The 72,089-nt window shown below is 42.9% G+C and overlaps 1 protein-coding gene and 1 pseudogene across 1 annotated transcript in view; both read right to left on the bottom strand.

The window, feature by feature from the left end:
- Window positions 1-20,873: 20,873 nt before the first annotated feature.
- Window positions 20,874-47,590, bottom strand: LOC132351721 (protein yippee-like 5; annotated as a pseudogene).
- Window positions 47,591-67,542: 19,952 nt separating this feature from the next.
- Window positions 67,543-72,089, bottom strand: part of KLF10 (KLF transcription factor 10) — a 6,537-nt gene continuing 1,990 nt past the window's right edge. The window contains exons 2-4 of the mRNA XM_059901987.1: window positions 70,484-70,717; window positions 69,465-70,377; window positions 67,543-69,158 (exon numbers count right to left, since the gene is read on the bottom strand). Coding sequence (XP_059757970.1) covers window positions 68,899-69,158; window positions 69,465-70,377; window positions 70,484-70,717 — 1,407 coding nt within the window. The 3' untranslated portion in view covers window positions 67,543-68,898. The remainder of the gene's footprint in view (window positions 69,159-69,464; window positions 70,378-70,483; window positions 70,718-72,089) is intronic.

Raw genomic sequence — 72,089 nt, 5'->3', positions numbered from 1 at the left:
TGGGTTCCATCCCTGGTCGAGAACTAAGATCCTGCAAGCTGCACAACGTGGCCAAAAAACAAAACAAACAAACAAAAAACCCCAAAAGACCTGGATTTCACTGCCAGAGAGACCAGACAGCCCTGGCCCTGGCCCAGACTCTATTATCTAACTACTGACTCTGTGATGACTGTGGGCAAGCTACATAACTCTTCCAAACCTCACCTTCTTCATTTGTAAAATGGGGATGATACTACTTACTCTTTAAAAACACAAATGAGAACACAGTGTAAATGCATACTGTTCCGTCTTTTTTTTCTACTTTGGAAAATTTTCCATACTAGCATGTACAGGGTGACCCTGTAACCACTTATATGCCATTATCACAATTTAGCTAACTACTCTTCTATTTATGAATATTTAAGTTAAATTTATAAAGTGGTACTGCTAAATCAAATTTAAATTTTGACAGAATTACCAAATTACTCTCCATAAAGGGTGACTTGGTTTCCACTCCCATCAGCAATATATATATACAATTCTGTTTCCCTATGCCCTTACTAACACTGTTATCACACTTTCTGGTCTTTGCCCATCTGAAAGTTTTTAAACTGGTATCTAATTATAGTTTCAATTTACATTTATTTTATTATGAGTGAGTTGGGCACCTTTTCAATGTTTTAAAGGCATTTGTATTTTCTTCTCTGGGAACTATCTGTAGCCTTTGGCCATTTCAATTTGATTGTTAGTTTTTTTTCTTATTGATTTACAGGAGTTCTTTATTTATTAAGGAAATTAGCTCTTTGGGTATGGTTGCAAATGTTTTTCAGTTTGTCATTTCTCTTTCACTATGTCTATTTTTTTCCCCATGCAGATATTTTTTATATTTATGTTGTCAGATTGACCATTCTGGGTTTTGAATCATGCTCAGAAAGGCCCTCCCTACTCTAAGGCAATAAGAAAAATCTTTGACCTATCTGAATTTATTTGGAGGTGAGGAAAGAGGCAGGGAATTCTGCTCTACTTTTTCTCCAGATGGCAGTTACCCTAACACCATTTCTCAGGATTCCTTTAAGCAGAAAGAGCCATTCAAGAACCAGTCAAGGAACCCTGATTAGAGGAAGAATATGTATTGATCTAGATGCCTGATGTGCTCTGAATGTCATTTTATTTAATCCTTGAACAACGATGTGAGGTGTTAGTATCCTTGTTGCTCAAATGGGGGAGCCAGGGTTCAGACAGATTGAGAAAATTGCCCACAATTGCACAGCCAGGAAGTGGCAGAGCTGGGATTTGAACACAGATCTGTCTGACTGCAATGTCTAGGCTCACTCCTCTCACTAGAATTAGGATTCAGGATGGGAAGCAGGATTTACAGAAGCATTGAAGGATGGCTTTTCAGTCTCAGCCTTTTCATTCCTTCCCTCCGAAGTCCTCCTATACCATGCTGCCAAAGCTCCCTGTGGCCAGCAGACAGTTATCTGTCACAGAAAAGCTGCCCTCTAGTCAGGAATGTAGGCAAGGAACTGTTACATGAGCAAGGAATAAACGTGGTTGGATTCACTGAAACTTTGTGGTCCATTTGTAACAGCAGCTGGCATTAACCTAAGTATTACAATTGTTCACTAGGGATGGATCTCATTTCTGAGATCCCTTCCTTCTGTCCACCAGTCCTTGAGGCAGTGGGTCCTTCTCACTCACCCCATTCTCAAAAGCACCAGTCCCTCCATCCTCTGCTCCTTCCCTTCCTCCTCTCTTTTCCCACAGCCCTAGTCTTAACCAAGTTGAGAAGCTCACTTGGCAAGCATGCATCTGAATATATTCTGTCTCACACTCAGGTCAGAGGTTGTTAAAAATCTTTGCTTCTATTTTGGAGTGGGCGAGAGAAGCAGTCAGAGATGGGTGTGTGTGTGTGAAATTCACAGGAAACACACAGGAGCGCTCCAAGGTAAGCCCTTCCACCTGTGCAGTCCTTGCACAAACCTGTCTAATTCCCCACCAGTCCCTCCAAGCAGGACAGAAGCCCAGCAGAGAGTTTGTCTTGGCCTGGTCATGATATTCAGCTTTCATTACTGTTCTTTCTTTCTGTATCTTATCAGTGGGGAAAAGAGCACGGGCTTTGCGGGTATGTCGAAAGATATGAACCAGCCTCACAGCAGCTCCCTGTGGCCCGGAGCATTAAGTTATGCTCTAAGAGGTGAAGTTTAGCAAGAGAGAGGTTAGGTTGTCAAGTAGATGGTGGTGGCAGGAGTGACAGGGGTAGCAGGGGCAACAGAGAAAGATAATTTGGGTGGGTTATCAGCAAGGCAGAGACTCCAAAGGCCATTGGGAGGTAGTCTTGGTAGGAAATAAAAAATGTCTCCGTGGGAAAAGTAAAGAACCACAGTGAAACTCAGACTTTCCTTTCTGTTAATAGTGTCCTCTGTCCCTCCAGACGTTGAGGGGCATCTTAGTGGGTAACAGGAACTGCTTAGCACTAACAATTCACTGGTCTTCTTTTTTTTTTTAATTGAGATACAGTTGATTTACAATATTATATAAGTTTCAGGTGTACAACATAATGATTCACAATTTTAAAGGTTATACTCCATTTATAGTTATTACAAAATGTTGGCTATATTCCCCATGTTATACAATATATCCTTGTAGCTTATTTTATACCCAAAAGTTTGTACCTCTTAATCCCCTACCCCGGTATTGCCTCTCCCCCTTCCCTCTCCCCACCTGTAACCACTAGTCTGTTCTTTATATCTTTGAGTCTGTTTCCTTTTTGTTATATTCACTAGTTTAGTTTTTAGATTCCATATATAAGCGATAACATACACCGTTTGTCTTTCTGTGTCTGACTTATTTCACTTAGCATAATATCCTCCAGGTCCATCCATGTTGTTGCAAATGGCAAAATGTCATTCTTTATGGCTGAGGAGTATTCCACTGTGTGTGTGTGTGTATATATATATATATATATGTATATATAAGCTACATCATCTTTATCCATTCACCTGTTGATGGAATTCACCTGTAAGAGATTGTAAAGGAAGAGCAGGCAGCAGCTGAGAAGGCTGTGACCAAGGAGGAACTTCAGGGTGAATGGACTGCTCCAGCTCCTGCGTTCACTGCTACTCAGCCTGAGGTGGCGGACTGGTCCGAAGGTGTGCAGGTGCCCTCTGTGCCTATTCAGCAGTTCCCCACTGAAGACTGGAGTGCTCAGCCTGCCACTGAAGACTGGTCTGCAGCTCTCACTGCTCAGGCCACTGAGTGGGTAGGAACAACCACTGAGTGGTCTTAAACTGTTCTTCCACAAACTCTTAAAATGGAAATAGGTTGATGGAAAATAAACAGTTTCTAAAAAAAAAAAAAAAAAAAAGGAATTCACCTGTTGATGGACACTTCGGTTAATTCTGTGTCTTGGCTATCGTAAATAATGCTGCTATGAGCATTGGGGTGCATGTAACTTTTTGAATTAGAGCTTTCGTTTTTTTCCAGATATATACCCAAGAGTGGAATTGCTGGATCATATGATAGTTCTAGTTTTAGTTTTTTGAGAAGCCTCCATACTATTTTCCATAGTAGCTGCACCGATTTATATTCCCACCAATAGTGCACAAGGGTTCCCTTTTCTTCATATCCTCACAACATTTGTTATTTGTGGTCACTGTGGCCTTCTTTTTGAACAACAACTAGAAATTCTTTTTGCCTCGAATTCCTTAAATTTTTAAACTGATCACTCTCACTCCATAAGCACTGCCAGTATGCTGCCAGGAATGGAAAGCCATTTGTACCTTCCCAGTTCTGGCTACCTTGTTTTTTCTTTACAACTTAACTTGGGTGTCCTCTCTTCCAGGAGAACAACTCTGATTGCCCTGACTCTCCAAACCCAGGACTGGTCAAGACTCCCACCTCTGTCCTTTCAGCCCTCTGCATATTTCTAACAGGTCCCTCCACCTTTTCATATCTGGCCCTCTTGTCAGATGGTAATGTCTTGAAAGCAGGGATGGTTCCTTCCCAGCTTTCTATGTCCAGTTCACCCCAGCAAGTGTGTTCAACTAAATGCGACCTTCTTAGCCAAACTGGAATGTGTTCAATAGATGGTGTTAGAAAAGTAAGTATTAAATTCTATGAAATTGAATCTTAGGACTTTAACACCGTATGGACCTAACCCTTCCTAAGGGGAAACTGAGGCCTTGAGGATGAGATGCCTTGCTCAGGGCAGAGCGCGTGTCAGCAGCCAGGCTGAGATGTGAACACCTTTACTGGTGGAACGAATCTTGTAGTGACAGTAGAAACCATCCCTGGACCGAGGTTTGCTCGTATAAAATAGCCCAAAACGTGCTCATCAACCGGTGCGGCCTTTGGCCCCTAAAGTTTAAAAAATGCTTTGACTTCTGTATTTTCTTTTTCATTTTTATTATATATTTTTCCGTTTAAAATTTTACCTTTTGATTACAATTTTAATTATAAAAGTATACATGCTTATTATAGAGATTTGGGAATATGCTGAATAGTAAAATGAACGAAAATTACAAATTATATGAACTCTACCAGCCAGAGATAGCCTGTCTTATTATGGTATATCACCACTACACATGTGACTGAAATCAGCTGTGTGTTGAATTTTATGTTTTTCTTTTTTCCATTTTTCCATCTGAATTGTGAGCATTTCTCTAACTCCTTAAAAAAATTTTTTTTCTTTACAGCCTTTGTGCTATGAAGCTTTTCAATCAGCACACTGTACTGAGTTAATTTATAAATGAAAAGGAGCTATTAATGAAAATAAAAATGAAAAATGCTACACAATCTAATATTTATATTACGTACACTTTATATGGATTGACCACATTTTCATAACATCTAGGTGGCTTGCAATGTTTCATTGTAATCAATGAAAAATGTGTTTATTCCATCATCTCACTGTAATGAAACAATATCTTTGGATTAAATCTCTACCTGCATTTCAAATTATTGCTTTAGGAGTCACATATTGTTTATGTCCTCAACTTTGGGGAAAGATTTTTAAAAGGCTAATTATTTCAAAATTTAGGTCTGGCTCGAGAGATAACGCTGTTTTTCAGACTTACAGATGTCTAAAAACAAACTTACGGTTACTGAAGGGGAAACCTGGGGGGTGGGGAGATAAATTAGGAGCTTGGGATGAACATACACACACTCCTGTATAGAAGACAGATAACCAACAAGGACCTACTGTATAGCACAGGGAACTCTACTCAGTATTCTGTGATAACCTATATGAGAAAAGAATCTGAAAAAGAGTGAATAGATGTATATGTATAACTGAATCACTTTGCTGTATACCTGAAACTAACACAACACTGTAAATCAACTATACACCAATAAAATTTTAAAAAGAGAGAGATAATGTTATTTTTCAAGTTGTCTTAAAAGCATTGATTACATTTCAATCAGGAAAAGGAAAGGTTATTTTTTTAGTAAATAGCAAAAAAAAAAAAAATACAATATAATGAAATGGTGTTAAGTCTAGCTGCAGCATAGGAGACCTGACTCTAATATTTGAGGGAGGGATTGATGTCTCTTTCTACCTGGAGCTGTAAATTAGATGCTAATTGCCATTATGTAACGCTAAAGAAGTGTTACATAACTAGTTTTTTGAAGTATTTTTTCCATTTGTATGAAAGTTAAATAGTTTGAGTTCAAATAAAGAAACTAGAAAGAATATTCTGCTTTTTAGAACATGGATGCCAACTACTAGATTTAAGTTCATAGCCATAGAAAATGCCAAAGTAAAATAAGCTGTTTCCCTAGTAATCTGCTCCCAGGGAAGACTTCCATCTTAAGCTTCAAAATAGGAATTTAAAAAATTTATAGCATCATAAAATACACTTTAAACACTGTAAATGCTAAAATAAATTCAGGTTTGACAGATTAAAAATGAAAGTAAGTAATAAAATAGCCCCCTAAATGTTTCTATTTTCAGGTTCTAAATGTATTTGTGTTACGGAAGTTACACTAGATTATGGTGACTACACTTTTATTTCACAGACATAGTAATGCGTTTTTATTATTAATATGGCCCAACTATCAAATCTTTGCTTATCATGAAATGAACAATAAAAATAATTTTCAAAAAGAAACACTATACCTCAAAAAGGCATTCGCTGTAACACGTATTTTCCAATTTGTTCTTGCATTCTTTTTCTTTTTTTTTTTTGTTTTAATGCTGTCAACCAGTGCTTGACAGTAGGTTGGGTTTTTGTTTGTTTGTTTTTAATATTTATTTATTTATTTATTATTGGCTGCATCAGGTCTTAGTTGCGGCATGCGGGATCTTTGTTGCGGCGCCTGGGCTCAGTAGTTGAGGTGCACAGGCTTAGCTACCCTGCGGCATGTGGGATCTTAGTTCCCTGACCAGGGATCAAACCCACGTCCCCTGCATTGGAAGGTGGATTCTTAACCACTGGACCACCAGGGAAGTCCCTTTTTTTTTTTTCTATCACTAGCGGAAACTGCTTAAAAACAGGATTAACGATGGGCAAGCAAGATTGCTGTGGAAGTGATCTGGAGGCTACAGAACAATTGTGAGCTCACATGCGGACTAAACCGCTGAGACTCTCTTCAAAACAAAGACTCACATTTCAGGAGAGAGCTCCCCAATGAGGACAAGGGGTAGGACCAAAACAAGGAGGAGCCCTCCATGTGAATCTCTCACAGATTTTCAGGAAATAAAACGATCGCCAGCATTTATTGACTAATTACTACGTACTGGGGACTGAATGGGGACACTTTGCAAACATTATTTCATCTAACCAGCCCCCAATTCCTTCACCCCCTGCATAGCCCGATGAAGTAACTGCTGTTATGATCCCCATTTTACAGATAAGGAAATTGATGTCCAGAGAATCTCTCCAAACAAAGTCTCTCCCAAGTCACATGGCTAGGGAGTGGCTGGGAGTCAGTCTGGTTCTGTGTTTTGACAAAGCCCCAGCTTTTAACTTCCCACCCCTCTGCCCCATTAGGCAAGTTTTAACACTGCAAGAAAAGAGAGTAGGAATACAAGTAGCAAGGAGGATGGAGTCCCCAAATTGGATTTCTAAATTAAAATGCATGAAAGTTGCAATGCTTTAGCAAAAGAATAATCTAGGTTTTCTGAGGACTCTCCATAGATATGTGGTTTAAGGGGATGAGAACCATAAATACAGGAGTGGTGGGACTCCTGAGTCAGCAAACTCAGACCCTCTCTCCCTTCCATTTGGCTCCCCTTGGAGACGAGGGCTTCTCTGACTGCTCCCTAGTTGTGCAATCGCTTTGTTCCTGGTTCCAGCCTTGCCTCAGAATCCAGACAGGCCTACCTGCCCCTGCCCTGGAGCCACCTGCAGCTTGAAGCCATGGACTCACCTGCAGCATCCACTCTGGGGGGAGATGTGGGAAGAAGCCCATTTCCACCCCAAGTGTCCTCTGAGTTCTTTTGTGTAACTTCACCAGTAATGAAACTGATGCTTTAATTTGCCAGTTGTGGTTCCTCCTGTCTATGTGCCAAAGCCCAGAAATGGGAGAGGAAGGGGAGGGGGCAGTCGGGGAATAGGACCACCACCCCAATAAACCCTCCCCAGCACCCTATTAAATCCCTGGATTCTCAAGGCCTGAAGGAGCTGAGCTGAATATGGGCTCTTAGATCTCTCTGGGCTCTAAAATTCTATGAAATTGATTCAAAGAAAAAACTAGACTCGAAAAAGGAATAAGAACAGGTCACTCACAAAGGGAAAAACAAAAAAAGATGCTTTGGGCTATTTAAAACCTAACCCCAAATATTTATATTTAGAACCTAGAGTCTTAAAAACCAACATTCTTTGAAAATATCATTCTTAGAACAAAATTCAGCCCAACTGAGTTGATAAAGGTCTCCAGGGACTGTCACAGATAAATCTTCAATAGCCTGGCTTTATAAGTGTCTTTACCTTCCAACTCTGCTTTGTAACCCTAAACGTACCCACTCTTGAAGCTGAATCCGGCCTCTGTACCCTGACACTGAATTAAATCTTGGAGATAGAGTTTTGGGTGAAGTAGAAAAGAATAGCTTTATTGCTTTGCCAGGCAAAGGGGGCCACGGCAGGCTAATGTCCTCAAAACTGTGTGTCCCAACTTGGAAAGGGTACTGAGAAGTTTTATAGTAAAGGTTCAAAGAGGGCATGATCAGCTCGGGGACATTTCTCTGACGGGTTGGTGGTGAGGTAAGTGGGAGTCGGCATCATCAACCTTCTGGTTCCAACCAGTCTGGGGTCTCCGTGCTTGTGGGCAGCACACCCTCATTAACTGTTAACTTCTCCCTCCTGGTGCGGGTTTCAGTCTCTGCACAACAGCTCAGATATATTGTTGTGTGCATCCCTTGAAGGGGAACCAGGACCCTGTCCCAAGGCTGCACTATTGTTTCTCTCGACTGTTTGTCTCTCCCTTGTTTCTCCCTTCTCTCACACCCCACTTCCCCACTTCCCTAATGAACAGCTGCTTGAATCTGCTTGTTGGAACTCAGGGAAGGTCATGAAGGCTGAATGAAACCTATTTCCTGTAATCAAAGAAACGGGGGACACAGAAAGGCTTTTGTGCCCAGGAACCCCACGCGGTGCTGCTCTGTATCACTCGTGGATCCTCTTCATCATGGAACTGCAACATCATTAATGTAAGCAGATAGGTTCGGGGGTCCCCAGAGAAAGAGAACCAAGAATGGCTTTCTTGACATGAGAACCCATTTTGGCCTAAGCCATTTTGTGATCTAAGCCTGGCTGCAATGCTTGCCCTTGAACAGGTCTCAGAAATTAATGATCTCAAAGGAACAAAGGAATGCAGGCACAGAAAAAAAGGCAGTGAAACAATGGTGCAGTGATAAAGCAGGGCCCTAGTTCCCCCTCAAGGGGTACACATAACAATATATCTTTGATATGTATAACTGATTCACTTTGTTATAAAGCAGAAACTAACACACCATTGTAAAGCAATTATACTCCAATAAAGATGTTTAAAATATATATATATATATATATATATATATATATATATATATATCTCTTTGAGTTCTGCAGGAACTAAGGCCTCCACCCAGGTGGGGGATGGAATGATGATGTTGACCCTCCTGACTTCAGTCAACTAAAGCTTGGACTCTGTGGACCTTTGCCCCAATTCTATGCTTAATTCTCCTCTGCTCAAGCCCCTTCATGTCTGTGTACCCTTAGCTTAAAACTTCCCCAAGTTTGCTGTTTGAGGAGACTCTGCTTTGGGAAAGATCCCCAGTGTTCTCCTTACTTGCCGCAAGTAATAATAAATCCTTCCTTCTCCTGATCTTTGGTTTGGTTGTCTATTGGTTCAACACCCACCAAGAGGCAAACCCAGTTTCGGGTAACATTAAGGCCTCCACCCCCCTTTCTGATCATAATAACCTACCCTCTTCCCTAATCTATCATTCCACTTCATCCATCCATGCGTCCTGCCATTCCTGTTTTTCCAGCCCTTTACAGAACATGGCCTCTCACCTGCCTTGGGTCCACTTCCCCTTTGTCCCACGCTTGCAATTCCTCCCCCACACAGTCACTATGGTCGAAGGGAGTGGCCACAGGGGACTTGCGACTCAGGCCTGGTCAATATACCTGTTCAACAAATATTTATATGGTGCATACCCTGAGCTAGGCCCAGTTCTAAGTACTTTATAAATGTTAATTCATGTAAGCCTCCTAATAAGTACTATTATTATTCCCATTTCTTTTTCTCTTCTGCCTTTGCCCATTTGCTCCTAAACAATTACCTTTTTTTTTTTTTAACATCTTTATTGGAGTATAATTGCTTTACAATGGTGTGTTAGTTTCTGCTTTATAACAAAGTGAGAATACTAGGACACAGAGGTTAAGTGACTTGGCGAAGGCACATAGCTAAAGAGCTTTGCTTTCCTCTGACCTGTACATCGGTTCAGGGATGGACGTGTGACCAAATAAGAGCCAACACAATGCAATTGCCGGGGTTTCTCAGAAAGAGACTTGTTCTTCTCCCCTGTGCTTGAAGTGGGGTGTTTGTGAGAAGCAATGCAGCCACCTTGTGACCAGAGGGAGAAGATTCTTTGAGAATGGAGCCGTCATAGAACTGCGGGCAAGAAAGAGAGAAACTGAGTCCCAGGGACAAAATGGGAGCCCCTGATCAATAGTGCCGGAAGCCAGACCTCCTCCTGGCCTTTTCAGTTTGGTGAGCTAGCGAATTACCTTTCTGCTTACAAAAACTTTGGGTTTGGCTATTCTTCACTTGCTAGCCTCCTTCCTGCTCTCTCTGCATCCAGCTCTACCCTTCCAACCCAGCCTGACCCACAGCCATCCCAGAAACGTTTTAAAAGTACAACTCAGATCACATTACTCCCTGTTCAAAACCCTTTGACTCTCTTTGCCTTTGGCTTAAATTCCTTGACAGGAAGTGACAATTTACCCTTCCAGCATTTTCTCCAGGACTCTCTCAAACCCTGGGTCCAGGAACGTCTCACCATCCCTCAAAGTGCCCTGATCCCTCCTATTTCTGGCTCAGGCTGTTTCTTCTGCAGTTCTTCTTCCCAATCCACCTGTCAAATCCAACCCATCCTCCAAGGTCCAGCTGTCAATGCCACCTCCTCGTGTCTCCTAGCCACAAGTCCCAGCACGCACCCCACCCTCATTCCATACACCCACACTTCTCTGCTTTTGCAGCCCTTTGCTTATAAACGCTCTTTCGGTCCCTGACCCAGTCTGCCTAGATGTGCCCAGATGCCACCTCGAGGGAGGACCTGAGATCTGGCCCTGGTGCACCCCCTGCCCTACACTGCAGGTCTGGGGATGTCTGCTCCTTCGTGTTACAGCAATCTAACCCTCTGATGCTGTTCTTATTAAAGTGCGAAACTGCCTGAGGGGGAAGGGGACCCCGTGGAGGGGGCTGGTCATTTCTGAGGTTCGAGCTGGTGGTGACTGCGCTCTGGCCGGAAGCACTGGCGGCTCTCTGCGTGTCAGCCTGACCTGGGCAGCAGCTGCTTCATCCTTTCCCGCCAGTCCCCTCGCATAGCTGTCTGCCTTCCAGGGTTGTCCAGACTGGGGGATAAATGCTGTCTGTAAACCGATCCAGGGTTACAAATAACCCAAAGGTCTGACCCACTAAGAGCCCGCAGGGGATCTTCCAGGTGGGGTAACCTTTCTCTGGCAGCTCACCCCACTTCCACCTAAGCTGCCTGGGGCCTTTTCTCTCTCAGTAGAGCCTCTCCTGACCCAGGCTTGGGGCTGGCAAGTGCACTGGCTCCCACCCCTCCTGGGGCTTCCCAGTCTTGGGTGCAACTGCTGAGGTCACAGCAGACGTGCTCCTGCTAACAGACACTGTGCGGATAGCAGTCCGTGTGCGCCCGCTTGGCTAAGCGCCCCTCTCACTCCACCCCAGGCAGCCCGCCAGGGCTTCTCAGAGCTTGTCATCAAAGAGGGACACGATCACCTCTATTCCCCCAGGCTTCTTTCCTGCCAATGTCAGGACCAGGTGGAAAGTTTCCACTTAGGTTTTTCTTTGGGAGGCTGCCATGGCAGGAGAGCAGCACAGTGGACACAGGTGCTTTCTCTTCCTGCCCAGGGCAAGAAACTGATCTTCGGCTAAAGTGAAACTTCAAGCCTCTGCCATTTGGAACACGCTTCCCGGCAGCAGATGATACCTGCAGCTCTAAGAGGAGGGCAGCCAAGTGACCCAGGCCATGGGGACTCTATGTGGGAGGTGGGGGAGTGGAAGAATGCAGGAGTAGAAAGAGAAACCTACTTAAAAGCTGATCACTAAAGCCCAAGACTCCTTTGGGTGCCTTGATTCCAGACTCGTCCCCTCTGGTGGAATCCTAAAGAACTTTATGCTTTTTTTAACACCATCCCACCTCCCCCATCCATCCGCCGACCCTCCCATACACACAGCAGCAGCCGCAGCGGCCAGGAAGAAGAAGCTGAATGAGGGTGGGGTCAGAACGGATCTCAGCGCAGAACCTAGAACAAGTGGAGCTTGTATTCTGGGCTCTTGTTCCTTTAGGTTCTCCTTGACTGATGTCCCCTTGGGGTCCCATCTGGACTCTTTTCTCAATCACTCAACAAATAATTGATCAGCATCTATTTGGTATCAGGTTCTGGTGTCACAAATGTTGTGGGAACAAATCTCAGTCCTTAAAGTTACAAGAACCGTAACTTTATTTTTCTGAAGCATAAAACTATTGAATTACCTTAAACTCTATTTTGAGTCACCATTTACCTAGCTGAGTTTGCAATGACTCGTGGGAAAGCAGCTCACCTTTTTACATCTCAGGGCTTTGTGCGCTTTCTTGGGCTCTAGTGGAAGAAGAGTGGCTGCAAAGCTGAAGAAGAGGTCTCCAGTCTCCAAGTTTCCAGGCTCCAAGATGCACAAAGTAAACCAGGGATGCAGGCCCAGAGGAGACTCCAGCTTTCTGTTACTGATAAGACAGCTGGCTCCTAGATCCAGGAACGGACAGGCCCGCAACTGAGGATTCTAAAAGTCTCCTGGATTTGTCTTTTCTTCTCCCCGCCAGAGCTCCTTAGTTTGGGTGCTCCTCACGTTTTGCCTGCACTATAACAATAGATTATAGTTATAGTAATGAACAACTATTTTTCTGACTCCAGAGCTGCTCCTCTTCTTCTGGGAAATTCTCCTTACCCATCTCTGACCATGTATCTTTTTTTTTTTTCTGGGGGGGCCACGCCATGTGGGATCTTAGTTCCCCAACCAGGGATCAAACACATGCTCCCTGCAGTGGAAGCGGGAGTCTTAACCACTGGACCGCCAGGGAAGTCCCTGACCATGTATCTTTAAGGGAAACTGCCATTGCCTTGAGATATTGTTATCCTGGCTTCTGTTGATTGGACCAGGGATGAACACCTGACCCAAGCCTGGCCAACAAGAGCCCTTCCTTCCCTGGGTTACTTGATCTTGGGACAGAAGCAGTCATTCTCTGGTACTAGTGAGAGCGTGAGATCTGAGGCCCAGGACCTGAGAGCAGCCATGTGTCATGTAGAGTGAGTCAGCCTGAGAGACTGAAAGTTGGCCCCACAGCTGGGGATCCCTGGCAGTGATCTAGACCCAGGTTCTAGGTGTTCCTAAAGCCCAACAATACCTCTGCCCTTCCTGTGGTCAGTGAGCTAATCCATTCCACTTTAGCCAAGTGAACTGGGTTTTTGCTAATTGCAACAAAAAGGACCTGGTAAATGTATCTCCTAATTGGTCTTCCTGTCTCCAGGCTTGCCAACCTCCAATCCATCCTCCAAATAGCTTCCAGATGGATCTTTCTGAATTGCTGATCCAGACACACCATTTTCTTGCCCAGAACTTTGCATTGACTTCCAACCATTGAAGAAGAAGATCCAAATTCTTTAGAAGGGCATTCCTATAGGCTCTGGCATCTGAGCCAACATTCCCAAACTCATCTCCTGCCTTTTCGATTTCTTCAACTTACATAAGACTACTCCCTGGTGCCAGAACTGTGCCATCCACCTTCACAGCTCTAGGGTTTGCTCAGACTTTCCCTTCTGCACTGAAATGCCATTTCCTACTGAATGGACTCCCACTTGTCCTTCAGGATCCATCTCTGGTGTTGATGATGATGATGCCTTTCCCAATACTCAAAACCCAAATCAGCTGTTTCCTTATTTTCAATTTCAAAGTGTCTTATTTGTTCACCATTCAGCAAATATTTGTTGAGCAACTCCTATGTGCCAGGCACTGTGCCAAGAGCTGATGAACTTGAACAACACAGTTTTTGCTCTCATGGAATTTAGAATCGAGGTGGGGGTGGGTGGGAGGCAGGTGGGAAGTACAGAGCTATTTGATAGGATGCCTTTGGCCCCAAGTAACAGAATAATTCACTCAAAGTGGTTTAAGCAATAAGTGCTATAGCATAAGAAGTCAAGAGGTCGGCAGAATTAAGAGTTGATAAATTCGATAGCTCAGTTATGTCTAGGTTTGGGGATATAAGGTAGGATAAGGGAGCAACCCTTTAGGACTCTCCACACCATGCTATCTCATTTAGCCACTAGAGAGAGTGAGCTAGAGCTATATATCCTAATTTGGAAAGGTCTCTAAGACATACTGCTATATGAAAAAGTTGTCATAGAACAGCATTATAGTGTGATTCAATTTATCAATTATAAAATGATATGTCTATGTGAATTAGTTTATAAGTGCACTAAAAGCAACTCAAAGTCACCTGGAAACCCAACTAACTGTTGAGAAGGGTTACTTCAGGGGAGACGTGAGCAGTGAAAGGGGTCTTGTACTTGTTACTTTGCATGCTGAAGTATTATTGAAACTTTTATAATGAGAATGTAGCCAGGAGATACAAATTAAAGTAAAAATGAGATATCACTTTATATATCAAGATTGGTGAAACTGGAAAAAAGTGTAAAATCTATTGCTGGTGGGGATATGGGGAAACGGTGTTCTCATTCAGGGCTGGCAGAAATGGGAAGAGCTATATTGCCTTTTTGGAAAGTAGTCTGGTGGCATCTATTACAATAAAAACACATATACATTTTGATCCAGTAATCTCATTCTTTTCCTATAACTCTGTTGAGATATAATTCACATGCCATGGTTTTTAGTATATCCAGAGTTGTGCAAGCATCACCACAACCAATTTTAGAACATTTTCATCACTCCAAAAAGAACCCCCGCCTGCCCTGCATTCACTAGCAATCACTCCAATTCCCTACAACCACTCTTCCCACCCGGCCCTAGCCAACCACCAACAATCTATTTTCTGTCTCCTTGGATTTGCCTATTTCGGACATTTCATGTAAATGGAATCGTACAACATGTGGTCCTTCGTGATTGGCTTCTTTCACTTAGCATGATGTTTTCAAGGTTCAACCATGTTGCAGTAATTTCATTCTTGAGAATCCATTCCATGGCAATAAAAGCATTTGTGCCTCAGGACAGATGTACAAGAATGTTTATTGTAGAAATTTTCATAACCATTAAAAAAAGAAAAAAGAAGAGAAAGAAAAAAGAAAAACTGGAAATGCTGAGGACGCTCATGAACAGGAATGGAATACACACACCATGGAATATTATGCAATAGCAGAAGGATGCACGGGTGCCATGCCAGTTGCATCGGAGGGAATTGCTTATGCGAGAAAAGGGAAGATACAGAAGAATGCATATTATATTCTAACCCAATTTTCAATATATAAACTAATTTTAAAAATACTCTTGATTTAGGCCTTATGCCTGAATCTGAGAAGACCTGAGCTGGGTTCAAAGATGGCAGAATGAAACCCTTGAACACTGTTAGTCCTACTCACAAGCTCCATTGAGCCTAAAAAGTATATGAGAACAGCCCAGACAAAGGGAACATCTGAAAGAGGGCGGTTTTCTGTGGTCACCTTCTTTTCTTCCCGCAGAGGGCTCCAGCCAGGTGAGGAGGATGCCTTCCTGGGCTTTTGCTTTCTACCCCCATACAGGCCTGCCAGCGTCTGCTTTGCCACACACCCATCAGTCAGCGATCCTGCTCCTCCACAAGCCCTGTCTGCCAGGCTCACTGCCCAGTGCCTGGGAGCTGAAACTTGCTGGTCCACACTGAGGGAGCTCCCCTTTTTGGTGCCTGAATCTCAGGTTGTGTGACTTCCTGCATTTGCAGGATCTAGGCCTTTACCATTTATATCCACTTAGGCTTTCCGTGGGCAGGCCTGGCTATGGCTTCACCCAGTACGTGTGTAGACGGAGAAAGATAAGGACACACACCAGGTTGTAATCACGGGCTGTGGGAGCAAGTAGGTCGGGGGTAGAAACCTGGTGGTAAAGGGAAGACAAGAGAGGGAAGGGTGCGCTAATAATAAAAGGAAAAGAAAAACAAAGAGGAACCATATACGATTGCATTTATGCATCTGGAGAAAATTCTACATTTTTTAAGACATATATAAAGAAATTAAAAATTAAAAAGACAAAGAGAATATATGTGCTACTTGGCTAATTTTAAAAGGATTAACACAGAAAATGCCAGCTACCTGACTGCAAGAAGGGTTCAATTCTTCCTTCCCGTTTTCCGTATCTCACCCCCGGGAGGGGTTTTGTGTGGAGAACTGTGAGCTCACAGGCTGCCATTTGGCTCCCTGTGTGTTCCCTTAATGCAGCTTCCTAGAGCATATTAGCCGCGTTCCTATAAAATTCTACCATGAATAATTGAAATTAAGCGTTTCCAGTCAAAATAAGGCAACACAATGATACAGTGCCCTCATTTTTCCTGTTTCTTATATCCTCTCTAGTCCACAAAAAGTGATCATTTACATTAAATTGAATTTCCCTGTCTTATTGCTGGATTTGCCAGGTTCCACTAAATTGATTGTTAAGTAAAAGCAGCAAATGAATTGCAGGGAAATCTCGAGTATATGTGTCTGAGGAAGAATTGTTAGCTCTTATTCCAAAACTTCTTGATTAATTGAGGTGAGAAATTCCAGGCTTGTATGAGTGGCTCAAAAACCATCAGAGTGGATGATAGCATCACGAACCCCAATCTTTCTAACTTTCTTCTCTGGCATTCTCACATGTTGACTTTCTATCCCAGATGTCTTACCTCATTGTGGTAGGTGAAATGGTGCTCTCCCAAAAGGTATGCCCACTCAGAACCTATGAAGGTGACTTTATTTGGATAAAGAGTCTTTGCAGATACAATTAAGTTAAGGATCTCTAGATAAGGTCATCCCGGATTAGGAAAGGCCCTAAACCTAATGACAAGTGTCCTTAGAAGGGGAGGAGAAACACAGACAAGGGTGCTGTGATGACAGAGGCAGATATTAGAATGAAGTGCCTACAAACCAAAGAACTCCAAGCATTGCCAACAACCAGCAGAAGCTAAGAGAGAGGCATGCAATGGATTCTACCTTAGAGCCTCTAGAAGGAACCAGCCCTGTGGACTTGATTTAAGACTTCTGGCCTCTGAACGGTGAGAAAATTAATTTCTGTTGTTTTAAGTCACTGTGTTTGTGTTAAGTCGTTACAGCAGTCCTAGAAAGCGAATATACTCAGGGCCTAAATATGGCTGCTGCATTGCAAACAGCACATCCCACACCGTTATATTCAATGCAGAAAGAGAACAGGACAAGGCAGAATTTTATTTTTTATTAGTTGAACTTTACTCCCCTTACTTCTTATTAGCCAGGTCATGTGGTCACCACTGACTGCAAGAGAATTTGGAAAGTGAATATTTGGCAAAAAGGAGTAACAGGAGTTTGAAAATGTAGGGAAGTGTGGGGCAGGGGAGGGCATTTTTAGTTACCAACAATGGCTATTGTCATTTAATGACTGGGGACCAGAGATCCTAGAAGTCTCTAATACGTGGTCTGCTGAGACACACTGGAGATCAATTATGAGTTATTCCTGCAGGCTCAAACCTGACTGTCAACAAGGAACGGGAGGGAGGAGGGCAGGACGGGCGGTGGATGGGTGGGCAACTGACAGTGACTGCTACAATGTGGGAACAGTGCACTGTGGTTCAGTAGCAGAATGTTCTACAAGGTCATGGCATAGAAACTGACTGGGATTGGAGCAGGTACTCTTGGTTTTTGTGGTGTGTGGCCAGGTTCATTCATTCATTCATCTGTTCATTGATTCAGTGAGCACAACTTGAATTGATTTACATAAAAAAGGTTCAGTTATTACTATGCATGACCAAAAGTCCACAGGACAATTTTCAGGGTCTCCAGCGACGCCAGCGCTGACATCAGGACTTGGGCTCTCTACATCTCTGTCCTTCGGCTCTGCTTCCTCTGTGTAATTTCACTGGAACAGGCCCCTCCCACTCGGAGGTGAAATGGCCATCAGCCGTTTCAGGTTCACATTCCAGTATCCCTGGGGAAGGCGGGCTTCTCTTCACAACCCCACACTGAGTCTAATTGGGCCATCTGGGGCAAGTACTCATGCCTGCGTCATCTCTGTGACTAGGGTGTACATTATACAGCCTGTCAAGGTTTGGATTACATGGTGGCCCATGGAGCAGAGAGGAGGGGGTGTTGGTAGTGGGGAGGTGGATTCAGCCACTCAAATCACATGCACTCAGAGTGGGGAACAAGTGATTCCCCAAGGAAAACCAGGTGCTTTTTTAAAAAACTGAACGAACACAGAGCAAGCAAACATGACAGATGCCCACTACACTCCTAATTTGTAAACTGAATGCCATTGTGTACAAGCCTGAAATAGATGTATATGGTTCAGTGCAAATTCATCATTACTCTTACAGAGGGGAGGGCAATTTAGAGTGTAGGAAGGACCTTCTTTCTCATAGGGGTAAGGGGTCAATAACATCATCTAGGTATACAGGAATAATTAAGTCCCATGAAGGAGAAGCTGAGGGTGCTCTAGGAAATCATCCTGGATATTTACATTCAATTAGAATCTGTAATACTTAACAATCTATCAATTTAAGGTTTAGTGTTGTACATTAAGCAGACTGTCTGGTTTGATGTTTGGAGGGCATTCCAAACATCAGAAATATCAAAATGAGGTCCAAGGTCCCTTTCTATTTAATGGCTACCATTGGTCATACAAATTGCACAGCTCATTTGTGAAGAATAGTATGAGGTATGAGTGTTTGGGACGATTTTTGAGGTGATACTTTTGGTTTCCACTTAAATAAGGACATTAACCTACTGTTAAATATACATTAACCTTACCAGATGAAGAGGAAGAAGAAAAAAGAAGTCTTTTAAAGTTGGTAGTAGCCACATGGACCTGTGGGCATGTCACCAAGCAACAGCTTTAACTAGTGCCGTTGTTCATGATTTGAGAGGAAAAGACAATTGCTAAAATGATTTGATCCCATAGATGGAAATAGTCTTCTCCATATAGTTCTATATAGTATGTGAGCATCTCATACCAACACCCTAAACTTTGCCTTTTGTATATCTACAATTTTTCACCAGAGTAGAACAAACATCCCTGCATTCTGTCACGCCAGTTCCACGCACTGGCAAAGAAGAGCTCCAGTTCACAATGATATATGACTTGGATTCATTCTGGGCTTAGTTCCCCAGCAAACTTCTATCTTGCCCTTGAAGATGACCCTTCTATTGCTCAGCCATAAAAAAGAATGAAATAATGCCATTTGTAGCAACATGGATGGACCTAGAGATTATCATACTAAGTGAAGTCAGTCGGACAGAGAGAGACAAATATCATATGATATCACTTATATGTGGAATCTTAAAAAATGATACAAATGAACTTTTCACAAAACAAACAGACTCACAGACATAGAAAACAAACTTATGGTTACCAAAGGGGAAAGGGGATGGGGGAGGGATAAATTAGGAGTTTGGAATTAACAGATACACACTACTATATATGAAACAGATAAACAACAAGGACCTACTATATAGCACAGGGAACTATATTCAATATCTTGTAATAACCTATAATGGTAAAAATCGGAAGAAGGATATATATAGCTGAATCACTTTGCTGTCCACCTGAAACACTGTAAATCAACTACACTTCAATTAAAAAAATTAAAAAAAGACCCTTCTAAAAAGGACTGAGGAGTATGGAGAACTCCAACCTGCTCTCCCAGAAATGGCATGGTGGTGGGAGCCATGTATTAGGTGTGCATTCTTTGGAGGGCAAGGTTCACAACTTCAAGTTCTCTATCTCTGGTGCCTCCCCAGACATGCAACTCTGTGTCCAGCATGCGCTTTTAGTTACTGCTTCATTGGAGAGAGAAAAACCAAGTGCATCTCACACATACTTTCTCCCTCTAAGATTCCCTGAAATTTAGGGACGTGTCATCTGCCTGGAAATGCTTAAAGGCTTCCAGATGTCAAAGCAACACTTGAGTGGGCTGGGAACCCAGGTGTTTGGAGAGCTGTGATACTCGAAATTACTTCTCAGTGTTGTGCGTTCTCATACTGTCATATTCTTCTCTGCTTTTCACTGCATATTGATTATTGAAAAGATATATAGATCTGGCATGAAGAGGTCTTGGAAAATATCAAGAATCAAAGTTATATATAAATAAATATATTCTTCTGCTTGAATGTCAATAATAACAATTACAGTAACTAACACATTCTGTTCCAGACACTCTGCTGATTACTTGAGATGTAATATTTCATTTAATCCTCACAATAACTCAGTGAGGTACCTACCTATTATTCCCATTTTACAGATACAGAGAATGAGGCTAAAGAGGCCAAATAACTTGCCTAAGATCACACGGTAAGTGACAACACTGGGATTTGAACCCAGCCAGTTTGACTTTTCACTACTATCCAGTTCTAACCCTTACCATGTATGGGACCATACATAGTATATCAGTTTTGATTAGTAACACATTCTGTTAAAATAAGGTTGAAATGCCTTCCATGATGGTTATTTCTAATAATTACAGGAAATCTCTAATTTCCATATACTTCAGGTTCCAGGAACTGGGAAGACTGGGAACAGTGAGGGATCAAGCTTAACAGAGCTCATCAGCCCAGCCCAGGGCCTCATACACCCAAGAGAGGCTCTGACAGTGCAAGCTAGGTCTTGAGTTTCAGGCCCTAAGGAGCATCCTACGCAGAGCAACAGGGGATGGGAAGGTGAAAGGACCATTCGTTATCTCTGGGCCCAGCCAGCTGGGGGCTGTCAGACACCCTTTCCTATCTAGATCAGGGTCAGAAGTTCTCCTAAAAATTGCCAGGCTGTGCCAGCTCTGGAAGTCAACACCGCATCAAAGGTTTATTAAAGTTCACAAAACTCTGGGGCAGCCAAAGCCCTCCCTTAGGGGTCAGCAAGGAGTCCAGAAATAGTGCCTATGTTTCTTTAAAACCTATTCAAATAAGTGCCCTCCCCGGGTCTTTGGGTCCAAAGTTTGATCCTTCTTGTTACATGGAGGTGGGTGGAAGAGCAGGGGAGGGTGTTCCAGCTCACTGCTCTGTCCGGAAGGAGGGGGCAGGCTGAGCCACAGGTGATGGGGACTGGCTCCAGGACTCCAGGAAGGCACCTGGTCTGCCCCCCGATCCCGGGACCACGATGTTCCAAGACAGGACTGTGGCTCTGTTCTTCCTGCCAATAGAAACCCGGTGTCTTTGATCATTACTCATGGTTCCAGCAGTTAAAGAAAAAAAAATACACTGCTAGGAAAAAAATATATAAATCTTCCAACAACAGTTTGAGCTCACATCTTCTTTTTGTCTGCTCTCTGTTAATGGAGGTTGTAGCCTGTCATCTGCATCTCTGCATCTGCAGGCAGGTTACTCTCAGTTCTAGCCGGTAAGTAGAACTCGAATAGTGAGGCCACTGGGAATGGACAGAAGGAAAGAAACTGAGGAAAGACTGCGATGAATGGGGTCCCGACGGTGCAGAGGCTTCCTCGGCATCAACAGGAGCCTGTCAGTACTTAACAGAAAGAGGTGTGGGCGCCCTGCTTCTCAGTCTGATTCTCTTGTCTTCTGTTTCTCCTTGGTTTTCTCCCTATACTCCCTTTAACCTCCCACCTCCTCCAACCTCTGCTCAACCCTTCAAGGATTCTTTGGTAGCTCCTCATTTTCTCGTGCAATCTTCTGACAAGAGACCCCATAGACTAGAGGGGACCAGTAGTGCCAGTGTTAGGGAACTGTTGACCAAAACCACCCACCTGGGCCAGGCACGATGGTAACCACTTGCAATGAGTTGTCTTGCAACAAGAGGTCCCGATAAGGAACACGGTGCTAACCGGAGGAATTCAGGGCAGGCCAAACGGAGGGAGGAGACGCCAGTCCCTATGTCCTACCAACTTCCCAGAATTCTTCTCGCTGGAATCCATCTTAGTTGAGAGATGTGTATGCCACCAGGAAGGATCCTGAGTCAGACCAAATATGGGCCAAGCAAGATGACTGGCCAGAGACAACCCGGAAACTAACCCCATTACCATGAAACCCGAGACTGTGAGCCACGTGGCAGAGCAGTTCTCCTGGGTTCCCTTACCCTGCTGCTCTCTGCCCGGGCACCCCTTCCCAATAAAGTCTTTTGCTCTGTCAGCACGTGTGTCTCCTCGGACAATTCATTTCCAAGTGTTAGACAAGAGCCCACTCTGGGGCCCTGGAAGGGGTCCCCCTTCCTGGAAGCAACACCAGGCCCCTGCTGTTGCAAGCGTATGCTGTGGGCAGGCCAGGCAACCGAGAATCGAAGGACACTTTTCCAGTTACAAGGCCCATCAGGAAGCTCAAATTCATTCCATTAAGAAATAAATATTGAGCACTTACTCTGCTTGCCCCATGCTAGCCTTCTGGGGGGTTGTGGGGTGACTGATCATGGGCGTGGTGTACTAAGATATAAATAAGAGGACTTTTGACATTTCTTAAATGACTGTAATATTCTAGGTGCTTTATAAAAATATGCTTTCTCATTTAAACCTCATAATAATTCTGCATTTTCAAGATAAAATGGATAATTTCATTTTTTGAATAATTCATCGGTCATTCATTACTTGCTCTTAACAACTAGACTATATTTTTCTATATAGATGGAGATACCAGAGTTCAGAGTTGGGAAGTACTGACTTAAGCAAAATTATAAGAACAGACCTGAATTGAAGAGCTAGCTTTGCCACTTAATAGCTGTGTGACCTTGACAAATTACTTACCCTCTGATTCCAATTCCTCATCCACATTAAATGTTAACAGTAAGAAAACTTAACCATGTTGGAAAGTTGAGAGAATTAAAAGAGAAATGGCATGTAAAGTGCTTAGTTTAGAGCCTGGCATTATACTATCTATTCAATAAGTGTTTGTTGGGAACAAAAATCCCCAAAAGCTTGGCTCAGTCACAGAACAAAAGGGGTTACTACACTTTTTTTTTTTTTCAAATGATGACATATGGTATGATCCCATCTTTTTTTTGTTTGTTTATTTATTTATTTATTGGCTGCATTGGGTCTTCATTGCTGTGTGCGGGCTTTCTCTAGGCGCAGCGAGCGGGGGCTACTCTTTGTTGCGGTGTGCGGGCTTCTCATTGCGGTGGCTTCTCTTGTTGCGGAGCACAGGCTCTAGGCACGGGGGCTGCAGTAGTTGTGGCATGCGGGCTCAGTAGTTGTGGCTCGCCGGCTCTAGAGCGCAGGCTCGGTAGTTGTGGCACGTGGGTTTAGTTGCTCTGTGGCATGTGGGATCTTCCTGGACCAGGGCTCGAACCTGTGTCCCGTGCATTTGCAGGTGGATTCTTAACCACTGCGCCACCAGGGAAGTCCCGGTTACTACACTTATAAGAAAAAAAAAACCGTATTCCTTAAAGTGACCACATTTTGCTAAGAAAGCAAACTGATGGACTCTGGCATTGAAAGATGATGATGATGGTGATGATAATAGTGACAGTAGGCATTTATTGGTTATGTCTCTGTGTCAGGCACTTCGTTTAAACTCTTTATGCAAATTATCTCATTTAAGCTCATTAATGAACCTGCAAGGTGGTCCACATATCCCCATTTTACCAGTCAGGAAACTGAGCTTCCAAGAGGCCACCTAGGAATTGGTGGAGCCTGGAGGGAACCCAGGCACAGAACCTCTCATCTGTTTTCCACCCTTCCCAAACCATTGCAATTAACGCTGGTGCTATTTTTCCAAGGACACAACAAACCGTCTGAATCTTTTTAGAATATGGAAGCTTCACTTTTTGTTTTTTTTCATTCTTTTTCTTTCCTATAAGAGACTGCCTATTTTAAAATAAGTACTATAAAAACTCTCAAAAATAATTAGAATTGAGATCCTTGGAGACCCTTGCCCCAGACACAGCAAAATCTTATCCAAACATTTTCTGGACACAAGACTCAAGATCCTAATCTGTTTTCCTCCAGACTAAATTTTTTCTTAAACATTAAAAAAAAATGTTCTGGGGCTTCCTTGGTGGCACAGTGGTTGAGAATCTGCCTGCCAATGCAGGGGACACGGGTTCGGGCCCTGGTCTGGGAAGATCCCACATGCCGTGGAGCAACTAGGCCCGTGAGCCACAACTACTGAGCCTGCGCGTCTGGAGCCTGTGCTCCACAACAAGAGAGGCCGCGATAGTGAGAGGCCCCGATAGTGAGAGGCCCGTGCACCGCGATGAAGAGTGGCCCCCGCTTGCCGCAACTAGAGAAAGCCCTCGCACAGAAACGAAGACCCAACAAAGCAAAAATAAATAAATAAATAATTAATCAAAAACTTAAAAAAAAATGTTCTGGTAGTTTGATATAGAATTTTAAAACTTTTGTGTGGGGAGGTAAGGGGGCAAGGAAGAGAGTCCTGATTTCATTGTGTGCATTTAACAGGCTTCCTAATCTAGATTCTGCATTAAAATGTGTTTGAGGATGAGTAGGGTTAATTACAATAGCTTTTTGAGTCTGAAAAGAGATATTGTTTAAGATTCTAGGATGAATAAGAAGTACAAAGTTACCCAGACTCACTGGGTACTGGTTTCTTTTGCTAGAAAACCAGGAGGAAAAATAATCAACTGACAAGGTGTCCAGAAAATAACCCAAAAGTCGACAGCCAGGCCAGCTGCAGACAATTACAAAGCATGGGGAATCCAGCCCAACTGAGCCATCCTGGCAGGCAAAACATGTTCACTTGATGCTGAAAATCAGCACACCCAAGGAAGAAGGAGGCTGGCTGGCAAAGGAGTTCCCCTGGTGGAAAGTGGGGGACCCAGCCCAGAGAAAGAGCATCTCCAACTCCCAACAATCTGCTTCATTCACCAAGGGCACCCTCTCCTCCCTTCAGAGCTGACTCTCCAGTGGCCACCCTGAAGCAGGCGACATTCTCAAGGGCTGCATCTCACTTGGTTCTTCTCCAAAGGGTTTAGGCCAGAGCAAGGCTTCTCCAAGCCTGGAGGGAAGACCCCTCCCCCCGCTCCCACAGCATAATCACCAGAGATGCTCCATCTTCCTCCCAGCCCTGTAGAATCAGAATCTTGGGGCTGGGGCTCAGGAATTGGCCTTTTAAGCTCTCCAGGGATTTCGATCCAAGCAAAAGAGTAAGAACCACTAGACTGTAAGCAATTTGAAAACAGGAATGACATCTTCCTGGAGCCTGGTACAGGGTCTGTGACTGGCAAGTAATCAGCAATTATTTAGTGGATGGATGAATGGATACCAGGGCCTACTTCACTTGGGGTGGGGGTCAGCAACCAGAGGAAGGGTCTCCTGGAGGGCTCAGGCCAAGACCTCCTGGACTCTGGCTTGGGGTCTGGCATCTCTTGTTTGCCCCCTTTGCCTCCCTTTGCCCTGCACTGTGGCTCAGCCACATCTGAGCAGCCCCAGCCCTGGCCCACAGCCCAGCAATGCCACCCTGCAGTCAGATGCTTCCCTCTTCAACGAACTGCCAGACCAACCAAGTTGGCCTCTCATGATTGGAATCTGACAGAACAGGAACCAGCCTCAAACTTGCAGACAGTCACGCCACCCTGCAACAGGAGTGTGGTGCTGGGGTCAGCCCTAAGGAGGCGACTGGAACTCTTGGTGGCTTAACCCCAATTAAAGTCAGGGCCACCATTCCCTTTCAAGTCACATGACCTGACTTTTGGTCACGTGACACAGCTTTAAGTCATGTGACCTGGCTTTAAATCAGTCACACAGTTGGGGTGGTGGTGGTGAGCATTTTACAGTGTGCCTACTTACACAGACATTTGCTTCCAGGTGGCAGGGTGCCTAGTGCTCATCTACCCTGGTCTGTGACTGACTTATCCTTTCATGGGGGTCTTCCAGCAGTGAGTGCCCTAGTGCCCTTTAAGTGCTCAACCTGTGCCCACATTTGCAGCAAGGATTTCCAAGAGCATTAGGACAGACAAGACCACATACAACAGAGATAGAAGCTTCAATCATATCAAGAACAGAAACTAGGACTTACGACAAAAACAGAAAACAAAGAGATGTTCTTACCATGCGGTGGCCTCTGGAGGGCTTCTCGTCCAATCCAATCCCCTTGCCGGGAACTGGTCCAACCAGACAGCCAAATGTTCAATCTCACCCACTAGTAGAGGATCGGTTATATTTAGACAACAAGTTGCCCAATCCAGTCCTCTAGACAGAGCTCTGGCTCCAACCAGGCCAGGATCCTTTCCCTTAACCAGCCAACCCCTACAACTAACCTCAGCCTTAACGGCTGAAGTGGAGTCAGCACTCCCATGTCAGTTTTCCATTGGACACTGCCCCAATCTGTAGCAAGTGTCCTTGCTGTAGATATGCCAGGGTGGGGAGAGCACTCCACCTAACCCTTGGCTGTTTTTTTATCTCAGACTGAATTCAGTAGTCTTCGCTGGCCCCAGAGGTCAAAGATTGGGGCAGACTACCCAGTTATTTAGCCAGCTTTGTCAACCCTAGGTCAGCAAGCAAGTCCTGGCTGAGTTACTGGGCAGAATGGTGGATCCAAGGCCACCCTCCTGGCTGGCTCACCAAAATTTGTCACAGAATTAAGTCATATGCACCCCCAGAGAGGGGTCCATGTGAGTTAATTCAGCAACAAAAGCAGTGTACACATTCAATGCAATCCCGCCAATATTCAAATGGCATTCTTCATGGAAACAGAACAAACAATCCTACCACTTGTATGGAACAACAAAGAACCCTGACTAGCCTAAGCAATCCTGAGAAGAACACAGCTGGTAGCATCTCCCTCACACTATATTACAAAGCTACAGTAATCAAAGCAGTGTGGTATTGGCACAAAAACAGGCACATGGGCCAGAGGAACAGAACAGAGAGCACAGAAATAAACACATTTGCATGTCATCAGTTAATTCATGACAAAGGAGCCAAGAACAAAAAATGGGGAAAGGACAGTTCTCTCAATAAATGGTGCCAGGAAAACTGGACACCACACATCAAAGAACACTAAACACCATCAACACCACACACAAAACTAACTAAAATTCACAATTTTCCACCTCAAGCCTGTCCTCTGCTGGGTCCTCTGAAAAGGGACCCCCACACACAGGAAGATTCTCCCCCCTTTTTCTTCACCTTTTACTCTCATGTCTGTGCCTCTTGGCAGCTCCTGAAGACATCTGGTTCCTGCATGCATGGACTCAGCTGAGCATAGTCTCAAAGCTGAAACCATGGCAGATCCTGAAGACACAGAGCTTCTATCAGCGGCAGGAGGAGCCAAGTTCCTTGACAAGCCAAGTCCACCAGTGGAACACATATGAACCTCAAAGGTCAGAGAGGCAGGCTTGGTGCCACCTGCTGGCCAGTTGGGAAGTGCAGGTCATAACCTCTCAGTTCAGTGGAGCCCATGCTCCCAGCTAGCAAGCCTGCAGAAACCACTGAGTGTGGAAATTCAAGCTGAAATGGAGCCAAATATCTCATGACTTTTCCAAAAATAGTTATAGAATAATTGGAAACCATATGCAATGAAAAGACTGTAGATACAAACTTTACAACTTACACCAAAATTCACTCAAAATTGTCCATAGAAAAATTTAAATTCTAAAACTAAAAACTGTAGATGAAAACATAGAAGGAAATCTACATAACCTTGGGTTTGGTAAATTTTAAAACAACAGCTCAAAAGCCTATCAACAAAAGAAATAAAATTTTGAACATGGACTTTGAAAAATTTAAAACTTTAAACTCTATGAAATGTCTTATTCAGAAAACTGAAAGACAAGCCATAAACTGAAAGAAAAATATCTGCAAAATACACATCTGATAAAAGATCTGTACTCAAATTACACAAAGAACTCTAGAACAAACCCCATTAAAAATGGGTAAAGAGGAATCACAATTAACTGCTCAACAGTCATTGACAGGAAGACACTGGAATCACCAAAAAAGATACCCCACATCCAAAGACAAAGGAGAAGCCACAATGAGATGGTAGGAGGGGCGCAATCACAATAAAATCAAATCCCATAACTGCTGGGTGGGTGACTCACAAACTGGAGAACACTTATACCACAGAAGTCCACACACTGGAGTGAAGGTTCTGAGTCCCACGTCAGGCTTCCCAACCTGAGGGTCTGGCAATGGGAGGAGGAATTCCTAGAGAATCAGACTTTGAAGGCTAGCGGGATTTGATTGCAGGACTTCAACAGGACTGGGGGAAACAGAGACTTCACTATTGGAGGGCACACACAAAGTAGTGTGCACATCGGGACCCAGGGGAAGGAGCAGTGACCCCGTAGGAGACTGAACCAGACCTACCTGCTAGTGTTGGAGAGTCTCCTGCAGAGGCAGGGGGTGGCTCTGTCTCACCATGAGGACAAGGACACTGGCAACAGAAGTTCTGGGAAGTACTCCTTGGTGTGAGCCCTCCCAGAGTCTGCCATTAGTCCCACAAAAGAGCCCAGATAGGCTGCAGTGTTGGGTCAGGTAGGCTGCAGTATTGGGTCGCCTCAGGCCAAACAACCAACAGGGAGGGAACCCAGCCCCACCCATCAGCAGAGAAGCAGATTAAAGTTTTACTGAGCTCTGCCCACCAGAGCAACCACCAGCTCTACCCACCACCAGTCCCTCCCATCAGGAAACATGCACAAGCCTCTTAGATAGCCTCATCCACCAGAGGGCAGACAGCAGAAGCAAGAAGAACTACAATCCTGCAGGCTGTGGAACAAAAACAACATTCACAGAAAGACAGACAAGATGAAAAGGCAGAGGGCTATGGACCAGATGAAGTAACAAGATACAACCCCAGAAAAACAACTAAATGAAGTGGAGATAGGCAACCTTCCAGAAAAAGAATTCAGAATAATGATAGTGAAGATGATCCAGGACCTCGGAAAAAGAATGGAGGCAAAGATCGAGAAGAAGCAAGAAATGTTTAACAAAGACCTAGAAGAATTAAAGAACAAACAAACAGAGATGAACAATACAATAACTGAAATGAAAAATACACTAGAAGGAATCAATAGCAGAATAACTGATGCAGAAGAATGGATAAGTGACCTGGAAGACAGAATGGTGGAATTCACTGCTGTGGAACAGAATAAGAAAAAAGAATGAAAAGAAGTGAAGACAGCCTGAGACCTCTGGGACAACATTAAATGCAACAACATTCACATTATAGGGGTCCCAGAAGGAGAAGAGAGAGAGAAAGGACCCGAGAAAATAGTTGAAGAGATTACAGTCGAAAACTTCCCTAACATGGGAAAGGAAATAGCCGCCCAAGTCCTGGAAGCGCAGAGAGTCCCATACGGGATAAACCCAAGGAGAAACACGCCGAGACACATAGTAATCAAATTGGCAAAAATTAAAGACAAAGAAAAATTATTGAAAGCAGCAAGAGAAAAACAGCAAATAACATACAAGGGAACTTCCATAAGGTTAAAAGCTTACTGCTCAGCAGGAACTCTACAAGCCAGAAGGGAGTGGCATGACATATTTAAATTGATGAAAGGGGGTTTCCCTGGTGGTACAGTGGTTAAGAATCCGCCTGCCAAAGCAAGGGACACCAGTTTGAGCCCAGATCCAGGGAGATCCCACATGCCACGGAGCAACTAAGCCCGTGCGCCACAACTACTGAGCCTGCATGCTGCAACTACTGAAGTCTGCGTGCCTAGAGCCCGTGCTCCACAACAAGAGAAGCCACCGCAATGAGAAGCCCGTGCACAAGGAAGAGTAGCCCCCCCTCACCACAACTAGAGAAAGGTCCACGTGCAACAACAAAGACCCAACGCAGCCAAAAATAAAATAAATAAAATAAAATAATTTTTTTAAAATTGAAATAATTGTTTAATGATTAAAACAAATTTAAAAAAATAAAATAAAGTGATGAAAGGGAAGAACCTACAACCAAGATTACTCTACCTGGCAAGGATCTCATTCAGATTCGATGGAGAAATCAAAAGCTTTAAAGACAAACGAAAGCTAAGAGAATTCAGCACTACCAAACCAGCTTTACAACAAATGCTAAAGGAACTTCCTTAAGTGTGAAACACAAGAGAAGAAAAAGACCTACAAAAACAAACCTGAAACAATTAAGAAATGGTCATAGGAACATACATATTGATAATTACCTTAAACGGGAATGGATTAAATGCTCCAACCAAAAGACACAGGCTTGCTGAATGGATACAAAAACAAGACCCATATACATGCTGTCAACAAGAGACCCACTTCAGACCTAGGGACACATACAGACTGAAAGTGGGGGGATGGAAAAAGATATTCCATGCAAATTGGAAATCAAAAGAAAGCTGGAGTAGCAATACTCATATCAGATAAAATAGATTTTAAAATAAAGAATGTTACAAGAGACAAGGAAAGACACTACATAATGATCAAGGGATGAATCCAAGTAGAAGATATAACAATTATAAGTATATATGCACCCAACATAGGAGCACCTCAATACATAAGGCAACTGCTAACAGCTATAAAAGAGGAAATTGACAGTAACACAATAATAGTGGGGGACTTTAACACCTCACTTACACCAATGGACAGATCATCCAAACAGAAAATTAATAAGGAAACACAAGCTTTAAATGACACAATAGACCAGATAGAGTTAATGACATTTATAGGCCATTCCATTGAAAAACAGAAGATTACACTTTCTTCTCAAGTGTGCAAGGAATATTCTCCAGGAAAGATCACATCTTGGGTCACAAATCAAGCCTCAGTAAATTTAAGAAAATTGAAATCATATCAAGCATCTTTTCTGACCACAACGCTATGAGATTAGAAATGAATTACAGGGAAAAAAACATAAAAAACACAAACACATGGAGGCTAAACAATACATTGCTAAATAACCAAGAAATGACTGAAAAAATCAAAGAGGAAATCAATAAATACCTAGAGACAAATGACAATGAAAACACGATGATCCAAAACCTATGGGTGGGACTTCCCTTGTGACGCAGTGGTTAAGAATCTGCCTGCCGGGCTTCCCTGGTGGCGCAGTGGTTGAGAATCTGCCTGCTAATGCAGGGGACACGGGTTCGAGCCCTGGTCTGGGAAGATCCCACATGCCACGGAGTAGCTGGGCCCGTGAGCCACAACTACTGAGCCTGCGCGTCTGGAGCCTGTGCCCCGCAACGGGAGGGGCCGCGATAGTGAAAGGCCCGCGCACCGCGATGAAGAGCGGTCCCCGCACCGCGATGAAGAGTGGCCCCCGCTTGCCGCAACTGGAGAAAGCCCTCGCACGAACCGAAGACCCAACACAGCCAATAAATAAATAAATAAATAAATAAAGTAGTTATAAAAAAAATTAAAAAAAAAAAAAAAAAAAAAAAAGAATCTGCCTGCCAATGCAGGGGACAAGGGTTCGATCCCTGGTCCGGGAAGATCCCACGTGCTGCGGAGCAACTAAGGCCATGCACCACAACTACTGAGCCTGCGCTCTAGAGCCTGTGAGCCCCAACTACTGAAGCCCACGCACCTAGAGCCCGTGCTCCACAACAACAGAAGCCACTGCAATGAGAAACCTGCACAGCGCAACGAAGACCTAATGCAGCCAAAAATAAATAAAAATATTTAAAAAAAAAAAAAAAAAAAAAAAAAAAACAAAACCTATGGGATGCAGCAAAAGCAGTTCTAAGAGGGAAGTTTATAGCTGTACAAGCCTACCTCAAGAAACAAGAAAAATCTCAAATAAACAATCTAACCTTACACCTAAAGGAACTAGAGAAAGAAGAACAAACAAAACCCAAAGTTAGCAGAAGGAAAGAAATCATAAAGATCAGAGCAGAAATAAATGAAATAGAAACAAAGAAAACAATAGCAAAACCCAATAAAACTAAAAGCTGGTTCTTTGAGAAGATAAACAAAATTGATAAACCATTAGCCAGACTCATCAAGAAAAAGAGGGAGAGGACTCAAATTGATAAAATGAGAAATGAAAAAGGAGAAGTTACAACAGAAACTGCAGAAATACAAAGCATCCTAAGAGACTACTACGAGTAACTCTATGCCAATAAAATGGAAACCTGGAAGAAATAGACAAATTCTTAGAAAGTTATAACCTTCCAAGACTGAACCAGGAAGAAACAGAAAATATGAACAGACCAATCACAAGTAATGGAATTGAAACTGTGATTAAAAATCTTCCAACAAACAAAAGTCCAGGACCAGATGGCTTCACAGGTGAATTCTATCAAACATTTAGAGAAGAGCTAACACCCATCCTTCTCAAACTCTTCCAAAAAACTGCAGAAGAAGGAACACTCCCAAACTCATTCTATGAGGCCACCATCACCTTGATACCAAAACCAGACAAAGATACTACAAAAAAAGAAAATTACAGACCAATATCACTGATGAATATAGATGCAAAAATCCTCAACAAAATACTAGCAAACAGAATCCAACAACACATTAAAAGGATCATACACCATGATCAAGTGGGATTTATCCCAGGGATGCAAGAATTCTTCAATATACACAAATCAATCAATGTGATACACCATATTAACAAACTGAAGAATAAAAACCATATGATCATCTCAATAGATGCAGAAAAGCTTCTGACAAAATTCAACACCCATTTATGATAAAAAACTTTCCAGAAAGTGAGCACAGAGGGAACCTACTTCAACATAATAAAAGCCATATATGACAAACCCACAGCAAACATCATTCTCAATGGGGAAAACTGAAAGCATTTCCTCTAAGATCAGGAACAAGACAAGGATGTCCACTCTCACCACTATTATTCAACATAGTTTTGGAAGTCCTAGTCACAGCAATCAGAGAAGAAAAAGAAATAAAAGGAATACAAATCGGAAAAGAAGAAGTAAAGCTGTCACCATTTGCAGATGGCATGATCCTATACACAGAGAATCTTAAAGATGCCACTAGTAGAAAACTACTAGAGCTAATCAATGAATTTTGTAAAGTTGCAGGATACAAAATTAATGCACAGAAATCTCTCACATGGGCTTCCCTGGTGGCGCAGTGGTTGAGAGTCTGCCTGCCAATGCAGGGGACACGGGTTTGAGCCCTGGTCTGGGAAGATCCCACATGCCGCGGAGCAACTAGGCCCGTGAGCCACAACTACTGAGCCTGCGCGTCTGGAGCCTGTGCTCCGCAACAAGAGAGGCCGTGATAGTGAGAGGCCCGTGCACCGCGATGAAGAGTGGCCCCCGCTTGCCAGAACTAGAGAAAGCCCTCGCACAGAAACGAAGACCCAACACAGCCAGAAATGAATAAATAAATAAATAAATAAATAAATTTATTAAAAAAAAAAAAAAAAAATCTCTCACATTCCTATACACTAATGATGCAAAATCTGAAACAGAAATTAAGGAAACATTCCCGTTTACCATTGCAACAAAAAGAATAAAATACCTAGGAATAAACCTACCTAAGGAGACAGAAGACCTGTATGCAGAAAACTATAAGACACTGATGAAAGAAATTAAAGATGATACCAACAGATGGAGAGATATACCATGTTCTTGGATTGGAAGAATCAATATTGTGAAAATGACTATACTACCCAAAGCAATCTACAGATGCAATGCAATCCCTATCAAATTACCAATGGCATTTTTTACAGAACTAGAACAAAAAATCTTAAAATTTGTATGGAGACACAAAAGACCCTGAATAGCCAAAGCAGTCTTGAGGGAAAAAAACGGAGCTGGAGAAATCAGACTCCCTGACTTCAGACTATACTACAAAGCTACAGTAATCAAGACAATATGGTACTGGCACAAAAACAGAAATATAGATCAATGGAACAGGATAGAAAGCCCAGAGATAAACCCACACACCTATGGTCAACTAATCTATGACAAATGAGGCAAGGATATACAATGGAGAAGACAGTCTCTTCAATAAGTGGTGCTGGGAAAACTGGACAGCTACATGTTAAAGAATGAAATTAGAACAACTCCCTAACACCATACACCAAAATAAACTCAAAATGGATTAGAGATCTAAATGTAAGACTGGACACAATAAAACTCTTAGAGGAAAACATAGGAAGAACACTCTGACATAAATCACAGCAAGATCTTTTTTGATCCACCTCCTAGAGTAATGGAAATAAAAACAAAAATAAACAAATGGGACCTAATGAAACTTCAAAGCTTTTGCACAGCAAAGGAAACTACAAACAAGACGAAAAGACAACCCTCATAAGGGGAGAAAATATTTGCAAACCAATCAACGGACAAAGGATTAATCTCCAAAATATATAAACAGCTCATGCAGCTCAATATTAAAAAAACAACCCAATTGAAAAATGGGCAGAAGACCTAAATAGACATTTCTCCAAAGAAGACATACAGATGGCCAAGAAGCACATGAGAAGCTGCTCAACATCACTAATTATTAGAGACATGCAAATCAATACTACAATGAGGTGTCACCTCACAGCAGTTAGAATGGGCATCATCAGAAAATCTACAAACAACAAATGCTGGAGAGGGTGTGGAGAAAAGGGAACCCTCTTGCACTGTTGGTGGGAATGTAAATTGATACAGCCACTATGGAGAACAGTATGGAGGTTCCTTAAAAAACTAAAAATAGAGTTACCATATGACCCAGAAATCCCACTACTGGGCATATACCCAGAGAAAACCATAATTCAAAAAGACACATGCACCCCAGTGTTCATTGCAGCACTATTTACAATAGCCAGGTCATGGAAGCAACCCAAATGCCCATCGACAGATGAATGGATAAAGAAGATGTGGCACATATATACAATGGAATATTACTCAGCCATAAAAAGAAACGAAATTGAGTTATTTGTAGTGAGGTGGATGGACCTAGAGTCTGTCATACAGAGTGAAGTCAGAAAGAGAAAAACAAATATTGTATATTAACGCATATATGTGGAACCTAGAAAAATGGTACAGATGAACTGGTTTGCAGGGCAGAAATTGAGACACAGATGTAGAGAACAAAGGTATGGACACCAAGGGGGGAAAGCGGAGGGGGGAGGGGAGGGTGGTGGTGTGATGAATTGGGAGATTGGGATTGACATATATGCACTAATATGTATAAAATGGATAACTAATAAGAACCTGCTGTATAAAAAAATAAATAAAATAAAATTCAAAAATTCAAAAACAAGGGCTTCCCTGGGGGCGCAGTGGTTAAGAATCCGCCTGCCAATGCAGGGGACACGGGTTCAAGCCCTGGTCCGGGAAGATCCCACATGCTGCAGAGCAACTAAGCCTGTGCGCCACAACTACCAAGCCTGCGCTCTAGAGCCCACGAGCCACAACTACAAGGCCCGTGTGCCACAACTACTGAAGCCCATGCACCTAGAGCCCGTGCTCCACAACAAGAGAAGCTACTGTAATGAAAAGCCCGTACACTGCCTCAAAGAGTAGCCCCCACTCACTACAACTAGAGAAAGCCCGCGTGCAGCAACAAAGACCCAATGCAGCTATAAATAAATAAATAAATAAATAAATAAATAAATTTATATATATTAAAAAAAAGAACTTTCTTCACCTTTAAAAAAAATGGTAAAGATTGGAACAGAGACTTGGTCAAAGAAGATATACAGATAGTAAATAAGGCATACAGGAATATGCTCAACATTGTATACTATTAGGGAATTACAAATTAAAACAACAATGAGATAGCACTGCGCACCTACTATGACTAATAAACTCCAAAAAAATGACACTACTGATTGATGGAGGGTGAGGAAAAACAGGACTCTCCTTCACTGCTGATGAAATGCATATACAGCTACTTTAAAAGATATCTTGTAAGTTTTTTCCAAAGCTAAATAAGGTTCACCTGGGGATCCAACATCATGCCTCCAGTAGTTAGACAACTGCTTTTAAGAACTATGTCCAGGGGACTTCCCTAGTGGTCCAGTGGTTACAAACCCGCCTTCCAATGCAGGGGACGCGGGTTCGATTCCTGGTTGGGGAACTAAGATCCCACATGCTGCAGGGCAACTAAGCCCGTGCACCGCAACTAGAGAGCCCGCGCACCACAACTAAGATCCTGCATGCCACAACTAAGACCTGACGCAGCCCAATAAATAAATAAATATTTTTTAAAAAAGAACCCACTACTTGGAATACTATTCAGCAATCAAAAAGAACAAAGTAACAAAACATGCTACATCATGGATGAACTTCAAAAGAAAAAAACTATGTCCAAATACAAACAAGGATGTAATTAAGCACAGTGCCTCTATTCATAATGGCTGTAAACTTAAAGAAACCGGGATGTCCATCAGTAGAAGAATGCATAAACAGATTGGGGTATACCCATTACAAGGGGAGCAGAATATGCCACCCCAAAATATGCGTGCATAAGGATTATTTTGAGCTGATTGCTTTTTTAAAAAAAGAAGATGCATGAGAATCTCTGAAAACCAAGTCAAGATTGCCCTTTTGTGAGGAAAATTTACATTTATAAGGGAAGTCTCCATTTGAAAGGTTATCTCCCTCCCCATACCAGGAATGGAAGGATGACTAAATCTCAAGGAACTCATATCAGTGGAGAAAGCAAAGACTTAAATCTGCACAACAATCAAACTCTTCCTTTCTTTTGTTTTTAGATGAAGATGGTATTTAAGATGATGGTTTGGGCCATTTCAGGGCATTACTCAGTTTTCCGGAATATCTCCCTTGCATGTAGGAAGTACACATGTTATTAAACTTCTGATTGTTTTTCTCCAGTTCATCTGCCTTTCATCTTCATTACTTCAATGAAGAACAAAGAAAGGCAGAGGAAAAATTTATTTTCCTCCCATACACATGCAGTGGAATAGCATTCAGAAATATAAAGGAATGAACCATCAACCCATGCAAAAAACATGGATGAATCTTACATGTATATTGTAAAGTGAAAGAATCCAGTCTGACGTGTTACACACTGCATGACCCCATTTATGACACTCTGGAACAGGTAAAACAGAGATGGTAAACAGGTTATGGGTGGGGAATTGAAATATTCCATATGATACTTTAGTAACGAATACCTGCCACTATGCATTTATCTAAACCCATAAATTTTTACAGCCCAACAAATAAATCATAATATATTCAATCTTAGTTATTTAGGATATGGGAGTACCACAGGATTAATTACAGAATTTAACAAAAACTGATTTAGAAATGTATGAAAAAAACCCACTGTTGGTGGTGGGACAAAAGGTGCTGACCTCCATAACTTTGGAAATAAATGGAATCTGTAGACCAAAGGCGAAATGTACTGTACCTAAACACTAGACTCTATTTTATAAAGTTCTTCCCCTGGGGGTAGGAGCTAAGAATGCTGAAACCACTGTATCTGTAATCTAGAATGAAGCAAGCGATGAATTCAAAAAATGACAGATGGTAGAAGCCAAGTTTCCTACCACTGGAGTAGGAAGTTACAGATAAGCAAAGGGAGAAGGTTACAATATCCATGTAATAATGGATCAGGTTGGTGACATCTATATAAACTCATCTTTAGCTTAACATGGATACAGAGAGTTCTACAAAGAAATCTTTATAATTAGGTGTATATGCATAGGTTGGAATACATGCATATATTTCAGTGCATTGTCAGCTGAGTACATCTAACTTCCAAATGTAAGTTTTTAATACCATCCCCTAATAAAAGGAATCAGGGACCTTTGAAGAAATGGCTGCTACTAGGACTCAGAGAGTAAATACATGTGCCAGGATAATCTTGAAGTATCAGAAAGTAAAGAAGTATCAAGGGAACAAAAAAACCCACAAGATGTTTTCTTTTTTTTTTAATTTTTTCTTTTTTGGGGGAGGCGGGGGGCGTGCTGCAAGGCTTGTGGGATCTTAGCTCCCCAACCAGGGATTGAACCTGTGCCCTCAGCAGTGAAAGCACAGAGTCCTAACCACTGGACTGCCAGGGAATTCCCAAGATGTTTTCATTCGACATAATCCCATGAGACAATGGAAAAAGCTCTTATACAGCCAAAGCAAGAATGAACTAAGCACCCAAGTACTGTACTGTTGAATTATAACCACAAGTATAAAATAACTATTCAGGTGTCCACACTAGTAAAATAAATAATTACAAACACTTTTTATGAGTTGGGTTAAATAGAAATGTCCTATGCAGAAGAATTCCAAATAATCGATGTAGACACATAGGCATCCATCGAGGAAGTAACCCTAACCCTCTTCTGAAGTGTGGGTTCCGCATAGTGACTTCTTCCTAAATAAGACGTACGGTATGGACACGAGAAAAATAACTTCACAGCAGGGAAAACTGACAAACACGACCTCAGTCACGTGACCAAAGTTAACATAAACAGTGATAAGTTGCCTTGAGAGCCTGTTCCCTTGACATAAAATGATGAGAATGCACTTGACCTCTGTGACCTGCCTCCTCAAAACCCATAAACCCAGTCTAATCACGAGAAAAACAGCAAGAAACGGTGGGATTTTTGAATTCCAGTTTTCCACATCATTCCACCAAAAAACTATTAGAAATAATAAATGAATTCAGTAAAGTTACAAAATCAGTACACAGAAATCAATTGCTTTTCTAAACACCAATCGGAAAATGAAAAAAAACCCAACCCTATTTACAATTGCATCAAAAAGAACAAAATACTTAGGAATAAATTTAACCAAGGGCGTGAAAGGCCTGCACACTGAAAACTTAAAGATATTGAAGAATAAATTGAAAGACACAAATAAATGGAACGATATCTCGTTCTCGTGGAATGGAAGAATATTGCTAAAATGTCCATTCTACTCAAAGCAATGTACACAGTGAATGCGATCCCTACCAAAATTCCAATGGTATTTTTCACAGAAATAGAGCAAATCATCCTAATATTTGTGTGGAACCACAAAGGATCCCAAATAGCCAAAGCAATCCTGAGAAAGGAGAACAGGCTGGAGGCATCTTCCTCCCGACTTTACACTACATTATGAAGCTACAGTCACCAAAAAAGTGTGGAATTGGCACAAAAACAGGCTCACGGATCAGAGGAACAGAACAGAGAGCTCAGTATTCAACCCACATGGCTGGGGTCAGTTAACTAATGACAAAGGGGCCAAGAGCACACCAAGGGTAAGGACAGTGCCCACAATAAACAGCGCTGGGAAAACTGGATGCCACACGCCACATAACGACACTGGACACCATCTACACGGCACACAAAACTGACTAAAAACCCAGTTTTCCACATCAAGCCCGTCCTGGGTCGCATGAAGACGGACCTCCCTCAACAGTCAGTCGCACACAGGAAGCTTCTCCCCACTTCTCCTCACCTTTTCCTCTCGGCTTCACCTGGGTCGTCAGGAAACTCAGCTCCTGTCAGTATGGACGCAGCCCCAAGTTGTCCTGAAGCCGAAACCCTGGTGAGTCCTAAGGAGACTGAGCTCCTGTCGGCAGAGATGCTGACCCGGGGCATCCGAAGGCAAAGCCCAGTCGGTGCCTGAGGAGACATAACTCCTCTCGGCTGCGCGGAGCCAAGTCCTCAGTGGAATGCGCATGCTCTGTGGGTCAGAGAGGCGGTCTCGGCCCCCCTGTGGTCAGTGCAGGAAGTGCAGGCCGTGCCCACCTCACAGTTCACTGGAGGCAGCGCCCCCTACTGGCAGAACTGCTGAATCTGTTAAACTGTGGAAATTCAAACCTAAATGGAGACAGCATCCCATAATTTCTCCCAAAATACTTAAGGAACAATTAATTGGAAACCGTATGGAATGAAATGAATGTTTATAACTTACACCAAATTCACCCAAAATTATTCATAGACGAATCTTAAATGCAAAACTATTCAAAATTATAGAAGAAGACATAGAGGAAAATTGACAGGAGGTTGGGTTTGGTTATGTACATCATGAGCTCTGAGTTTTAACACACAACACAAAAAGGCAATCCACAAAGAAAAACAAGGAATACCACGGACTTTGTAAAATTAAAGATTTCTACTCTGTGGAAGGCCTTACTCAGAAAATCAAAAGACAAGTCACAAACTGAGAGAAAAATATTTGCAGACACATGTCTAACAAAGGATTTGTATCAAAACATACAAAAAGCTCTAACACAAACAACCCCATTAAAAATAGGAAAAGCTCTGAACAAACACCTGGTCAAAGAAGGTACATAGATAGTATACAAAACTATGCCCAGGATTGAGGGACAGAGAAACATTGGTCCAGCTCAAGTCTCTGAGCCATGTGTGACCCTGGACTAGTCCTGTCCTTCCTGGAGGCCTCAGAAAGATGGAGAGGGACAAGGGGAGTGAGGGAAGGTTATGCTTTAACCTAACTCTAACTCTAACCTATAACCCTAACACCCTAACCTATAGCCCTAAACCTAACAACCCTAGACCCTTGATCCTGACACCTCGGCTCTAATCCCTGACCCTGACCATTACCCTCTACCCTGACTATCCAGCCCTGACCATAACCCTAAACCCTGATACCTAAGCCCTGACACTGACTCTGACAGCAGACCTTAATCCTAGCAAAGTGGATACCAAGGAATGACTCTATAATCTCTCAAATAAACCAAGGGAATAAATCTTCATGACCTTGCATTTAGCAGTGGTTTCTTAGATCTGACATCAAAGCACAAGAAATGAAAGAAAAAATAGATAGATTGGATTTCCTCAAAGTTAAAAAATTTATTGCATCAAAACTGCTATCCAGAAAGTAAAAAGATAGCCCACAGAACAGAAGAAAATATTTGCACATGATATATCTAATGAGTCTGTTAACCAGAACATATTGAGAAACTCAACAACAAAAACACAACTCAATTTTTAAAATGCACAAAGGACTTGACCAGACTCTTCTCCAGACAAGACATACAAGTGGTCAACATACAATGGAAAAGATGTCAAACATCGGTAGTCATGATGGAAATGCAAATTCGTACCATAATTCATTACCCCTTCAACCACACTAGAATTGTTATCGTCAAGAAAAATAAAAAATAACTAATACTGGCAACAATGTAGAGCAAGTGGAACTGTAAACATGGCTTGTGGAAATATAAAATGATGCAACCTATGTGCACAATACTTTGACATTTCCTCAAAAAGATAACTGTACAGTATGATAGGATTCAACAACTCCACTCCTAGTGAGAATTAAAAACAGCTGTTCAAACAAAAAGTTGTACACAAATATTCATAGTGCTGTGAACAGCAGCACTGTTCACAATAGCTAAGAGGTAGAAACAATTAAAATGTCAATCAACAGGTGAACAGATAAACAAAATGCAGCACATCCATGAACTGCCATATTATTCTAACACATAAATGAATAGAGTAAAATGGTGCAACCACTGTGAAAACAATATGGCAGCTCCTCAAAAAGTTAAACACAGAGTTAACATATGATCTGTCAATTCCACTTCAGGGTATTTACTCAAAATATTTGAAAGCAGGGACTGGAACAGATATTTGTACACTCATATTCATAGCAGCATCATTCACAATAACAAAAGGTGTAAGCAACCCAAGTGTCCATTGATGGATAAATGGGTAAATGGAATGTGGTATATTCATAAGGAAATATTATTCAAGGAAATATTATTTCCTTGAAAACTAAGGAAATTCTGACACATGCTATAACATGGATGAACCTTGAAGTTACTATGCTAAGTGAAATAAGTTAGTTACAGAAGGACAAATTATTTGATTCCACTTACATAAGGCATCCAGAGGAGTCAAATTCAAAGATAGAAAGAATGTGGTTGCAGGAGCTGAGAAGAGTTAGTGTTTAATGGATACAGTTTCACTTGGGGAAAATGAAAAAGTTTGAGAGATGAATGGTGAGGATATTTTTGTAACAATGTAGATGCAATGAATGTCACAGAACTGTATATGTAAAATGGTTTAAATGGTAAATGTTATGTTATGTGTTTTTAATCACAAAGGAAAAAATGAAGTACTGATACATGCTACAACATGGATAATCCTAAGTGAAAGAAGCCATACAGGAAAGGCCACCAGGTCACATACCCATCTTGTACTTCAAGTCCATCAAGATTTTGAATATGAGGGAAAGTCTCAGTTAGGGTTCCAGAGGGGAAAAAAAAGAAAGAAAACTGGATCACAATGAAAAAAGACATTTTCATAGAGTTGGAGCAGATGGTGAAAGTTGAAGTGGACCTGTGGATTGGATTATTATAAGAAATTGTAATGATTCTCATTTGGTAATTAAGTGCTTGTTCCCTGGGAGTGTATCCGTGTTTTGGGTAAAACACACTGGAGTGTTTTGTGTGAAGTGCCAAATGTGAGTACTTTGTGCTGCTATTGAAAATTTTCTATACATTTGAAATTACTGGAAAATAAATTATATTTCAAACAATCACGTCAATAAAAGGACAGAAAAGTAGAGAAGACATGAAACTTTGTATAGAGGCCAAGCTTTACCCAGATCCTGCTCACCCAAAGTGATGATGCAATTCGCCCTTATAAGATTTCACATGTTTTTAAGGGGCACTGTGGGAAGATTATAATAGTAGCCACTATGTCTTGGGTGTTGTGGATGACCTGGATGTGGTAGAAATAGTGGGATTTCTAATTCCAGTTTTATACATCAAATCACCAAAAAACTATTAGAACTAATAAATGAATTCAGTAAAGCTGCAGGATACAAAATCAATACACTAAAATCAGTTGTGTTTCTATACACAAATAATGAACCATCAGAGAGAGAAATTAAGAAAACAATCCTATTTACAATAACGTCAAAAGAACCACATAACTGGGAATGAATTTAACCCAAGAGTGTGAAAGAGTTGCACACTGAAAACCCTAAGACATCAACGAAGAAACTGAAGACACAAAGAAATGGAAAGATATCCGGTGCTTTTGGATGGAAAGAATTAGTAGTGCTAAAATGTCCATTCTACCCAAAACAGTATGCACTTCAATGACATTCCTACCAAAATTCCAAAGGCATTTTTCACAGAAACTGAACAACCCTGGCATGTGTATGGAACCACAAAGGACCCTGAACAGCCAAGGGGATCCTGAGAAAGGAGAACAGCAGCTGGAGGAAACTCACTCACTGACTTGAAACCATATTACAGAGCTACAGGAACCAAACAGTATAGAAATGGCACTAAAAGAGGCACATGGGCCAGAGGAATAGACCAGAGAGCCCAGGAATAAGCCCATACATATGTGGTCAGTTAATTTATGACAAAGCTGTCAAGAACATACACCAGGGAAAGGACAATCCCCTCCATAAATTGTGTGTGTTATAAAGAGAAGGGAGAGAATTACTGTGTTGGTGCCTTGGGGACATTTGGAGGAGTTTCTGACAGCGGGGATGCAATCTGTCTGTCTTTACCCTCCTTGGTAGAAATCTCCATATGACCTGAGCCTCTCTAAGAATCCTCTCTGAATTGGGGCCTGAAGACATCAGAGCTGAGATTCAAGTTGTCTTCACAGACAGTATCTCAAGGTTGAGTGTAAGTATCATTTCAACAAGGTAATTTAAAATGCTATTTTTGCCCTTTGTTCCAAACGTGTAAGAGGGGAAGTGTTGGTAGAGGCCTAGTGTTTAGAGCTATCTGATTTGACTGGACCTGTTCATTCATCCCAACTGGCCTCACACCCATTTGAGTTACTGGCAATGACCAAGCCGAATCCAGAGACTCGCTAGCGAGAAGGATACTGATGGCAACTTTCCTATTACCTGTCCTGTTGGTTTCTCTGCACTTTCTGGTCACTAGGCTGTGTCACTTCCTATGGTGCCTGGGTATCAGGTTTTTAATATGATTTTCACCAATTATGAGACTAGAAAGAACAGAAATCAGGCCATTCCATGAAATCTCTCTGAAACTGGAGGACAGAGTCACTTTCTTTATTTTCCTGGTTTAACAGGTCAATTAGTTGCTGCTCATTACCACCTAGCCCTGTTTTACCATCACACCAGTCAGTCAACTGAGATTTACCCATATTTATATTTACACTGGTTCTACCTCAAAGAGCCTTGTTGATCAAACATGTGAATGAATTCACCTCAATCTGGAAATACTGGAAAGGTAGAATAAATCCAGTTTAATGTAATTTATGTAAATAATTTATTACAGGGAATTCCCTTAGGGGTAAACGTCAATATTTACCATCAATTAAAAATAAATATAATACCGATACGTGTGTTCACATGTCCAATCACGTAAGTTAGTTCATGTGTCTGGCGTACATTGTCACGTGCATTTAACCTCTACAAGTGGCTATGCTTTTGTGTACGTTACCGTACAGTACTGTATAGAATACAGTAGTACAGTATCTTTATTTCAAGCCCAGGATGTCCAGAAGCGAGCATAAAAGCAGTGGTGACGTAGCTGGTACTACTGTACTTTTCAAGGTACTCTACTGCAAGATTAAAAATGTTTTCTTTATTTTTTGTGCTTGTTATGTATTATTTGTGTGAAAGTATTATAAACCTATTACAGTGCAGTACTATATAGCTGATCGTGTTAGTTGGGTACCTAGGCTAACTTAGCTGGACTTACAAACAAATTGGACTTACAAACACACTCTTGGAACAGAACTCGTTCTTATGTAGGGGACTTACTCTACATGCACATACAAACACACACACAATGACGTGGGCACACACACACGTGCACACGGGCAGACACACACCCTCTGCTAAAGTTACCAATAGCTTTTGACGTCAGTGAAACCCCACAATTTTACAAGTTTACTCTGTGGAATGAGCTGGCTCTGGGTTTAAATCCTGCCTCTGGCTGTAGGACAGGGCACAGATCACTTCACCTCCCTGCACAGTTTTCCTCTTCTATTAAACAACACCCACTACAGAAGGGTTAATGTGAGGATCAGACAGAATAGTGCCTAATAAACCGGTGCTTCTCAGACTCCAAAGTGCACCTGAATCACCTGGAAATCTTGTTACAGTGCAGATGCTGATTCAGATTCTTAAGTGGGGCTCGACATTCTAAGTTCCTAGGTGACGTTACACTGCTGGTCCACGGACCAAACTTTGCGTAGAGAAGCACATACTCAAATTTTACAAAAGGGAAACTAAAATCACTATCCGGTGGTCCTGCCAGCCAAGTAAGAGAAGAAAGCTAAGAAAGGATTTTTTTTGGTGCCCAACGTGAGCTTGGCACGAACTCAGTTTCTCTAGGTGTGGAGAGGGTAACACATTTGGGGCCAGGCTTTATTCTGTCCCCTCATGAGCCTCAGCATAACTTCATTTCCATTCTTCTGCCCAGGGCCAGCCAGGGGCCACGGGAACCCACAGAGATGGGGAGTCTCATACCTGTCAGAGTCTTGGCAAATCTCCACCACAGCCACGAAGGCCTTCAGGTACTTGTTGGGTTGGTAGGAGTGGATGTAGTCAGGGAACAGCTGTTCCTGGGGTCCCCGTTCGAGGCCGTGGAATCTATAGCTACCTGGAAGAGAAGATAAGCGAATGGGTGAATTTAAAGTGAACACATTTCAGGACTTCCCTGGTGGTCCAGTGGTAAAGAATCCACCTTCCAATGCAAGGGATGAGAGTTCAATCCCTGGTCAGGGAACGAAGATCCCACATGCCACAGGGCAACTAAATCCGCACTCCACAACTACTGAGCTCGTGTCTCAAGGAGAGCCCGCGTGCCACAAACTATAGAGCCCATGCGCCCTGGAACCCGTGCGCCACAACTAGAGAGAAGCCCAAATGCCGCAATGAAGAGACCGCGCGCTGCAACGAAAGATTCCGCATGCCTCGACGAAGACCCGACGCAGCCAAGAAAATAAATAAAATAAATAAATATTTAAAAAAATAAAGTGAACACATCTCGTAAGAACCGTGATCAGCCCTGAGAGAAACATGGCCTGAGGGGGAGGAAAGCAGTACGTTACACACCCTGCTGATAAGTAGAGTTAGAGAAAAAAATTCATTAGCTTTAAAAACTAGTTATTAACTTGGTTGAGGCCATTTCTGTAGTCTTCAGTCTCCCTCTCCCTCATGCCCTCTCTTCTCTGTGTCCAAAATGGAATTTGAGATTGATGTACAGGTCAGAAAGCCCAGCCGCTCTAATCTACGACGTCACCAGGCAGCAGGGTCAAGGGTGGAATATCATAATTCACTAAGAAAAGTCTTCTGTGCTCTCCAGGCAGGATGATTCCATGTCTGAGGCCTAGGTAAACTCCCTTAAAACTAAAGATGTTAAAGATGCGGTCTGTATATCAAAGCCATTGTTGTTTTTTGTTTGTTTTTTTAACATCCAACTATTACTTTGTTTATGTTACTAGGCTTAATTTACATGGAAAAGACAACCAAGCAGTTCTGCCCCATATCAGGAAAAGTTTCCAATCAATACCAATTATGTGGTGACAAATAACTAGGAATGGTGACATCTTTGGATCAAGACTGACAAGGAAGAATGGGCTCTGGGGGCTTCCCTGGTGGCGCAGTGGTTGAGAATCTGCCTGCCAATGCAGGGGACATGGGTTCGAGCCCTGGTCTGGGAAGATCCCACATGCCGCGGAGCAACTGGGCCCGTGAGCCACAACTACTGAGCCTGCGCGTCTGGAGCCTGTGCTCCGCAACAAGAGAGGCCGCGACAGTGAGAGGCCCGCGCACTGCGATGAAGAGTAGCCCCCGCTTGCCACAACTGGAGAAAGCCCTCGCACAGAAACGAAGACCCAACACAGCCAAAAATAAATAAATAAATAAATAATAATAAAAAAAAAGAATCCTTCAGCCGACACACAAGTATGGTGATTTATTTCTTACAAGACCAAAGTTTCGGAAAAAAAAAAAAAAAAGAATGGGCTCTGATGCTACAGTTCATCTCCAACAAGAATATGGCACAATGGCCAGCACAAACCATACTAACACTGAACCTTTAGCGCTGGTCACAAATTCGGATCTCTTCTCTGAAGCTAGCAAATCAACTGAAATAACTGGATTAAAAAAAAGTTTTAAAATGAAGCCTGAATTAATTTAAGAACCATGCTCTTGACACATTTTCCTTTCAGAATTTACATAAAACACTTTTTCACTCTAATAGCCCAGGATTTTTTCCTCACATAGCCCACCATATAGCTGCAGACAGACTGTTCTGCCTCAAGATGTAAACATAGGGGGAAAAAAAATTAACAGCATCTGCATAATATTCTCTCTACACACTGCTGTTGGATGGAAAATAGAAAATTAAAAAAAGAAAGAAAGGATGAAAGAAAGAAAGAAAGGAAGGAAGGAAGAAAAAAGAAAAAGAAAGAAAGGAAGGAAGGAAGGAAGGAAGGAAGGAAGGAAGAAAGAGAGAGAGAGAAAGAAAGAAAGGAAGAAAGAAACGTTCCATTATAGATTCTCACAACCCCTTGTTCCACAGTTCATGAATCTTACACTGACGCTAAAGTGACAATGTATGTAAGTAGACTTTTGTTTTCAGTGAAGAAGACCTGGGGAAAAGATGGATTTATCTCTTTTTCTTCAAGAGTTCCAGATGGTACATGCTCCCCAAAGCCCTCACTTTCTCGAACTAGAGCACTTTCTAGGATCACACGGCCTTCCTTATAACGCTGGGTGTCTTCAGTGGCAAACTCATAGATCCATCCCAGTTTGCTATTGCAGTTTTTGCAGCTCACATCTCGAACCATGTGGCGGCCAGTGAGCATGACCCAGTCTTGAACTTCACTGTACTGCAGGTTAACTACCTTGTTAAAAGTTAGTTAAAAAGAAATGCTCTGCCAGTGGCGCCTGTGAATCAAGTGGAGATGAGTTCTGAGTGGTTGGTCGGGATTGTATCGCAGTTTGCATAGGAAAACAGACGGGTACCACCGATATGATCAAGGAAAATCCTGCCCATTTTTATAGTTGAAGTTCTAAAACCCCTGAGCAGCTGCGAGATCCAAGGCCACCAGCGGCTCTTCGGTCCTCGGCTGAGATGAAGCCTCAAAGCCATTGTTACTTTCATGAGTGGCAAGTTGCAAAGAGATGCGTTGCATTGGTTATAATAAAATTTCTGCCAGAAGACGCTCTGTGTAAGGCTCCATTCATGTAAAAACTCCTGCCCACGCCAGAGAAGATGCCTGAATGCTATGGCATTGTCAGCGGCAAGTGGAGAAGAGAAACCTCTGCAGACAGAGGTCACCAAGTTGTCATTATCTTTGAACTTCCTAAATTTTTTCTGACCCCCAACATCATCATCATCTAAATAAAAGTTGACTCACCCAACACTTCTTTTTTTAACATATATATATATATATATATTCTTTTTCATATTCTTTTCCATTATGATTTGTCACAGAATATTGAATATAGTTCCCTGTGCTATACAGTAGGATCTTGTTGTTTATCCATTCTACACACAATAGTTTGCCTCTGTTAATCCCAAACTCCCATTCCTTTCCTCCCCTCCCCACTACCTTGGCAACCACAAGTCTGTTCTCTATGTCTGTGAGTCTGTTTTTTTTCGTAGATACATTGATTTGCATTGTATTTTAGATTCCACATATACGTGCTATCATATGGTATTTGTCTTTCTCTTTCTGACTTACTTCACTTAGTATGAAAATCTCTAGGTCCATCCATGTTGCTGCTAATGGCATTATTTCATTCTTTTTTTATGGCTGAGTAGTATTCCATTGTACATATGCACCCCATCTTCTTTATCCATTCCTCTGTCAATGGACATTTAGGTTGTTTCCATGTCTTGGCTATTGTGAATCGTGCTGCTGTGAGCATAGAGGTGCATGTATCTTTTCAAATTATAGTTTTGTCTGGGTAAATGCCTAAGTGTGGGATTGCTGGATCCTGTGGCTACTCTATTTTTAGTTTTTTGAGGAACCTCCATATTGTTTTCCATAGTTCACCCAACACTTCTTAACAACAACAACAACAAAATGATTAAGCCTGGGGGGTTGGGCTAAACCGGGAAGGCGCATTTCTTCTGATTTCTAACATCATCACCATTTCAATGAAAGTTAGCCCAGCAAACACCTCTCCAAAGAAATGCTTAAGCTTGGGGGTGGAGAGTAGGGAGAGAGGGATTAAAATGAAAGGAGTTGTAGAGAAAGAAAGGAGTGTTCATGGTGCATCCAGCCCAGCAGAATCCATTCACTGGCTGACTGATGACAGAAGAGCTCTATTTTCTCTTAAGATCTTTTGAATGCGAAACATTATTTTGTATATTTTTTGGCAAAATTCCATTATAACAAATAACTGGAATATCCCATTGGACTTAAGGTGGCATGTTAGCTCTGGAAGGACAGTGGAAAGGGGCTACGTGCTCTGTGTCTGCTTCTGAGGGACCCGATGCTAAGAGCAACGTTGATGGAAAAAAATGCCACCATGTCTTATATTGTAGGCCTGCAATCAAACCAAAGTAACTAGAAGAGAAAAAACAATAGGCTAACAGTAATTCACTTACAACCTCTCTTTTTTCCTTTCATAAAGTTTTTTTCTCATCACTGAGTTTTCTCCCTTTTCGTCCTTACCCCTCCACAGGACTATGTTGAAAATAAATTTAAGCAGGATTCACATTCTATTTTCAGAATCTCCAGATGTTTTCAACAAGGTAGTACAAACTGATAAAATGCTAGTACTAAGTGTTTCAAAAGGAAAGGTCATGTGAAGAAAAATTGTACAGTATTTCCCCAACCCTTAGATGCTCTTACTTTGGACAACAAAGGGAAGAAGGGAGGGGTAACCTCTGTTAAAACCCTACTACGTGTCAGACACCTGTGCTGACTGCTTTATAGGCATTGTGTTATTTCATTTTCATGAAAACTCTGCAAGGTAGAGATTGTTATTCCTTTTCATTAATGAAGAGCCTGATACCCAAAGGTGATGAAAATCACAAGGTCGTAGGGGATGGAGCTGGGTTTAAACCCAAGTCTACATGGTTTCAAAGACTTTACTTCTCCATTGTATCATTATACACCCAAGAGAATGAGTAAGTCTGTGACCAGCATATCGAGACATCTCATGGGTATGTTTTATTCCTATAAAGAATGAAGGGATTTGGCCTGGAGGCAGGGAGACTAACCAGGGGACAACGACAGTAATTTAGGAGAGAAGAAATGCCTTGAATAAACAGCTCTTTATAACAAGTGAGACACAGTATCTTCTGAGACAGATTTTTATCCTGAAAGTGAAAGCCAATCCACTGGAAAAAAGAGAGGAAGACAACAGGTGAAGGGCCTTTTTGTCATGAACTGTGTGAAAAGCTAGTGGTGACGGGAGCCTACATGCATTTTGTGAACAAGAAGAAGGTGTAAAGCACTCCAGGACCCACCCATGGGGCCCCAGCCAGATAGAGGTCTGGATACATGTAGACAATTCCTGGAAAACTCCAAGGAGAACACTCAAGAGGTACCTGAGAGACAGTGTTTGGAGAAATCAAACATCTCAGGGCCTCCTGGATTTACTAAGCTCCAACACAAACCCACCACTCTCTGCCTTTTTGTCCTGACGAGGCACACTTAAGAGATCATGTCACCTCACGTATGTGTACATAGTGTTTAAAAGGTAAAAATAGTGCTGGGAAGGCTAGAAGTAAAGCCACCTCTTTCTCTCCTACTGAGGGAAGCAGCTTAAAACTCCAGAGAATTCTAGAGAATGCAAGGATGTTATTATGAAGATAACCTTGATTCTGCTCTGATTTATTAATATCACTGCAAGTATTGCAAATCATTGGCAGGTGTTGATACTTTAATATTAATAACAAGTACCTGTGACTCCTGTCACTTCTGTTTATGATGCCCCTCATTGTGAGGCATCTCACTCTACTTATGTTTCTTCCTTCCTTCCTTCCTTCCTTCCTTCCTTCCTTTCTTTTCTTTTCTTTCTTTCTTTCTTTCTTTCTTTCTCTCTTTTTCTTTCTTTCTTTCTTTCTTTCTTTCTTTCTTTCTTTCTCTCTCTCTCTCTCTCTTTCTCTCTTTCTCTCTTTCTTTCTTTTTCTTCTTTCTTTCCCATGCCATGAGGCATGTTAGTTCCCAGACCAGGGATTGAACCTGTGCCCCCTGCAGTGGAAACGAATATACGCAATTTTAACTACTCACCTCCAACACGTTTACTTCCAAATGGAAAAATCCTTTCTTTATGTGAATAAAGGTGACCATGGAGGCCCAGAGTGTTCTCTTTCAGGAAACTTGTGAAGAGAAGACAGAGAAACGCATGGTGCAAACCATACATTCAGTTTGATTCCAAAAGATTCAGATGCAGATGAGAATAAATATTCCACCATTAACCTATTTTTTTCTCTGCGATTATTCCTTATAGTCAGTATAATCTAAAGGTTTTCACTCATTATGGTGGACTCCAATCATCTGATGATGGGAAGAATCAAAGCCTCTATTTCCTGGAATACTACATAAAACTTCTCTGGAAACATAATATCTCTGCTTCCTACTAACTGGAATGTGGTATTTTAAAGTCAGAAGTCCACATGCATATCAAGAAACCCTATCATACAAGACACTTTTTAATCCAAACCTGTAAAAGCAGGATCTCCTTAAGACAAACCAAGGGTTCAAGCAAAATACCATGTTGCTACCAGAGACCTGGAGAGAAACAGGAAGTCTTTTAAGTACAATGAAAAAACAACTCACAAACCTCAGAGCAACTATTTTAAAGAAATATTTAGAAGCTCTAGGAAAGCGCTTGTCTCCTGCTGGGAAGCTCACTGGGACCCATAGCTCCTGCTCCAAATAAATAATGCTGGGATTGTGTCTGGAAGAATCAACATGAGACTGAGCGCTCACAGGAATGGTATAGGTTTGATGTCTGAGTGTTTTCACACAGTAACACGTGAGTAAGCAGACATTTGGTTCCATTCTACGCAAACTCTTCTCATCACACCATTCAAAACTGCCCAGGAGGGCTTCCCTGGTGGCGCAGTGGTTGAGAATCTGCCTGCTAATGCAGGGGACACGGGTTCGAGCCCTGGTCTGGGAAGATCCCACATGCCGCGGAGCAACTAGGCCCGTGAGCCACAATTACTGAGCCTGAGCGTCTGGAGCCTGTGCTCCGCAACAAGAGAGGCCGCGATAGTGAGAGGCCCGCGCACCGCGGTGAAGAGTGGCCCCCGCTCGCCGCAACTAGAGAAAGCCCTCGCACAGAAACGAAGACCCAACACAGCCAAAAATAAATAAACAAATAAATAAATAATAATTAAAGGTGCTAATAATTAAAACAAAAACAAAAACTGCCCAGGATTCAACAGCCACTCCTACCATGGACAGATGCTTCCTTTTATGGAATGCTCAGAGGAAATCACCTGGTTCTGATGCAGCTTGAGTTTGATCCTGTGAAACCATCAGAACTTCCCATCAGAGACAAATGAGGAGATTCTGGCCTTTATTAGTATGCGTGATGAACACAGGTGTCCTGGCTGTACTTGCCAACCCGCCTTCTATTTTTATCCATCTCCCTACATGTGAGCACCTTTGACCTACTCTGAGCTCAGACCCCTGATCTGTTAGAGTGACTCTGTCAGTCTTTCTTTAAAAATGGACAGGCAATAAAATGAATTTAACCTAGAAGCAGCAGATCAGCAAGGGAAATGAAAACATCAGAAGTTATCTAATCACAGCCACAGCCATTCAGGGCTCTGTCTTATCTGCTGGGTAATAAAAATGGGATGTTCCTAAACTTGAAGGGCATCCAATCAAATAAGTAAAGTTGTTGCTTACCTCTGGCTCTTGAGGGGATTTCTATGTAGTTTAACCCGTGTATACTAACTGCAAAACATTGGCATGGGTTTGAAACACCTATGTTCTGGGAAAGTTCTTTTTGGCAGGGGGCAGGGGTGTGCAGGGGGAAGTTTGTCTTGACAGAAAGCAAAAAGTAAAACACAAACGTCTTTGAGAACAGGGATTGTTAAGAGGGCAGTAGAAAAAAGGAATGAGGAGAAAAGAATATCTCCTCTGAAGTTAAGGTAGCTTTTCCAAAAAAGTAGGGTTTAGTCTCAGTTTAAGAACACTTTTAAAAAGCTTGGACAGCTCAAAAGTGCTGTTTAGGGAACTGAGAACCAAGTGAGCCAAGAACAACATTTCTTTAAAAAAATCCTGGCAAAGCAGCAAGAGGATAAAGAGTTGGTTTTGCATAGTTTTGGAGACACGATAACGAAGCAGAGGCATCTTCTCCCCAAAGGCACTGAAATCCTAGGGCATCAATGGGTCAGTTGCAGGGAGAGAGGGGAGCGGGGGGTGTGAGGGGTATTTCTCTCTCAAAGTCTCCCAGGGCACTCACCTCTCTGCTCCACCCTACTACACCATTCACCCTTCCTCCCTCCTGGAACCCCAGGGGGCAGCACTTCTTAAGAGCCCCCAGGGACCATCACTGCAGCCCAGATTCTTCCCAGAGCCTGGCAAGTTCTGGGAGCAGAAGCTGGGCTTGCAAGGCCATGGCAGGTGTGGTGGGACCTGGAAGGATTAGTAAGTATATATTTGGTTCTGCCAAAGGAAGAGTCATTCCTCCCCCTCGAAGCCTGAGCTTCCTGGTCCTGGACAAGGACCCTTCCCCATGGGGGAGAAACTGGTAGCTCTTCCCCAAACCAGTTTTCTAGTCATCCTGGGCACAACCAGATGACATTTTCCAGCGTAATTAGGCCATGTGACTACTTTCTGGAAAGTGGGCATGAGAAGGGCACCATACCCAGGTATGTCCCTGTAGTGGAATGCAGTGTCCCCAGAATTCATGTCCATCCAGAACCTCAGAATGTAATTAAAAGAAAACTTTTTCTATGCCCACAGAATACTTTTGATACCAAATGTGTGTGGGATGGTGGTTCTCAAACCAACAGATTCTCCAGTTCTCAGTGGACACCAACTGGGTGTCCTCTAAGTTAACTCAATTCTAATACTAACTACCTGGAATGAGCACAGACGCCACAGCTTAAGGGCTCAGTCCCACAAGACTGTCCCCCACTTCAGATACCAGTTGCAAGTCCCAGGTTGTCACCTGTACTTCTGACCAATCAGCTATAAATTGGGAGTTTCCATGACCCCCTCCTCAGGTTTGAGAATTTGTTAGAACTGCTCACAGAACTTACTTATATTTACTGGTTTACTGTAAAGGATATAATAAAGGATACAGGTGAACAGCCAGATGAAGTGGTACATAGGTTGAGGTCTGGATGGTCCCAAGTGCAGGAGCTTTTGCCCCCATGGAGTTGAAGTGCAACACCCTCCCAGCACACGGATGTGTTCACCAACCCGGGAGCTCTCCAAACCCTGTATTTTAGGGATTTTTATGGAGACTTCATCATGTAGGCATGATCCATTATCACCTCATCTCCAGTCTCTCTCCCCTGTCCAGAGGAATGGGGATGGGACTGAAAACTCCAAGCTTCTAATCATGACTTGGACTTTCTGGTGACCAGCCCCCATTCTGAGTCATCCAGTTGCCCAACAAGAGTCACCTCATTAGAACAAACGATGCTCCTGTCACCCAGGAAATTCCTAGAGATTTAGGAGCTCTGTGTCAGGAACTGGGGGCAGAGACCAAATATATATTTCTTATGTCACAGTGACCTTATTTGGAAGAAACATCTTTACAGATGTAATTAAGGCAAGGATCTTGAGATGAGATCCTCCTGGATTAGAGTGAGTCCTAAATCTAATGACAAGTATCCTTGTAAGCACAGGAGAAGACAGACAGATACACAGGGGAGAAGGGTGTGTGAACACAGGCAGAGATTGAAGTTATGCCTCTGTAAGTCAAGGAATGCTAAGGATCGGTAGACGCCCCCCGAAACTAGGAGAGGGGCGTGGAAAAGATTTTTCCGCAGAGCTTCCGGAAGGAATCAGCTCTGCTGACACCCTGATTTTGGATTTCAGGTCTCCAGAACTGTGAGAGAATACATTTTTGTTCTTTTAAGCCGCCCAGGTTGTGGTAATTTGTTACAGCAGCTCTAGGATAAGCTCCTCCCACGTACAATTTTCCTGCTCTTTCCCCGTCAGGCTGGCTGGCGTGAAGATAATTGCTCAGGTCATCTGGCTGAGGCCAAAGGAGCCTCAAGATGGAATGAGCCTAGATTCCTGAATCGCTGCTCAGAAGGAGAGGGAACACCTGTGGGGCAGAGGCCACGTTAACTGTGGTAAACCTCTGTTTTCTGGGTTTAACTGTTACAGCGGCTGGCCAAAACGATCTTCAATACCCCCCGTCCATCGCCACCATCACCACCACGCATAAAACAATAAATTGACATGCTGGTTTGCACAGCAGTCCTGCGGAATTTATCATTCTAGTCTCTCACTGAACACGCTGATAAGTCCTGTTGTCAGAACTGGGAAGCTGAGAATCAGACCCTGTCCCTCCAGATAAACAAAACAAAACAAAACTGGGGGCCAGGGGCCCAGCCTGCACTCTGCCAGCACCTTGCGGGTACCCCCATCAGCGCTGTCTCTCCTGGTTGCACCAGTAGAGGCCTGGAGCAGGAAGGATACGTAAACCCAGGGCGAGCTCCCCATTTCTGCCCCTCCTGGGCGGAAGCACACAACGTGTGGCTGGGAGGCGTCCTCCACTCCAAGAGGAGACCCCTTGCCCGCTGTGGGGCTGGGTAGGGAAAGTGGCGGCAGGCTGGCCCGGAGGGCAGGAGAGGAAGCATGAAGCCAGGGAGGATGGGCCCGGAGCTGGAGTATCCGAGAGGCAGGCTGGTCTCCACTGCCCAGGGCTCCAGCTGCCTCAGCTCTTGTCACCATGCACAGCATAAGTGGCCCTCTCTAGGGAGACTGGCCAGGTAGACTTGATCTGTGGTGGTGTGACAAGGCCCCAGCCCATCCCAGCACTGAGCTCCTTGGAGGCAGGAATGCATTCTGTGGACACTCTGCCCCTGGCCTCTGTAGATCGTGGGAGCTGTGGTGGTGGATGATTCTGGAACAGGAGGCTAAGGTCAGATTGTGAAATGCCCTGGATGCCATGAGACATTTGGGCCCCACCCTGTGGACAGTGGGGTGACTCTCAGTAGTGGGTTTTAAGATCTGCATTTTAGAATATTATCCCTGGGAACGGTGCCTGCACAGAGTAAGACCACAATAAACACTTGTGTGTAGCCAAAGGAAAGCAAAATTCAATATTAATGCTTATCACGTAACATGTTTCAGTCTCTCTCTCTTACACACACACGTGTCCCCGCCCCTGTCCGACCCTAAAAGCCAGGACATTATATGGATGTCTGGTTTCCAATGGGCTCCCTAGACAGCGGGCTGGATGCAGCGTTCTGCTGCCGGAGAATCCGCCAGTGAAGACAGAGCTCACAGGTAAGGATTGAAGTGCCCCCTCTGCTGTCGGAAAAAGGTTACTGCAACCACACAGATAAGGCCACATCATCCTCAGTTTGTGCTCCATGAATGTAGGCACCCGCCTGTGGGCAGGGGTGCCAGCCAGGGGCACTGCCTACCAGCTAATGTGGGGGAGGTTTCAGCCCAGTGACGTTTCCCTGGAATCCAGGTGTGGGGCTCCCACCCCCCAAGCCTGCTATCTATTTTACTTCCTTTCCTTCCTTCTCTTTTCTGGCCCTGAGAATGTTCTTGGAAGCCAGTGGTCCACAGAAGTCTTGGAGGGTCATTTGTGCCAGCAATAAATCCCTCCATTCATGCAGGGAAGTCGAGGGAGAGTCCTGGGTAGTTCACTGGGTTGAGCCCATTCTTACTGGCCCAGCCCAAAGATCTGCCCAGGGAGTGAGACAAAAATAGCATCAGATACTGTCCCTGCCCAGAGAGGTGAGAGTTCCCAGAGAAGGTGACAATGGGTTATAGGTCAACGCGACAACAGGTCAGGACAGGATTTAGGTAGGGCCTGAGAAACTTAGGACAGTGGACCATCAGGAAATAGAGAGACTGGCCGGGAGGGCAGAGAAGCCTGAGAAAACGTAATGGAAAGGATGGGGCTCCAGGTAAGCATCTTAAGAACGGGTGGCAGCCAAGCTGCCCATGGTCCAACTAGAGGAGGGGTCAGAATGGGCCAAGCGGGGACAAAAATCCACCCGACAGAAACCCAGAATTCCTCAAATTCCAACTCCTTCCCCTGGCCGAGGCTCAGACTCTGGCCCCATCCACCTTTCCCGACCTTCTGCCGCCCTCTCTGCAGGCCTTACAGGCCTCATTCCTACCTCTGCTCTGCCTCGGTTGCTCTGCTGGCTCCCCTCCATCCTCTGACACCCTCTGGGAGGGACCCTCTCCCGCCGCCTGGCTGGGCCTTCAGACTAAGTGTGTGCCAGCAGTGTCCACACCTCAACTTCCGCTCCTAAGGCAGTCCATCCTCAGGGGAGCAGGTCTTCAGGGCCTTTTCTCCAGGCAGATCAAAAGGAGAAGGGGACTTTGATGAGCCCGGTTCCTGGAAATAAACACGGAGGACAGGGATTCAAACGGCCCCCAGGGACTACCCTGGGAGCGGACACGGGGCTGGAATCAGGAGCATGGGGCAGGAAAACCAGTAACAGATCTCACTGGTAACTGCCACAAACCACTCCAGGATACTAAGCATGCCAGGAGGTAATTTTTTTTTTTTTTAAGATTTTTTTGATGCGGACCATTTTTAAAGTCTTTATTGAATTTGTTGCAATATTGCTTCTGTTTTATGTTTTGATTTTTTGGCCAAGAGGCATGTGGGATCTTAGCTCCCTGACCAGGGATCGAACTCACTCCTCCTGTATTGGAAGGCGAAGTCTTAACCACTGGCCCGCCAGGGAAGTCCCAGGAGGTCATGTTTTATCAATCAAATCCAATCTACCAAGCTTCTTACCGAGGTGGGGAAAAGCCTGAAGTCAGTGCTTTTGGAGGCTCCCTTCACTCATTCGGTGCAAGAAACCTTGGCACTTACTTAGTTCAGACGGAAACAGGTGAGCCATCTATGTGATGCCTATGCTGAGTGCTGGTCAGCGAACTCGGCAGTTGCTCCTGGAGGGTCCCAGTTCCTCCAAGGGGACACCCCCCCACACACCCTAGAAACTTTGGCCCATTGGCCTCAAGCATCAAAACTCCAGTTTGGGGCCTGTCTTTCCCAGCAATCCCACAACCTCGACCATCCCAAGACAAAATAGCACATCATCACTTAATGGGCTTAGAAGTTCCATACTGGCAACCAGCCAACATAAAGGGTTTATAGTCCTGTGAATTAGATGTCGAAAGTTAAAAATCAGGACATTGGTTACAGAAATCTAGATTTCCATGGAGAGTGATGATATTATATCACATTGTGAATGTACTTAATGCCACTGAATTGTATACTTAAAATGGTTAAATGGTAAAATTTTATGTATATTTTACCACAATAAAAAAATGTATAGGGCTTCCCTGGTGGTGCAGTGGTTGAGAATCTGCCTGCCAATGCAGGGGACAAGAGTTCGAGCCCTGGTCTGGGAAGATCCCACATGCCGCGGAGCGACTGGGCCCATGAGCCACAATTACTGAGCCTGCGCGTCTGGAGCCTGTGCTCCGCAACAAGAGAGGCCGCGATAGTGAGAGGCCCGCGCACCGCGATGAAGAGTGGCCCCCGCTTGCCACAACTAGAGAAAGCCCTCGCACAGAAACGAAGACCCAACACAGCCATAAATAAATAAATAAATAAATAAATAAATAAATAAATAAATAAATAAATAAATAAAGAGTAATCTTTAAAAAAAAAAAAATGTATAAAAGATCTAGATTTCCGGCTTCTTTGAAAAATTAGAATACTGGGCAAAGTACAGGAGGAATCTCTTTGTATTATTTCTTAGAATTGTACGTGAATCTATAATTATCTCAAGAAACGTTTCGATTAAAAAATGTAAAAAAAACCCAAAAACCTATTCCACAAAATTTTCTTCCCACACAGCAACATTAGCACCTTGGCCAACTCTGCTCATTTCCTGTACGTGAGACTTGTTTCCTTTATAGGTTCTGTGCAACTCTTCGTGTAGACATTTGGGCTTGAGACCCTGGACTCACTCTTCCAAAAGAATCTTAAGGTTAAAGAAAGTATGGTTTTCAGGGTGGCCGACACACCCGCCCTATGTGTTACCTCCTCCCCGGGGAAGAGAGCATGGATGTCAGGCATGCAGGGGCCCAGCAGCCTTCCTTGGATCCCCGACTGCTCCGTGGGCTCAGGTCTTTGCTTATGTGGGCATCCATCGGCTGCTCGCTAGTCAATTGCATGGAAAGCCTGTCCTTTGAGTCTGTCTCAGGAGACAGCAAAGACCAGGAGTCCCAGGCAGCGGTCAGACCAAAACGAGCAGGGATAGAGGGGTGTGGGACGTGCAGGAGAGGAAAGTAGGTGGAGTCCCCAGCACCCAGAGGCTAGCACTGGGAATCCTGGGGAGGAAACCCAGGTTTGGTAATCGGACCCTGTTCTGGGTTGAATTGTAACCCTCCCCTACACAAACCCAGTTCACATGTCCTAACCCCTAGTACTTGTGAACGTGACCTTATTTGGAAATAGGGTTGTCGGAGAGGTAATAGTTAAGATAGGTCATTCCGGTAGGCCCTATTCCAAAATGACTGATGTATTTATAAAAGGGGGAAATTTGGACACAGAGACACACACACAGGGAGAATGCCATGTGATGATGAAGGCAGAAATGGGGAGATGCTTCTATAACCCAAGGAACGCCAAAGATGGCCAGCAAACCACCAGAAGCGAGGGGAGAGGCCTGGAACTGAGTCTCCTTCACAGCCTTCGTTAGGAACCAGTCCTGCCAACACCTTGACCTCAGACATCTGGTCTCCAGAACTGTGAGACAATACACTTCTGTTGTTTCAGCTACCCAGTCCATGGTACTTTGTTACAGCAGCCCTGGCAAACAAATACAGACTAATCCCAAGTAGTTCTGGGATGGGCCCTTCCCCTTTCCTGCCCTGAAATGGACTTTAAAAGTGAACAAGATGGTCTATGTTCAGTGGAGAGGAAAGAGATATTTCTAGACAAGAGAAGTAATGTGAGCAGAAACAGGCATTGACAGGAGGCTATTGCAATGCGGAGGGAGGTGGCAGTTAAGAAAATAATGATAACTAACTTTTCTCCAGCACCTCCTGTGTCAAACATCCTTAAAACAAGTTGGTTTGAGGTAAGTATTAGTATCATGCTCAGTTTACATGTGAGAAAATTGTGGCTCAGAGAAGTTAAACAGTATGCCCAAGATCTGGTAAGAAGGGGAAGCCATGATTTGAACCTAGAATCAGAATAGCTTGTTTGTAAGTTTTCCAAGCAGAGGCAAGAGGAATTGATACCTTAAGGCTCACCCTGATCTTCTAGTTGGCCTGGGATCCCTCTGGTAGTTTAGCCGGGGGCTGGGCTGAGCCTCCTAGGACCAGTCTGACCTGAAGCAGCTCCTGCCTGTGAGCCCCATCCCACACATGGCCACTGGGCAGATTCAGTGTTAAACCAGCCAAACCGGAAGAGAGGATCCAGGGCCAGGGCCAAGTTCTTACACCATGTCTCTCCTGCAGTGACTGGTGGTTGCTGCAGAGGCCACCCAGAGTGCCTACAACACTGGCCAAGAAACGCAGGGTGGTTTGAGCATGGCCACACTGACACCCGTTGAAAAGGATTTACTTCACAGCTGCCAAAGAAAGCCTGAAAACAAACCCAAACAATCCAAAACATTCATGTTCAGAAAAAACGGTCAAAGACCTCTTTACCCAACCCACAGGCCTAGGGAGAAGAAGTCGGCCAGGTTTAGCTCATCGTATGCGATGGTCAGGGACTCAGCTGTCTTGTCAAACCTTGAAGTCTTTATGATCAAACAGCACAGGTGTCACTCCAAAAACTGCCTATGACATCCCTCATTAGAACCCCCTTTTTGGTCCCTTAAGGCAGAATTCCCAAATAGGTTAATCTTATACCCAGACAGGATCCTTGTGGCTGGGGCATTTGAAATGCAGACATCATCACTCTCATAAACACTTAAATGTCATGTTCACGATGTGCCAGGCATTCCTAGTGCTTTATATATGCCAATTCATTTCATCCCCATACTTAATCCTAACTTGCTTTAAACCACATAGCCAGTAAATGGTGGAACTAGGATCTGAAAACCAACAGTCCAGAGCTCATGCTTTTAACCACCATACCACACTGCCTTCTGAAAATATTTAGGGAAGGAGATCAACATTTTACCCTTTGAGCATTTGTGATATCCTCACCATCAAAACCAGGCATAAGGCAGCTGTTGCCAGCCCCACGCTCTTTCTTTCCTACTCCTTAGAGCCGCTAAGGACAAAATGCTGGGAGATACCTGCCCACCCTTCCCTGATTCCTTCAGAGAAGGATTCCTTCAGATTCTCCCAGAGGATTCTAGCCTCAGTCTTCCTTCCTACACACATGATGCTTCAGGTGAAAGGAGTAGTTTACCCCCATTAAACACTTGTGAATCTCAAAATTAAGGAATTACTTCCAGAAGGTCTAGTGACTTATCTAAGACAGCATCATCACAGTGGCTCATCACCTTTGCTTGTTTTCCACCAGTGCAACCAGGGTGATGGTGGTATGCGAAGGGAGAGGGCTGAGGGGCTTGCTACTCTGTCCAGGTAGACAAGTAGACACCACCAAGCACCTTGCAGCAACGCCTTCTTGTTCAGGATCCAGGACCTGGGACTTGGCTGCTCTTAGTTATGCAAATATAAGACACTCATTGTTATGGGGGAAGAAGTGTCTCAGGTCTTTCGGTCCTTTAAAGTCATCCCCCTTAACATGATATGTAGAAGTGGTCCCTGGAGGGAGGTGAATAAATTCACCTGGAGCAAAGCAGCCTCAGGAAACAAAAGTGATAGTATCAGCCAGTATACCTTTATAAGTCAAGGTTATGCCGCAGCAACAAACAATCCCCCAAATCACAATGTCTTAAAACTACAGAGGTTTAGTTCTTACTCATGCTCCTTGCCATACTCTTTCCAGAGCTAAGGTTGACTAGCTGAAATATTGCTGGTCCCCACAGTAGAGGGAAAGAGAGCTCTAGAGGGCTGAACACTGTCAGTTAAATACTCTGGACCAGAAGCGACACATGTCATTTCCATTCCAAGCCACTGACCAGGCTGGACCCCACCCTGCCACAAGGCAGAAGTCCAATGCTACCGTGTGTCTGAAAATCAGAGAGCCTGAAATATTGGATGAACTACAGGGATGGGGACCAGATTCCCTTTCTGTTTGAAAATCATTGTGATTTGAACCACACTGACAACGAATAGAATGGATGTGATGAATAGCATAAGGAGGCCTCATGGCTAGGTTATATCCACAACCGGCAAGGCTGACTACAGCCTTGACTAAATTTTCCTGGTTGAACTAAATTTAAATTGGAGATGAGACTATAGAATCCCTTAGAAAAAATCAAATTGAACAAATCTAAACATGGATAACAAAAGACCATCATGATGCCTATTCTGTTCACATTATTGTTGGGATCAGAGAGAGGATTCTGAATCTGATCTACATCCATTGTCACAAATAATGCTTGCAGGTATGTAATGAAGGAAAACTTTCTTTAGGATAAAGGGTATTCCATGACTAAGAAATACTTGAGTGCACAATTGAAAAATATGTCTCCTGAATGGCTAGGAATCACACACTGCACTGGGCATGATGTCACTGCACTGTGTGACATGCGGTAGGCCTTAAAAGTATTTAGCTCTCATAGGAAATTTACCAGATACTAGAAATAGAAACTTAAGACTAGTTTAGAAAGTACTGCTATAAGTGTATTAAGATGGACCAATATAGACTGACATATGTTGACCAATAGTATGGGCAATACTATTTGTATATATATATATAATACATAGGCCATATTATTGTGTCCCTTCAAAATTCATACATTGAAGTCCTAATTCCCAGTACCTCCTCAGAATGTGACTGTACGTGAAAACAGAATCTTTAAAGAGTTAATTAAGGTTAAATGAGGTCATTGGAGTGGGCCCTCATCTAATATGACTGGTGTCCTTAAAAGGAGAGGAGATTAGGACACAGACAGACATAGAGGGAAGACCATGTGAAGACACAAGGAGAAGGGGGCCATCTACAAGCCAAGGAGCGGGACCTCAGAAGAAATCAACCCTGCCAACATGTTGATCTCGGACCTCTAGCCTCCAGAACTGTGAACAATTTTGTGAACGTTTGCAGTTTGACCTTCGTCCCTAACAGGAACCACATTATGACCATTTGTAACTGACATCAGATTGCTAGCCCCACCTCTAGGGGCCTTTTCTGTCTTAATGACTGATCTGAGCGTGATAGTGCAATCCACATCACTGGTATTGGAGTGGTCCACCTAGCATTTGTATGCTTGTTTTTCTCAGTTTTCAGATCTAATTCTACCTTGGGCAGCAAGTCAGATAAGCATTATAATCCCCACTTTATAGATAATGAAACTGAACCATGAAATAGTCAAATTGTTTAGCTCATAATTACAGTCAGTTCAGTGCACAGGCTCCATGACCCCAGAAGTTTCCTTTCCCAAGGCCACACTGTTTTACTTTGTCCCTGGGTAATAAACACTCAATACTTTTTTTGTGTGTGTGTGGCCGCGCTGCCAGGCATGCGGGATCTTAGTTGCCCGACCAGGGATTGAACCCGGGCCCCCTGCAGTGGAAGCTCAGAGTCCTAACCACTGAATCACCAGGGAATTCCCCAGGAAACACTCAACACTGGGACTTCCCTGGTGGTCCAGTGGGTAAGACTCCACTCTCCCAATGCAGGGGGCCCGGGTTTGATCCCTGGTCGGGGAACTAGATCCCGCATGCACGCCACAACTAGGAGTCCACATGCAGCAACTAAGGCCGGGCACAGCCTAAATAAATAAATAAATAAATAACAGAACAAAACAAAAAACACTCAATACTTATCTGTTCAAACTAAAAGGATGCCTTTTGGAAACTGATATTCAAGGTCCAGATAATCTAATCATAGAAATAGAAAACTGCTTCTACCCCAGCCTACCCTACACTTCATGTTATTTCTTAGCTTTTCATTTTCTTCCTTGAATCTCATTCAGATTTTCCCAACCCAAACAGTGCCTCCACTGACTAGTGGCTAAACTTAGAATTAAAAATTAAATTATTTCAAGGAAATCAAAGAAAGATAAGGTGTCACTTTCTTATATTTGGGGGTACTCCTCCCCTTTTAGCATCCCACTGCCAAGCTGGTCAAGCAAGTTCAAACTGGGATTGTTGGCATCCATTGAGTAGAGCGCCATGAATTTCTAAATCTCTGTCAAGATTAGGATGCCAACTGGCAGGGGAAGCTTAGAACAGCAGACCTCATTTATGTGGCCCTATTTAGTTTTATTCCTTCCACTGGGGGGAAAAAAATCAGTTGGACATCTCCAGAAGATAGAGCAGTGAGCAAGATGCACAGGGTCCTTATCCTTGGGGAGTTTTACAGACATTAAGCAATTTCAGTAAAGGGTAATGATTATTATGATAGCAGAAATGTCAAGGTAAAAGGGCAGGGAAACATTTCCAGCAGACAAAACAGCATATGTGACAGCTCAGAGCTTGGACAGGATGGAGAGAGTAAGGTGGGGGGGGGGGGGGGTTGGGAGATTGGGAGCAGCTGAATGGTGCAGGGTCTTCTAGGTCTGCTTGGGACAATTCAGCAGCCACTGGCCACACCTGAAATGTGGTGAGTCCCAATTGAAAGGTGTTATAAGCATAGGATATATACTGGATTTCAAAGATTAGTACGAAAAAAAGATGTGATGTATCTCATTAACAGTTTTATATTGATTATATGCTGAAATGATATTATTATGGGTTAAATAAAAACATTTAAACTGTTTTTTTGTTTTTACTTTTCTGATGTAGCTCCTAGAAAATTTCAAATTCCTTATGTGGCTCACATTCTATTTCTCTCCGACAGCACTGTTCTAGACCATGTTAGGAAATCTAGACTTCACCTTGAGAGCATTGGGAAGGGTCTGAAGCGTTTTAAACAGGGAAGTGACATGGTCAGATCTGCATTTTCAAAAGACTCTGTGGTAAGGAGAGAGGATGGTGGGGAGATAAGACCCGAGGCAGAGAGACCAGTTATAGGGGCTGCTGCAGTTGTCCAAGTGGGAGAGGGTGGATTAGACAGGGTAGTAGCAACGCAGGTAGAGACAACGTTTTAAAAGTCTGATTACTAATACCAAACAGCTCTCATTCCAGTGAGAAATGATAGGTTGAACTGTATGAAATTTCCATCTTTGTCAATCAAAAATGGTTGAATATTGAAGGAGCTAATAAGGGCTAAAGTTGGAATAGCTGAGTCACGAAATAAGAATAGTATTGTATTATAGCCCAAATAATGACATAAATGTCCATGAGTCCATACTGACATAAAAAATGGAAAAAATAAATAAATGGGGGAGAAGTAACAACTCTTTCTTATAGAAAATTCCAATTAATAAATAATGGAGGGGCTTCCCTGGTGGCGCAGTGGTTGAGAGTCTGCCTGCCAATGCAGGGGACACGGGTTCGAGCCCTGGTCTGGGAAGATCCCGCATGCCGCGGAGCGGACTAGGCCCGTGAGCCACAACTACTGAGCCTGCGCGTCTGGAGCCTGTGCTCCGCAATGGGAGGGGCCGCGGTGGTGAGAGGCCTGCGCACCGTGATGAAGAGTGGCCCCCACTTGCCGCAACTGGAGAAAGCCCTCACACAGAAACGAAGACCCAACACAGCCATAAATAAATAAATAAATAAATAAATAAAATTTAAAAATAAATAAATAAATAAATAAATAAATAATGGAGGAAATAGGAAATCACCATTAGTATATCACAGTAATAACTGCCTCAGGCAAGATCCACTTAAGGATACTAAAATGATTGGGAAAAAGTTGAAATAGGTTATTTGTGTAGTCTTAAAGTATCTCCATCCAAATATTTAATAAAGCAAGAAATAGTCAATTTACAGTGAAAATTCCAGCAGATATCACCACCTTAGCCATGTGATGAAAGTTAACATCTCCCATAATACAGAATGACATCCCATATTCCTTGATATCATGCACTGAGGACATTATCACTCTGTGGTATCTTCCCAATTAATGCATAACCTCAATCTAATCATGAAAAAACATCAGACAAACCCAAACTGAGGTGCAGAAATAACTGACAAGTACTCTTCCAAAGAGATGAGAGAAGACTGAGGCATAACCACAGATTGGAGGAGACTGTGGAGATTGACAACTAAATGCAATTTGAGACCCTGGATTAGGTCCTGTAATAGCAAGAAGACATTAGTAGAAAAACCAGTGAAACCCAAATAAGGTCTGTACTTTAGCTAGTAATATCGTACTGAAGTTAATTTCTTCATTTTCATAAATGTTCTATGGCTATGGAAGATGTTATCAAAAGGGGAAGCTAGATGAAGGGTATATGGTAATTATTTTTGCAACTTTCTCTAAGTCTACAATTATCTAAAAAGAATTAACTGTTGAGAGCTGAATATCAGCAATTTCATATAGTTCAACTTAATATATAAATCAGACAACAACCAAAACTGACATGCTAAAGCTACACTAAAACCACATTATCATAACATGCTACAAATGTACTTGTTTGGGGGACAACTTTTGCATCAAGATCAGAGCCTGCATCAACATTCAACTCATATATAATACTCTATTCAAATGATTTACAAGATTTCTAAGGAAAAGTGTCAGGTGTCAACTAGGACTGGGAAGAACATAGCAATGGGTGGCACAGTTCCACTGGCTTTGTCATTACAAGGGACTGGGCTTTAGAACAGGCAGAGATTACTTCAGCCACCTTGCTTTATTCCCACTTCTGAAGACCTGCCACCATGAGGAACTCTAGGGGTTAGGATGGTCCAGGTCCCAACACAGAAACTACAGAATGGCAAGGTCCCCTCCAGCAGCTGTGCTGTGCTTAGGTGGTGTAAGTTTCCAAGAAAAGGATCAGCAGGTACATGGATGGCTCAGGATGCCTGTCCTACAGCTGGTGCCAAGTGAGCACACTGCCCCTTACCATGGCGCTCAACAGCGAGCCAGACCAGGTCAACTAATAAGCTGGGAACCGTGGAAGATGTTCTCTCATGACAAGGTAATCTCAGAGCAAATTAAAATACTAATCTCCAAAATTATATGCCATACACTAAGTAGCATTTACAGCTCCTAGTTCTACTGGCAAGTGACTAGCAAGTATTTCTCTTCAGAGGTGGATTAGCTTTCATGCAGCTTAAGTACTAGTATGTTTATTGCATTTAAGGTATCACTGAATGGTCTGAGTTAATCTAACTTCTAGAAGTAATTTACTCTTTAATAGGTCAGGCTTCTTTTCATTTCACAGCAGTCATTACTGTAATTACTCATGTGGTGTTCCCTTTAACTCAGTGCTACTTAAGGTTTTGCTGAGAGCCAGAGCTATATTTCAACCCCACATCATCACAACATACAAAAATGTTTAAAAATTAAAATGTTTTGCTTTCTTAGAACAGGCAGGCTAACACATTATCAGTGAATATATAGGTAGATATCTGGCCTTGCTTTGTGTGTGTGTGTGTGTGTGTGTGTGTGCTTTAATTAGATTTTATTTTATTATTATTATTATTTTTTGGCTGTGCCACATGGCTTGCAGGGTATTAGTTCCTGGACCAGGGATCAAATTTGGGCCCCTGTCAATGAGAGTGCCAAGTCCTAACCACTGGACCACCAGGGAATTCCCTGGCCTTGCTTTGCATACTCTCTAAATTGATTACTCATGTTAAAGATATACTCCTACAGTTCTAAATTTGAATGAGGCCCTTAGAGAAATTCAGACCATAAGTCTTTGGATAGCACCACAGTGATCAATGTCAAGGTCAGAGTGAGAATGGTTTTCAACAAATACAATCAACCAATTACATATATACCAAAGGAAATTCTTTATTGTAAACAAGATATAAAGTACAACAAAAGAAATATTGTGCAAATTGTAAATCACAAGGATTTTTTTTATTAAAAGAAAATTTTTTGTTTTCCAAGGGTCCAAAGTTTTGATGGCAGAAATCTACACCCAATATAGAGAAAAATGTTAAATGGAAAGACATAGTGACATTTTTCACTATATATTTTAAACAACTGACTTTTGTTTTACCACTGTATATATCATCCACTATACAAAACAGAATATAACAGAAATACTGTTAACAAAAGTGAATGTTCTAATTATTTTTCTATCTACTTCCACATTCCCCCCTAAAAAAACTCCTATAAATTAACAGGACATTTGTCCACTTGTGAATAATGTTCATTCACTTTCTAATTCAATAAAGCACATGTTACATCCTCATAACGTAAGGGTTCTTTACTGATGACCTAAGCCATCTTTTTGAAGGAGTTATCTAAAATCCTTAATATCCCTTCTTTACAATATGTGTTTTCATCTTCAATTTTTTTTCGAAACAAAGTGCAGTGTATTTTAGAGTCTACGGAAAACACATTGGTATACAATTTTCAAATCTACACAGGGAACTGCAGCCAACTAAGGTTCAAAGCATAATAAAATGCCTAGTTATAGTCATTTGTTAAACTTTTAAAACAAAAACGCAAAAAAAACCCTGAAGCTACACTTCAAAGCAATTAAATTAATGAGGATTCCAATTCTTTGGGACCTCTTCAGCAATATACAGTTGCTCAATTCCAAACGTCAGCAACTAGTGTAAAAATGCTAGTTCTAGATATATTTAACAACTATGTCCACGAAGTTGAATGGAAAGACTAAGAATAGTAAACAAGATAACTCTAGGAAAGGATAATAATATTCGCGATAATACAAATCAATTTTACATCTCCATCTCTGTACCGTAATGTTTACTTTCAGTCTCTACACTCTTGAAACCAGTGCTTTTGAAGAATCACATTGAAAAGTTGGTCTCAAGTATAAATGGTGAAAGTAAAGTAACAAATGTGCACACAAATTCAAAATCTGTGCTACCTGTGGTTGGGCTGACCTCACCTGAAACCTTCAAAAAATATTGAAAGGAATAAAAACTTTCTCATCTCTCTTACGTGGTAAGAAATGAGTCCTGCCACTCTGTGAGCTGCCTGTGGCCGTAGCACTTCTTACCATCTAACCCAGGCTGGGCCTTCTCCCCAGGCCGTGGGGCTTCTGCTTGCAGCCCGCACTGGAGGGCCACAGACTTGCAGTGGAAGCATTTTTGTATCACCACTGGCTTCTGGCTGTGACCAAAGTTAGTCTGATTCTTCGCCATCCGTCTGTCACTGTGTGGGAGCAGGGGTTGGAGGTAGGGTAATGTCATTTAACTTGCTCACTTCCATCTGCCAGTTTGGTAGCTTCTTGGCTGACAGATGGCGCCGGGCATGTTTGGTCAAATGGTCGCTCCTCATGAACCGCCGGTCACACATGGGACAGGCGAATTTCTTCTCACCTGTGTGGGTTCGTCGGTGTCTGGACAGTTCATCTGAACGGGCAAACCTCCTTTCACAACCTTTCCAGCTACAGCTAAAAGGTTTTTCTCCTGAAACAAAAAAAGTCATATTATTATTATTATGCATTTATTAAGTCACTGTAAGTTACATATTAAATCACATTTAAGACTATTAAAGTAACTACCTAGACATTTAAAGAATCATCCTTTGAGAAATTAAAACAAAAACACCTTGATGAAATCTTTTAGAAGACCTTGCACTGGTAAATACCATCCACTGAATTGGCTAATAAGGCAAGTTCTTCCTTAACATGCCTGGTTTACATTTGTGCTCATTGCCAAAAACCCTTCATCCAAATTTCTAAAACTTAAATATAAATAAGAAATAGTTGGTACCTGTATGTGTTCTCATGTGGGCCTTCAGATGAGAACTTTTAAAGTACGTCTTGCCACATCCTGGATGGCTACAGATGTGACTTCTTATCCTTGATGAGTCAATCTGAGGAGTGATTTTTGCTGCTGAAGGAGAAAACCCTGGAGCAGGGGCAATGGGAGAGAGTCTGGTGCCATTTGGGCTCACCACTGGAGGCTTTGGGTTCTGAACAACGGGCTGGGGTACAACAAACATGACGGCGCCTTTGGGCACCTGAGTGCCCATGAATACAACAGGTGGGCAGACGGCTGGCGGCTGACTGGGTGGAGTGCTGGGGACGACTGTTGTCACAACTGGGTTGTTTGCAGGGAGGGGAACCATCTGGCAGATGACGGGCATAGGTGGCACTCCACCTGTTGATACTGCAGGTGGAGAGACTAAGACCGACTTTTGTTGTGGGGACATGGGGACCGGCTGAGATCTACAGATTACTGTCTCTGAGGAAGGCACAGAAAAGTCATAAAGTGCAGCACTTGCTTTCTCTTCAACATCTGCCACTGTGTCTCTCTCACGTTTGGATCTGTTTGGTGACACAGCTGCACAAGGTATGTTTTTTCTTGCAGCCTCAGCATTTAGGTGGGTTCTTCTTCGAAAAGAATTGTCCTGATAGTTAAGGATGCTGGCTGCTTTCACTGGGCAAGATCGGTGGTTACACAGCTGGGCATCAGCTGTATGACGAATCACACTTGTTGCCTGAGCCTTGGGGAGTTTGGGGGCAGGTACTAGGCTCTTCTCCTCTTTGAAAGGTGCAGCAGCAATGTGAGGCTTGGCAGTATCTGACAATGATTTGAAGTGTCCAGTAGATGGCGCTGGTGCCATCAGATTTGACACTTGACAGGGTTCAAAGTCAGAGGGACTGTAAGGTGGAGTCAAACACTAGAGAAGAGAAATACAGGCAACAGCGTGAAGAATAGTAGAGTTCATTATATAAATTATAAGAAATTCTATCATTTACACTCATCTTTAAAGCAACAATACTTACAAATGCTGGGACTGTATGAAAATCAGGTGTACCAGGAAGCAGATTCTCTTCCTCTGACATATCAGACACTGGAGTAACGGGTCTGCTTTCAATGTATTTCTTAAAATCAGACTTCCAACTGCAGCTCATTGACATAAGTGCTTCTACGGCTTCAAAGTCACTTTTCTCTGCAGTTTTGTTCCAGGAATACATACTCTCTTTTGATCTTTCAGAAATCATTTCCATTCTTTCCTCCTATAAGTACAAAAGATTAAATGCTATAAGCGTATTGTCATCCACATGACACGCAGAGCAATGTGCAATTTTCTTTTTACAATCTGCACAATTTTTCAAAATAAAACTTGAAATAATTTTTCTCATCCCTACTCTGATGGTAATAGTGATAAAAGTCTTCCTCATTCTTCCTCTCACACTTAGGCCTGAATGAACACTGATACCCTTGCAAGGTAAAGAGGAACTTATTACCATTATGAGGACCAAGGCCAAAGGTATCCATGCCCTTGTAATCCAAAAAAGAACTGCTTGGCTTAGAAGAAAAAACATTTTATATTCTTTCCAGAGTAGCCAACTGCAACAGGAGTCAGACAAAATAACTAAGGGAAGGCTCTGCAAAAAAGTCATCTTTTTTCAATACTACAGGTATGGGGACCTGGTGGTCCAGTGGCTAAGGCGACGGGCTCCCAATGCAGGGGGCCCGGTTTGATCTCTGGTCAGGGAACTAGATCCTACATGCATGCCTCAACTAAAGATCCTGCGTGCGGCAACTAAGGCCCGGGGCAGCCAAATAATTAAACAAATATTTTTTAAAAATCATTAAAAGAAATACTACAGGTATGGTATGAGATCTTTTCAGATATGAGTTCCTACCAGAAAAAAAAAAAGGGCCAAAACTTTCTTTTAAAAAGGCAAAGTATAGTGGACAGAGCTGTGGTCTGTTGATTTGGGTGTGACCTTTGGAAAGAGTAATTTCAACTTCTTCATGTTTGTGTTCTCATTCACTGGATCTTATACTTAACACAATGGTTTGCTATGCGTAACTATGACCAGCTAATGCAATAGCACAAAAAAGAGATAATCAGAAAATTTAGTATCCGACTCAAATTTGCAAAAACTCTGATTGTAAGGAATCTTCAGTTGTCAAAACAGAACCTTATTTTAATATTTTAAAGAACTCCTTGATAAAAATAACAGCACATGCTTTGTATTTATTTGAACAACTCCTTCTATCAGGTATTTAATGCTTCAATATTAAAGTTCCTTAAACTGAACTAAAAGTTACTACCCTCCATCTCTCCAATTTTCCACTAATGTGATCCCATTCTTTGGTCAAAGCAGAGATTGTGTAAAAATACCGAAGAATAGTCTTTACATGGCAAGATATTAATCTCAACACTTGTTGAAAAAAACGCATAAACCCTTCGTGTTGAAGCCTTAAGAAGCCATCGCTCTTGAAACATCGCTAACAATGCAATTGCATAATCGCGGGCCCTTTATATAAGCTGCAACGGACAGCACATGTTGTGTAAAAGCCTCAAGACGCCAATGCAAAGGAAAAAAGAGAAAAGGCAGGCAGCAGGGAAGGAGAGTGTGAGCTGGGAAGGGCAGG

The sequence above is a fragment of the Balaenoptera ricei genome, chromosome 17, assembly GCF_028023285.1.
Source record: "Balaenoptera ricei isolate mBalRic1 chromosome 17, mBalRic1.hap2, whole genome shotgun sequence".
NCBI classification, from domain to species: Eukaryota; Metazoa; Chordata; class Mammalia; order Artiodactyla; family Balaenopteridae; genus Balaenoptera; species Balaenoptera ricei.
This window is presented reverse-complemented; position numbering and strand designations above follow the sequence as displayed.